We start from the raw sequence: 72,089 nt of genomic DNA, 5'->3' as shown, positions 1-72,089 counted from the left end.
TACAATTCATGGTTGGTTACATGATTGCATAATGCATGAAATGCGGGGATATTTCTACAAAGGAATTTCGTGTATCATACACGAACAATGACAACGAAGTTACTGGTATAAAAAAGTAACACTGTATTTACAGCTTTCCTAAAAGAATACAAGGACTTTAAACTTCCAATTTCAGAGGGAAGAGAGTTCCAAAGATCGGGTCCGGTGTGTCTGATAGAGCCATCACTGTTTTAGGATTACGTAAATGAAATGTATCAGATTGTCTGATGGGATAAGAATGTGTGTCCTTGTTTAATAGAAATAATGAGGAGAAAGAAGACCAAAATTGACCATTATGTGAGCGAAACATAAAGAGTGAGTTTTGCAAATATATATATATATATATATATATATATATATATATATATAAGGATCTGAATGATCTCGATAACCTGCCTTGGCGCATATACATGTAGCTTTCTTTTGTAAAGTAATTATCAATGTGAGTATTTGAAGTTGCCAATACAATGTTGCAATATGAAATGTACGACTCAACGAGTTGTATAACATAAATAAAATATTCTTATGGACATAATGCTGAAGCTTTTGGACTATACCAACGTTACGAGACATAGAATCCCAGATGTATTGCACACGAGTGTTCCATTTCATATTTTCATTTGTGTAAATTCCGGGAAATTTGATACTTTCTTTTTGTTCCAGTGGGATACCATCCACCATAATAATCAAATGTTGCATTTCATTTTTATGCTTCTTATTATCAAAATAAATGAAATTTGCGTTTTTAAGTTGAGTAAAAAATATTACTCTTTAAAATGTGTAGATAATTTCGATAATTCAGTATTAAGAGTTGTTTAGGAGGGAATGCAGAAATGGAACAAAATACGTTGTTGGTGTTATCGGCATACATTATGTACTAACATAGATGACTTAGAAATATCATTTACTGAGTATATACACTGGAAAGAGTAGCGTCTCAGTATGAATTCAGTTTCACTTCAGTTTCAGTTTATCTTATTTTCGCACGGAACCGGCTTCAGCCAATGGCTGTTCTTCAGCTGGTCCGTGCCCGATAAAATCACATATACATCATCATACATTATACAATAACAAACATATCAAACAAACAAAACAAAAATACAATACGTCGATGAAAATAACAAAAAGTGCACACAAATACAAAAAGTACCAAAAAAATTGCCAAACGTTTAATACCCTCTCCCATCCCCCCGTCCATTCATAACATAATACTGAATATTCACATAATATACATTGTATATCTTTATCCATCAAATATGTTTCATAATTAACTACATTTCACCCTTACACCTAAACAATAACCTTAAACAGTATCGACGTCACATATTGTATAGGAAATACTTCATAGGAGGGAATGCAGAATTGGAACAAAGTACGTTGTTGGTGTTATCGGCATACATAATATATTGCACTAACATAGATGACTTAGAAATATAATTTACTTAGTATATACACTGGAAAGAGTAGCGTCTCAGTATGAATTCAGTATGGACGTCGCATATTGTATAGGAAATACTTCAGAGTTAACAGATTCACAGTAGACATAATCATTGTTTTCTATTCGATAAGTAATCTTTGCACCATTCTAGTGGAATGCCACGAACTCCATAGCAACGCAATTTTCGTAAAAGGATAGTGTGGTCAAGAGTGTCGAATGCCTTGCTTAGGTCCATGAAAACACCAATGACATGTTTTTGTTCAGCTAAGGCACTCTATCGTACAATTGGGCTTATGCCATATCTGTAGAATGAAATTTCCTGAAACCATAAACCACTTCCCCGAGTCCGAAGAAGTCCGATCCACTGTAGTCAGTGGTCCGATCACAGTTCCGTTCACGATTCGGCTGAGAGGGATGAAAGCTTTAGCAAACTTCTTTTGTGAAGTCATAATAAGAAGAACATTATGCACGCACCCTGGCATTACTACAGACTGCGCGATGCGCAGAGAAGACAACGAAAGCAACGTTACTTAGCAACACCTACGCACTTTACTCTTGATGACAGCTCAACTACCGTACGGTAATCTTCGTATCGATGCAAAGCGGTGATTGGCAGTATCACTAACAGCGCCCTCTACATTACCTGGACTATGAAAGCTAAACGGGCCGGGGAAAGTGATCGTTAATACTAGTATCTTGGAACAGAGGAAAATCTCAACTTGACATCTTGGAAAAAGTTACATGCACGAGCACGATTTTCTGCCTTTGCGCCACTGATCTCTGTAGTTTTCTACTGAGATAACTGAACATGCTGACTTATCCAAATGTCTAGATTATGTCAAACGATCAAGTGGCTGAGTTTAATACGTTGGTTCACAATACATTGTCTCTGAACAGCTTGAACAGCTATAGTGGCGCTAGAACTTATCTAAGCTCTCGATCTAGAATGAGCTAGTATAGCCTAGAATAGATCATGGTGTCTCTCGCCTAGTGTAATTTGCTACTAAAAAGTGGATGTGTTTAAATGATACAAGTATAGAAGCAGAACGTGCCCCATTTCTCAGACTTGCAGTTGATACAGACGGCTATACACCGTTGTTAGGAACAGCTCAACTTGCATTAGCCCTTACCAGACTCCGTGTCGCGACACTAAGGTAGCTTGTGTACAACTACTCGCATAAAATCTTAAAGCAATAACTAGGCTTAAGCTATGTAGGTGTTATAGACTTAGACCTACATACTATACTGATTATACTGTACTACCAGCCCGGAATGCACAGAAAGATTTCACTTTGTGTCATGTTTAACTACAAAGCTTGCCTCTCCGTCTATCTGTGAGGTGTACAGCCCTACCACTCTTGCAGGGCTAAAACAACATCTTGAAATGTGTGTAGATGACTAAATATATCATCATTAATATTCATAGAGGTCTAACGATAGACTATTTTATTATGTCTGTCCTAAAAGTCCTCTCCCTCAAGTGACTATCATCATGGAGAAGGCTATTAGTAGGCCATTGTTGTATACATGGTTGTGTTATCAAAGTTATCATTGCATAGCAATCATAAGTTGTCCCTGTAGCATGTTTGTGACAAATTTTGACGATCATAATGAGCAGCGTCAGAACTTTTATCATTCCAGCGGCATTTTAATGGTTTAATTTGGTGTCTAGTATAGATGATTATATTCATATAGATATGCAGAATATCCCTGTGTATATAAGAAATTCATTTGAGAGAACGTAAAATTTGAAAAATAGTGAAAATAGACACTTGCAATTTTTAACTTTTTGTACGTGATTTACCTTCTAAACTCTGTATGTCTACGAGTTCAAGTACAGTCTTGTGAACACACATTGGAAGCAAGACTGCATGTAACTCAATACCTTGCAAATTAAAAGAAGTTATTTGCACTCAGTAAAGACTGCTGCAACAATGGAGCTACCCCCCCCCCCCCCCCGACTTGCTGCCTCTGTCAAGTACACCACCAGATTGAAGCTGATTTTTTTTTTCTCTCTCTCTCTAAAGAAAAAAGAGACCCGGGGGTCACGCGCTCACCTGAGTATCGCAAGTTCACCTTCCATGCATTCTTGCAGACTCTTACCTGAGAACATCGGAAACTTATGGTGGGGGTAGCTTTGAGAGTGGGGGCCTAATGTCCATTTACATATTCCATCACACTGGTAAAAAATACATACCAAGTACACTGTACTTTATAAGATGTTTGATTATGCAGCTTGGGGGAGAAAAAAGACTTAAAGCCCTATCACTTTTGATTACAACTACGTTGTAGAGAAAAAAAAAATATTATTGAATATTCATTACTCTTGGAGGTTTAGAACCCCTGGGGCACCCAGGAAAGCATGGTGTCCATTCAAACACTTTGAAATCTTATCCCCAGGGGAATGTTATTTGCCAAGTTTGATGAAAATTCATTATGTTGTTTTCAGCAAGATAAAAATTTAGGCCCGCATTTGGACCCCCCCCCCCCCCCCCATCCCATCAAGCATCATTGGGTCCCAAGGGGCTGTGGCACCCCTGATTTTCCCATGAATAAACTTGAAACAACAGTCATCAATATACTGACTCATTGTATCAACTTAGCTCAATCACCTCTGGTTCCAAAGAAAGTCTGTAAAGATTCCTTACAGGATGGGGGTGGGACCACTGGGGTCCCCAGGTGGGGCATGGTGCCCATTTGACCATTTGATGGAATTGAAGTTTGAAGTTTGAAGTTTGAAGTTTGAAGTTTTTATTAGCAACAACATTTGATCATGTACATTTTCAATCATTATACAATTGTATTTACATACATATATGAAAAAAAAAATACTTATCTATTACTCCTTTACAGTAACATGATTAAATGAAGACATTTGAGATTTAAATGTGATACATGTAGCGTAATTCTACAAAGTTGTTGTTAACAAGGAAACCAAAAGTTAGCACACGTGCTAGTCGAGATTGGTCACCTTGATCTTCATACTAAAAGCTAAACACAAACGAAAAATTATTACATGGTTGGTTGAAATGGCTGTTAATATTTAAATACAACGTACATCATATATTTTCTAACATAGAAAACTAATTATACTTGATACAATATCTATTAGAGAAGGAAATCTGCAAGGCATTTACGAAATGTAGATCTTTTGCTTTGTTCACGCATTTCTCCTGGCAATGTGTTCCAAAGTTTTGGTCCTAAGTAAGAAATTGAAAATTGTCCCTGTGTGGTTCTAAATTTTGGTAAGTACAACATTCTTTTTTCATTTGTTCTTGTCCTGTAAGTATGATGCACAATTTGGCAATAGTCATACAGAGGGTGCGGAATAGTTCCATTGCAGAGATCGTACATAAATGTTAAAACTGAGAACTTATGTAACCTAACAACATCTAGAAGTTTGAATCGTTGGAACAATGGTTCTGAATGTGTTCGTAAAGTCGAAAATGTTATAGCTCTCAGAGCCATTTTTTGAGAAATATGTATACAATTTAAGTGAGATTTATAAGTACTGCCCCATACTTCAATACCATATAATATGTGTGGTTGTATAAAAGATTTATACAAAAGCACAAGTATGCGCTGCGGAACATACTGTCTTAATTTATACAATACACCTACTTTCCTTCGAACACATTTATTTACCAATTGAATGTGAGGTTTCCAAGTGAGATGACAATCAATCTGAGTTCCGATAAAGGATGCAACACTCACTTCATCAATGTCTGTGTCAGATAGTTTTATTGCACCCCTCATCGAAACTAACTGACGTTTTCTTCTGATTACCATATAATTTGTTTTCTTTAGATTGATTGTAATCTTATTGGCATTACACCATGTTTGAACTTTGTGCAGGTTTTCATTTACTTCATTCACATCTATTTCTTTTTGGCGAGCAGCATAAGTATGAAAAATATTTGAATCGTCGGCAAACAATCTGAATTTAAAGAAAGAGCAAGAGCGTGGCAAATCATTTATAAATATCAAAAAGAGTGTTGGCCCCAAAACTGACCCTTGAGGGACACCACAAGTTATAGTCTTCGGTGTCGAGACCATTCCTCTATAAGATAGCAGCTGAGATCTGTTGGACAGATAATCAGCAAACCATTGAAGTGGAATTCCACGAACACCATAATGAGCCAGTTTACATAGAAGAATATCATGATTTATCGTATCAAAAGCCTTTTTAAAATCTATAAAGATACCAAGTGTTACTTTTCCTTCATCAAGTGATGTCATTAGTGTATTTACAAGATCAATTAAAGACAATTTCGTACTGTATCTTTTACGAAAGCCATATTGGTGTTTATAAAAAATATCATCGGACTCAAAAAAATCAACCAGTCTATCATTAACAATTTTCTCTAAAACCTTTCCAATTATTGGCAGAACGGAGATAGGTCGGTAATTTCCAGGGTCCGATTTTGGTCCTTTTTTATATATTGGTGTTACTTTGGCTATCTTTAAGGCTTGAGGATAAATTCCAGTTTCTAAGGACAAATTAAAAATGTAAAGCAATGGCTTACAAACAAAACTTGCTGCATCCTTTAATAATCTTACTGGTAAATTATCATATCCATGTGATTTCTTAGAGTCTAATGCGAATAAAATATCGAACACTTCTTTCTCTGTAACTGGCCTCCAAAATAGCGATTTATTATTCTTTTGCCCCAAGAATTCTTTTAGATTAATTTGTGTTTCAGGAATTTTAGAGGCCAACTTTGGTCCTACAGTAACAAAATAGTCATTAAGCTCTTCTGCTATTTCTTTTGCAGAAAAGACAGATTTAACTTCATCAACTTTATTAACCTCCAACTCTTCAATTTCTAAACTTGCAGTATGTTCTTTACCAGGATTTAACAACTCATTGACTATTTTCCATGTTTTACCCGAATCTTGCTTATTATCATTAAACATACTACTATAATAAACCCGTTTGGCATTTTTCAAAACAGTAGTTAGAATATTTCGATATACCTTGTACTCCCTTTCATATTTTAGATCAAAATTTGATGACCTATACTTTTTATACAATTTGTATTTCTTTTTAATTGATTTTAAAATCGCCTTTGTTACCCATGGATTTTTAGGGTAACATTTTGAATGACTAGTACTATTGTTCTTTCTTAATGGAGCATGTTTATCACATATTTCCCGAAATATACCATAAAATACAGAATATGCATCATTCACATCTTTACACTTGTACACAAAATCCCACCTAGCACTGGCTAAGTCTAAACAATATGAATCGACATCATAATGTTTATACGATCGTACAACTTTCCCAAAAGTTGGGACGATACTTTTGAAATAAAACATACTTTCAAAGACAGTAAAGATTGGAAGATGGTCTGAAACATCAGCCTCGATAACACCTGCATGTATATCAAACATGTCCATATTTGTATACAAATGATCAATCAAGGAAGCAGAATTTCGGGTTAATCTAGTTGGAAATGAGATCACTTGAGACAATCCAATACAATGCATGACAGTTAGAAAGTTTTCTGAATCTTTTCCAATATCAATAAGATCGATGTTAAAATCACCCATAATCAAACAATTATGTCTATCCAATTTTAAAGAATGCAATACATTCAAGAAAGATTCTTGGAATTCTGTAATGTTGGTATTGGGTTTACGATAAACAACACCAACAATGACCTTCTTTTTATCACATAAAAGCTCAAGCCACAGGGATTCTGCATGTGCTATTGCAGTGAAACCAAGTCGTTTATATTTTAATGATGAGTGAATGTAAGCCCCTACACCTCCACCCCTAACATTTCCGTGGCGGCATTCAGTCTCAAGATTATAGCCCTTTATTCCCAGTAGAGATGTGTTACTCACATTCCACACTTCCGATAAACCAATGATATCAAAATTTGAACTTAAACTACATTCATACAAGTTTTTTAGCTCATCGACATTTTTATTTAAAGAACGAATGTTAACATGTGTTACTGAAAAAGATTTTGCCATATGTCCCTGTAAAACATTATCGAAATTACTAGGAGTTAGACGGTATGATTTAACGTTGAGATTACTTTCATGGTCAATGGGAGGGTTATCGGCCATGTTAACATATTATGTGTACTCTTAAAATAATACAGTGTTAATGTGCTTTCTTAAGCAAGAACATGAAGTTTGAAATCACCGTAATCAACATCGTCGATTCCAATGTCAAACAAGTCATCAGGGTTGCGTAAGATCTTTTGTTCACCATTATGCAGTTTGCAGATGATGTTCCCTGATTTGGTTTTCGTTTTCATCACACTCTGTGAATCCTTGGCCCTGGCAAGCACAGCTAACCGCATCGGGGTGAGGTCCTCGTTGATGAACAGACCTTTGTACTGGTCTCTCCCCTTTAACTTGAACCGTGCATCATACAGCTCATCCCTTCTCCTCCTAGCCACAAACCTGACGATGGCCTGTCGAGGTTTGCCGTCGGTTCTCTGTTTTCCAACCCGATTGCACATGGAGATGTCATCGGGTTTGATGTCGACACCAACTTCTTTGGCTATGTTGCATACTTTTTGGATGAGAGCCTCACCTGAGATTCTGTCCCCCTAGGGATGCTACCTGCCAAGTTTGGTGAAAATTTGCGATAGGGTTTTCCAGAAAAAGATAAAAAATTACATTTTTGGTCCAAATCTAGGCCCCTGGGGCCCCCCAGGTGGGGCATGGTGCCAATTTGATAGGAATGAGATCCCCCCCCCCCCCACCAAGGGATGCTAACTGCCAACATTGGTGAAAATTCATAATGGTATTTTCAAGAAAAAGATGAAAATGTTCAATTTGAGCCCCATTAGGACCCCTCCCCTCCCCTCCCCTGGGTCCCAAGGGAGGCACCCCTGATTCCGCCATGAGCAAACTTGAAACTATACATTCATCAATGTACTAATTCATTGTAATAACTTAGCTCTATCACATCTAGTTCTAGAGAAGAAGATTTGAGATTCCTTAATCTCTTCTTGGAGGGGTTGGGCCCCTCTGGGGGCCCCCCAGGTGGAGTATGGTGCCCACTTGAACAAATTGAGATCCAATCCCCCTAGGGATGCTATACCTGCCAAGTTTGGTGAAAATCAGTCGAGGGCTTCTCAAGAAGAAGATGAAAATGTAAAAAGTTTAAGCACGACGGACGACGCACGACGGACGCCGGACGAAGAGCGATCGCAATAGCTCACTTGAGCCTTCGGCTCAGGTGAGCTAAAAAAAAAAGCAAGACAATACCTCTACAAGCTTATCAAATCTTGAAAGGATTGCTTAATCTATGCCAATGGTAAGGAGATGACTATCACATTCATAATCCTAAACTGAAACATGTCCATTCATTCAATTCAGCTTGTAAAACTGATCGAACATTGCATTAAATGATCATCTATAGTCATCCATCATCAGCTAAAATGGTTTTAAAAATTTACACACTCATCGCAGAGTTGGGAGAATTTTTTCAGAAACTCATTCTGCTCCCAGAAAATGTGTTGATCAGAATATTTGTTTCAAAACGTCCAAACGTCTAGATAGAAGAACACCAAGAAACCAACGAGTTCACTGAAGAAATCAAATTGAAAGAGACTAATAACATCAAGCCTCTGAAAGACACACAAAAAAAATGAAAAGAATCACTTTAAAGATTGAGAGCAAAGGGGCACGCCACCTGTGCAATCAAAGTCAGGCCTACAGTAGAGTTACTGCCCAGTCCTCATTCGTCGAAGCTTATGCTTAACTGATTGAATACTACGAACAGGAAATGAGTGTTCAAGACACAATCTAGCATAACGCTTGTAGACTTTTGTAACTGACCCATCAGTAACATCGACGACCGCAGTTTGTAGCAATTCAAGCTCAACGGTCGACCAGGGTCTTCTGAAATTCGCAGGTAAGTTCCGAGTTTCTACCTGTTCGACTTCTTGTAATGTCTCTGCAACGGATGAATTACCAAACTGCGCAAAGTCATCTTCTGCTGGCTCCTCAACAATAGGAACATGTCTATACTGTTTAGCGTTTCCACGCGCAGAAAGGATGGGCATCGAAATCTTAAATGGAATGTGCTCGTGCAGCCTCATTACCCTTAGCTTATGGACACCACTCAGAAAGTAATGTGACAGGATTCCAAGTCTGCGCAAATGGTTCTGAGTGAAAGGCATATTATTCTCTAGATTAGCCATTCGAGCGTAATCAATGTAGATGCCAAGCTGCAGAAAAGCAATACAGGTGACAAAGAGACAAACAGTCACCGTTTGATCTCGGTCTAAGTTACTCCCATCTAGCCTGGAGACCACAGGTGATATCCAAGGCATGGTAGTGTCCCTGACAGTTCTGAGGTTCCTGGAAAATGTGAAATTACCTGATTCTAATCTTACAAGCACATCAGCAGATAGACTTGCAGATCTTGCTGCAAGTGATTCTGTGCCACCGGGCAGGATGACTTGCCAGACGGATTTGTGGTCCCAAGTAGCCTTCTGATGCTTCGAGGAATCTAAAAACTTCAGCGCCGGAAAATGTGTCATCTTTAAATCAAGAAAACCTGCTTTAATGACAGCATCAAGCGAGCGTGAAGCTTTGACTAGCATTGTTAATGCCTTACCAAATGTCATTGGAAATCCAAATCGACCAACTTTTGCCAGCTCTTTTACGAGCTGGTCAAGAGAGATGCTGCCAGTACATCTCTTGCCAGAAGGAGGCCGCTCCTGTGTATACATGCTGAGAGGAGTTTGATTGCTGCCGTGCAGGTCTTGCAGCAAGATTTGTACTAAAATCCTTCCAGTTACTGCATTGTTTGCACACAGATAGTCTGAAAAGGTGAACAAACGTTTAATTCGAGTCTGCTGAATGTCGGAGCGTGTCCAGTTGCCAAGAGGAGGTGGAGTATCTGGCAGTGCCGCTCCATTGGCAGGACCAATACCGAGGATACCTCTCAGTGTTGTAAGGCTTCGACGGTCGCTGACAGTACCAGGTCCGAGGTTGACAGAAAGGACGTTATCTGACGGCAACGAAAGTTTCCCCCAAAACAATCTCTCCAAAGCCAACTCGAGCTGATATGCCCTCCACGAGTTTAAAAAACCACCTGCATGCTGGCAAGTGGAGCGGAGATTTGACAAGTCATCAATTAGATCTTTTGCAATTGCTTGTAAAATCTCAGTGAACTTCATTGATGGGTTGCTATGGACATCATAAAAGGGGATGAAGACTGGATGGCGTTCTAGTACTGTGGCCAAAGCACGCTCTTGAAAGAAATCCTTCGCATCAATGGCATCGGGGATTTGATCTTGTTGCAAAACAGTTACTATCTCCAATCGACATGCTATGTCCTTATTTAGTTTGGTTGTGTTCTCCGCCATTGTCTCAATGAAATGTGTTGCCTTTGAAGACATTGAGGCAGTTGTGCGGTGATGGAGGAGCTGGCAGGTTGCAATAATCCCTGAAACAGGATGATTATGTAGTGTACCCACGTGGCAGTGTGGGGTATCAGCGTACATCTGGAGAAATGTAATTTGTCGTGGGAATGCTGCTATCCTTCGAAGTTCTCCAGATATATCGAGTTGCCGGCTATCCAGGTTGGTCTGGTAATTAACGGCGTCATACATGGAGAGAGCATTGTACATGACACCTCTGGAATTGATGAGTTCCTGAACACCTTGCCTGGACCACAGCAGATGGGTGTTATACGCAGAAGCATCAATAGTAACAGCATGATGGATACTGATTGACCGAATCGTATTAACGGTATACATGGCAGATATAACAAAGGGTTCCCGTTGCTTCTGTCCAAACCTAGATGCCATAATCATAACGCGTGTCTGTGGGGGACTTGGTGAAACGGAAAGTGACTCTTGAAGTAACTCAAAAACAAATCGTTGGTCTTGAGGTAAAATATTGAAATTTGAAAGATCGTGAAAAGAGTTCTTTTGAATAGATGCGCGGTTATTGTCTTTACGAGGCAAGTTGCTCAATCGATGAATGAATGCATTCCTCACGCGATGAAAATAATCCAGTGTCTCTTCTGGAGTAATACTTTGATACCTATCTGCAGTCGGAACAGGGCACACGGTTAATCGCCATCCTTGTGTATATCCAATGTGCATTCCCAATGTACTGCGAAGGGACTTCAGACTGTTAGCATTGTACGTTCGCACATCTATATGCTTCTTCAGAATGTGGTATACCGGTTGAATACTGGTCCGGTTAACATTGAACAACAAATATGGTACTGGTGATATGATGCCGATGAGAGAGTCCATTTCTACTACAACCCCGTCAATGTCATATTTGTAATCAAGATACACCAATTGTTCCAATGTTGTTGCGTTGGTAGATTGCGTATTCAAGTAGACATTCTCACTCGTCAAGAAATCCCTGATATTTTCATACTGTTCGACTTCATGGACAAATTGCGTGATGTTTTCCTTCGCAACGTCGATGAGGTTCTTTCTTTCCGCCATCACTGTAATTTTAGTACAAGAAAGGATACGACAACATGTCAACATTACCACGCACACCAAAATACATGTCATAGAATAACAAACAACAATGGGTTTATCAAGCCAATTCTCCGAAATTAATAAAACAAGTTAACTTTGTGATAAAATATACAAAGAAAAAAAAGGAGAACGTAGGTGGAAATGATGACATGCTGTGGATTTGGTGGCTATATTACGGACTTTTCGATTGGCACGTTCACTGGTCGAATGCGACTAAAGCAGGGTTGACGAGGCACGCAGATCCATATTTCTACCTTTTCAATTTATTTCTCACAAAAGCGTACTGAGCTCAGTGATATCATCTTCATAGTTTTAATTGCAAGATCATAATCATTCTGAATCTATAGACTTTTGGAGGAAATAAACTTCCCATATATCAGCGGTGTTTGAGACAATGATAAATTCATGTTATTATATGACGCAATTCGGCCTACATCACGTGCAAGGTGTAAAAGAAATTCTCTTGCTGCAACAAATTGCCAATGCAGAAATAAACTGTGTTCATTTTATGGAGTATTCTGCACAAGATTTGTATTAAGGGAAATCACAGACAAGAGAATATAGTTTTAGAGAACTTATGAATCCACTGCTGTCCTATTGCATGTCTTGCAAAAATCAAGTCAATTGTATCCATTGTACGACTTGTAATTTGGTGTTTTGTATAGAGCTCACTTGATGAATAGAAAGGTGTGATCTCGATTAGTGACCATGCTTTAGAGCATTACGTCTTTTTGTATGTATATCAGGTTCGAAAAGAAACGTCTTAACACGTCTTTTTGACTCAAACAAACAAAGAGAATGGACGTCATTTTGACTCTTTTTAAGTCGCAACAGTTAAAAAAGTAGTATTTGATTACAAGATCCAGTGAAGCTGTAGGTATACAGGTACAGACATGACTTTGTATATCGAAGCTTCCCTACTCCTAAAGTACTAACGCTATACCTATGTCGACAACCTATTTATCGTTATAGACTGGTTGTATGACTTTTTTGCATACGGACAAAAAAGTGGTAATGCTCTAAAGAATGGTCACTAATCTAGGTCATAAAAAGCATAAAATGTGTTTACGACGTGATTGTGACGAGACATCTTGTCTTCAAAATAGTAAGTTACACGCCATTGAGAAATCTTAATATGACCACGTAGACATCAAAAAGACGTCACTTAGATTTAATACTATGGGTGTTAAATTTAACACCGATCAAGTGTTAATATAGGACCACATCCACAGGTGTAGAAAATATATTGTAATGGTGTTGAAAAGTGTTCACCTGGCACTTCTAGGTGTTAATTTGACACTGTATCTTGTGATATTTTGACAATGCACTGGTGTTAATTCAATAATGACACTGCATGGTATTGATTTTATATTGTTGGTGTTAATATCAATGGTACAACACCCGTCCAGCTTCAATAGGAGACCACACCAACTGGTGTTACTGTGGTGTAAATGTGTTTACACATTTTTTCAAAAATCAAGTATTTTATTGGAAAATTCTTGATTGTCTTGTTTAAGTTCAAAATCAACAAGATGTGCAGTTACTGAGAAACTCTTCAAAAAACAGTTTTATATTTTGAAATGACACCCGAAGGTGTTGATTTACCGCCATAAATGAGCACCGAAAATTTAACACCAGCTTGGTATTTCATATTTAGCACCGGATTTTTTTGCAGTGCAGTTTTCTACAACCCCTTTCATTGGCAAAGTAGTGTAATCAGGTTTTTCTTAGGGCCCCTTTTAATTTGTTGATAATCCTTTGCACACTCTTCACTTTCCAACTCTAATAACTTTTGAAACAGATATGCTACTGCTTTGAAAGTTCACATCTATTATCAAAAGAATGTGTTTATCAAGCATGCTCAATTTCAGCTTAATCTGATAATCCCTTCAGTTTTGTTGCTACAATAATTTACATCAAGGTTTTTGTCCCATTCATGGCACGGGTAGCACGGCTTAGTAAAGATTAACGAAAATACGTTTTGACGTCATTTTAAGACGTTGAAATGACGTTCATTTCTTTGTTTATTTACGTCACAAAGACGAAAATTATTTATGACGTGTTCTTGCAGTCGCAAATGTGACGACGTTTTTACGTCTTCCATTTGAGCAAAAACATGGCAAACTGTCGAAAATTTACGACGTCTTAAGTAAATATAATGTCATCATTAAGTCGCAAAAAAAGACTAAGATATCTAGTCATCAATTTGTACAAATTTTACTTCATCTTCTATCGGCCGTGATCTGGCAAAACAATACTTTCGTTTGAGGCGATTTCGAGATACGTTTAAAGTTTAAGCCTGCCGTTTACATAGGGTGATTTATATAGATTAAAATTGTCTTCTATAACAAAGTGGGGTTACTCATGTTTGTTCTAAATCAATATACCTGCTCATTTTCATATTGTGTTTAGAGAACTTTTAGAGTTTTCAAAAAATACTGCTAGATTAATGATCTAGTAAAACTGCATAACTACCAAGATATACGTAGTTCTGCCAGATAAATGCGTCATGAATTCGTCGCTTATATCACGTTATTGATATGTCGCAAAACCAATGGAAAAGTGACATGATTAATAAAGCGGTCCGATGACATAAGTAAAATGTAAAATTAATGTAAATCTAATGTCATAAATATATCAATAATTATATGATATGATATATACGTTGCAAAAAAAATGTGTCATTAATGCATCAACAAACTATCACTTCATTAGACATCACAAAGCTAATGTACAATATACGTCAAAAGTGGGCAGGGATAACATGGAGTGATTACATCATCTTAGCTAATTACATTGCAAAAAATAATTAAAATCATATCATTTTATTGTCTCATTATGACGTACGACATTTGACCAATAGTAACCGAAAAAAGACGTCTTTTTAACGTCAATCCACTATCAGAGTTGTCTCGAGAACTGACTTCTCAGACCACTCGAAATGTTCTTTTTAATAATAATGATAATAATAATAATAATAATAATATGAACACTTGTAATGCGCCTGTATCCATCATGAATAGATGCTCATGGCGCAGAAAGAGAGGCAGAGAAAAAAAACCAGTGAAAAGGAGGTATGAGAAAAGGAATAAAGGAAATGTTTACAAAAAAGCTTGTCTAAAAACCAGGTTTTAAGTGAGATCTTAAATTCACTTAGAGAGGACAGATTTCGAATGTTTTGTGGGAGTCTATACTATAGGAATGGACCAGCATACAGAAATGATCGATCACCCCAAGAATTATGAGTTTGTGGTACGGCAAGTAGAGATGAGTTTGAAGACCTAAGGCGCCTGGAAAGATTGTAAGGGGTAATCAAACTACCTAGTGAGGAGCAGTTCCATGTAATGAATGAAAAACAAATAGCAGTAACTTGAACATGATTCAATAATGAATGAGCAGCCAGTGTAAAGAGATAAGTAAGGTTGTTACATGTTTTCTTGTAGGTGACAATGAAACTAAGAGGGCAGCATGATTTTGAAGCTTTTGAAGGCGGTCTAATTGTAATTTTGATGTCTTATAGAGTAGAGCATTACAGAAATCCAAACGAGAAGTAATAAGTGCATGCACTATCTTTTCTGTACTAGACTGAGTGAGTTACTTTCTCATTTTTAAATCACCAATATATCCGCAACCAAATAACTCATCATTTTATAAGAAATAACCCCCTTGTAGAGCCCACTAATGTCAAAATCGCCCACTAATGTCAAAACAACCACTAATGTCATAACACGTCGACGACAAATGTCAAAACAACCACTAATGTCATAACGCGTCGACGACAAATGTCAAAACAACCACTAATGTCATAACGCGTCGACGACAAATGTCAAAACAACCACTAATGTCATAACACGTCGACGACAAATGTCAAAATCGGATCAACCACTAATGTCATAACACGTCGACGACAAATGTCAAAATTTCCATTTTCACTGCAAATGTCATAACACGTCGACGACAAATGTCAAAATCGGATTAACCACTAATGTCATAACACGTCGACGACAAATGTCAAAGTTTCCCAATTTTCTGCAAAATGTCATGACGCGTCACAAGGGCGGATCGAGGAATTCCATAAAGGGGAGGCGCCTTTACAAAATCAAAGGCTGGCGTGACCCTCGGCCCCCTCCCCCCCTCCCATTTTCTTATTTTTATTTCTGTTGTCTTGACAAAATAGAGAGAGGGGGCTCTAAAGGGGGATGCGTCCCCTCTAAATCCGCGATTGCGTCAACCACAAATATCAATATTGGATTAACCACAAATGTCATAACACGTCGACCACAAATGTCATAACGCGACACAGGGGCGGATCCATGAATTCCGTAAAGGGGGGGGGGGGGCCTTTACAAATGCAAAGGCTTGCGCGACCCCCTTTTCTTTTTGTTTCTGTTAGTGAGGGTGCACGAGAGGGGGAAGCGCCCCCTCTCGATCCATCATTGCGTCAACCACATAAAATTATGGACAAACTCATTGCTTGCATTACAGGGGCGAATCCAGGAATTTTGTAAAGGGGAGGCGTCTTTACAAAGTCAAAGGTTGGCGCGACCTTACCCCCTCCCCATTTTCTTGTGTTGACGAAATAAAGAGAGGGGCACTAAAGGGGGATGCACCCCTCTCAATCCGCGATTGCGTCAACCACAAGTCAAAATCGGGGATTAACCACAAATGCAATAACACGTCGACCACAAATGTCATAACGCGTCACGGGGGGGGGGGGGATCCAGGAATTCCGTAAAGGGGGGGGGGCGCCTTTACAAAATCAAAGGCTGACGCGACACGTCCCCCCCCCCCAATTTTTTTCTGTTGTTTTAACCTAATAATTACAGTGAGGGTGCACCAGAGGGGGATGCGCCCCCTCTCGTCGACCCATCATTGCGTCAACCAGAAATATCAAAACTCATTGCTTGTATTACGGGGGCGGATCCAGGAATTCCGTAAAGGGGAGGCGGCTTTACAAAATAAAAGGCTGGCGCGACCTTCGCCCCCACCCCCATTTTCTTATTTTTATTTCTGTTGTGTTGAAAAAAAAAATAAAGAGAGGGGGCACTAAAGGGGGATGCGCCCCTCTAAATCCGAGATTGCGTCAAGCACAAATATCAGTATTGGATTAACCACAAATGTCATAACGCAACACAGGGGCGGATCCAGGAATTCCGTAGGGGGGGGGGGGGAGGGGGCGCCTGTACAAAATCAAACGCTGGCGCGACTCCCCTTTTCTTATTTTTGTTTCTGTTGGTTTAACCTAATATAGTAAGGGTGCACGAGAGGGGGAAGCGCCCCATCGCGATCCATCATTGCTTCAACCACATAATACAATGGAAAAGCTCATTGCTTGCATTCCAGGGGCGGATCCGGAAATTTTGTAAAGGGGAGGCGTCTTTACAAAGTCAAAGACTGGCGCGACCTTCCCCCTCCCCATTTTCTTCTTTTTAGTTCTGTTGTATTGACCAAATAAAGAGATGGGCAATAAAGGGGGATGCGCCCCCTCTAATTCCACGATTGCATCAACAACAAGTCAAAATCGGGCATTAATCACAAATGGAAACACGTCGACCACAAAATGTCATAACGCGTTACAGGGGTGGATCCAGGAATTCCGTACGGGGGGGGGGGGGCGCCTTTACAAGATCAAAGGCTGGCGTGACACTCCCCCCCCCCCCCCCATTTCTTATTTTTATTTCTGTTGTTTTTAACCTAATAATTATAGTCAGGGTGCACCAAAGGGGATGCGCCCCCTCTCGATCCATCATTGCGTCAACCACAAATGACTAAACTCATTGCTCTCATTACAGGGGCGGATCCAGGAATTTCGTAAAGGGGAGGCGTCTTTACAAAGTCAAAGTCTGGTGCGACCCTCCTCCCTCACCCATTTCGTTCTTTTTATTTCTGTTGTCTTGATGAAATAAAGAGAGGAGGCACTGAAGGGAGATGCGCCCCCTCTCAATCCGCGATTGCGTCAACCGAAAATGTCAAAATCGGAGATTAACCATAAATGTCATAACACGTCGACCACATACAAATGTCAAAATTTTCAAACTAATTGCAAATGTCATAATGCGTCAGAGGGGTGGATCCAGGAATTCCGTAAAGGGGATGGCCGCCTTTAAAAAATCAAAGGCTTTTAACAAAATATAGTGAGGGGGCACCAGAGGGGGACGCGACCCCTCTCGTTCCATGCTTGATTGCGTCAACCACAAAAATCAAAACTCATTGCTTGCATTACAGGGGCGGATCCAGGAATTCCGTAAAGGGGAGTCACCTTTACAAAATCAAAGGCTGGCGAGACCCCACCCCATTTTCTTATATTTATTTCTGTTGCGTTAACAAAACATAGCGAGGGGGCACCAGAGGGGGATGCGCCCCCTCTCGATCAGCGTTTACGCCAACCGCAAATGTCAAAATTGGATTAACCACAAAATGTCATAAGACGTCGACCACAAAAATGTCGAAATTTCCAGATGTACTGCAAATGTCATAACGCGTCACAGGGGCGGATCCAGGAGTTTCGTAAAGGGGAGCCACCTTTACAAAATTAGAACAGCCGCACCCCCTCTTTTTTTTCTTTTTATTTCTGTTGTTTAAAAAATGAAAGAAGGCAGCAGAGACGAATGGGCCCCCTTTCGATCCGCGATTGCACTATAGGGGCGGGTCCAGGAATTCCGTAAAGGGGAGACGCCATTAAAAAAATCAAATGCCTGCGCAAGCCACCTCTCCTTTTTCTTAATTCAATTTCTTTCGTGTTTACAAAAGTAGAGACGGGGAGGGGGTATACCGCCCCCCTCTCGACCCGCGACTGCGTCAACCACAAGTTTTTGGCAAATCTCGTTGTTTGCATTGCATGGGGCGGAACCAGGAATTCCGTAAAGGGGAGGCCCCTTTACAAAATTAAAGATTGCCGCACCCCCATTCTTTTTTTTTCTTTTTTTAACGTTTAAACAAAAGAAATAAAAAGAAAAATAAGGGGGAGGGGGATTTCGCAAGCATTTCATTTTGAAAAGACGTCTCCCCTTTGCGCTTTAAGGAATTCTTGGACCTGCCCCCGTAATGCAAGCAATGAGTTTTGACATTTGTGGTTGACGTACGCGATTGCGGATCGAGGGGGGAGGGGAGCATCCCCCTCTGGTACCCCCTCTCTATTTTTTGTTTTTGTTTTGTTTTTGTTGGGAAAACAACAGAAATGAAATAAAAAAAAAGGGGGATGCGGCATAACGCGTTACAGGGGCGGATCAAGGAGTTTCGTAAAGGGGGGGGGGCGTCTTTACAAAACTAGAACTGCCGCACCCCAACCCTCCATTTTTTTCCATTTTTCTATTGTTTTAACTAAAGAAAAAGAAAGAGAGGAGAGCGCCAGAGGGGGATGCTCTCCCTTCTCGATCCGCGATTCGGTCAACCACAAAATGTCAAAACTCATTTTTGCTTGCATGATAGGGGCGGATACAGGAATTCCGTAAAGGGGAGGCGCCCTTACAAAATCAAAGCTGCTGCATCGTTTGCATTACAGGGGTGGATCCAGGAATTCCGTAAAAGGTAGACACCTGTACAAAATTAAAGGCTTCCACCCCCCCCCATTTTATTTATTTTTGTTGTTTTAACAAAAAAAAAGGGGGGGGCACCAGAGATGTACCAGTCCCCTCCCAATCCATGATTGCGTCAACCACTTAATGTCAAAACTCATTGCTTGCATTAAGGGCGGATCCAGGAATTCAGTAAACGGGAGGCGCCTTTACAAGTTATAATGGCTGCCGCACCCCCATATTTCATTATTGTTTTAAAAAAAGAGAGGTGGCATCAGAGGGGGATGCGCCTCCTTCTCGATCCGCGATTGCGTTAACCATAATATCAAAACTAATTTCTTACCGTACAGGGACGGATCCAGGAATTCCGTAAAGGGGAAGCGCCTTTACAAAATTTAAATCTGCCGCACCCCCCTATTTTTTCTTTTAATTTTTCTATTGTTAAAAAAAAAATGAAGGAGTCACTATAGAGGTATGAGCCCCCTCTCGATCCGCGATTGGGTTAACACAAAATGTCAACATTCATTGCTTGCATTAGAGGGGCGGTCCAAATTCCGTAAAGGAGAGACGCGTTTATAAAATCAAAAAGTTGCGCAAACTGCCTCGCCTTTTTTTTTTTTTAATTTCTTTTATGTTAACAAAAATAGAGACGGGGAGGGGGTACCGTGTCCCCCTCTAGATCCGCGACTGCGTCAACCACAAGTTAATGGCAAAATCCATTGTTTGCATTACAGGGGGCGGAACCAGGAATTCCGTAAAGTGATGGAGGCTCCTTTACACAATTAAAGACTGCCGCTTTAACTGTCGTTTAAACAAAAGAAATAAAACGATATTGATAAGGGGGAGGGGGATTGCGTCAACCTTTCATTTTGAGAAGACGTCTCCCCTTTACGCTTTACGGAATTCCTGGACCCGCTCCTGTAATACAAGCAATGAGCAAGCATTTCTGTTGTTGTTAAAACAACAGAAATGAAAAAATAGGGGTGCGGCAGGTTTTAAATTTGTCAAGGCTCCTTCCCTTTACAGAATTCCTGGATCCGCCCCTGTAATGCAAGCAATGAGTTTTGACATTTTGTGGTTGACGCAATCGCGGATCGAGACGGGCGCATCCCCCTCTGATGCCCCCTCTATTTTTTTTTCTTCAAAACAACATAAATGATAAAAAGATGGGGTGATGCGTCAGGCTTTAATTATGCAAAGGTGCACCCCCTCCCCTTTACGGAATTCCTGGACCCGCCCCTGTAATGGAAGCAATGAGTTTGGTCATTGTGGTTGACGCAATCATGGATCGAGAGGGGGCGCATCCCCCATGGTGCCCCCTCTATATATTTTGTTAAAACAAGAGAAAATGAAAAGAAGAAAATGGGGCGGTGTCGCGTGAGCCTTTGATTTTGTAAAGGCGCCTCCCCTTCACGGAATTCCCGGATACGCCCCTGTAATGCAAGCAATGAGTTTTGACATTTTGTGGTTGACGCAATCGCGGATCGAGACGGGCGCATCCCCCTCTGATGCCCCCTCTATTTTTTTTTTCTTCAAAACAACATGAATGATAAAAAGATGGGGTGATGCGTCAGGCTTTAATTATGCAAAGGTGCACCCCCTCCCCTTTACGGAATTCCTGGACCCGCCCCTGTAATGGAAGCAATGAGTTTGGTCATTGTGGTTGACGCAATCACGGATTGAGAGGGGGGGGGGGCATCCCCCATGGTGCCCCCTCTATATATTTTGTTAAAACAAGAGAAAATGAAAAGAAGAAAATGGGGCGGTGTCGCGTGAGCCTTTGATTTTGTAAAGGCGCCTCCCCTTCACGGAATTCCCGGATACGCCCCTGTCATGCAAGCAAAGAGTTTGGTCATTTATTTGTGGTTGACGCAATCATGGATAGAGATGGGGCGCATCCCCCATGGTGCCCCTCTATATATTTTGTTAAAACAAGAGAAAATGAAAAGAAGAAAATGGGGTGGTGTCGCGTGAGCCTTTGATTTTGTAAAGGCGCCTCCCCTTCACGGAATTCCTGGATACGCCCCTGTAATGTAAGCAATGGGTTTAGTCATTTGTGGTTGACGCAATCCTGGATCGAGAGGGGGCGCATCCCCCATGGTGCCCGAAAAGAAGAAAATGGGGTGGTGTCTCGCGAGCCTTTGATTTTGTAAAGGCACCTCCCCTTCACGGAATTCCTGGATACGTTCCTGTAATGCAAGCAATGAGTTTTTCCATTTGTGGTTGACGCAATGGTGGATCGAGAGGGGGCGCTTCCCCCTCTGGTGCACCCTCACTATATCAGGTTAAAACAACAGAAAAAAAAAATAAGAAAAGGGGGTCGCGCCAGCCCCCTCCCCCCTTTATGGAATTACTTGATCCGCCCATGTGACGCGTTATGACATTATTTTGTGTTCGAAGTGTTATGACATTTGTGGTTAATCCAATATTGACATTTGCGGTTGAGGCAATCGCGGATTTAGAGGAGGCGCACCCCCCTTAGTGCCCCTGTCTTTATTTTGTCAACAGAACACAAATAAAAAGAAGAAAAGTAAGGAGGGTCGCGCCAGCCTTTCATTTTGTAAAGGCGCCCCTCCCCTTTGTGGAATTCCTGGATCCGCCCCTGTAATGCAAGCAATGAGTTTTTCCATTTGTGGTTGACGCAATGATGGATCGAGAGGGGCCGCATCCCCCTCTGGTGCACCCTCACTATAATTATTCGGTTAAAACAACAGAAAAAAAATAAGGAATTGGGGGGGGGGGTGGGGACAGAGTGTCGCGCCAGCCTTTGAAATTGTAAAGGCGCCCCCCCCCCCTTTCCGGAATTCTTGCATCAGCCCCTGTGACGCGATATGACATTTGTGGTCGACGTGTTATGACATTTGTGGTTAATTCCCGATTTTGACTTTTGGTTGACGCAATCGCGGATTATGAGGGGGCGCATCCCCCTTCAGTGCCCCTCTCTTTATTTTGTCAACACAACAGAAATAAGAAGAAAATGGGAGAGGGGGGAAGGTCACGCCAGCCCTTGACTTTCTTGTGAAGACGTACGCCTCCCCTTTACAAAATTCCTGGATCCCCCCCCCCCATAATTTCAAGCAATGAGTTTTCGAGAGGGGGGGGGGGGGGCTTCTCTCTCTGGTGCACCCTCACTATAGTATGTTAAACCAACGGAAACAAAAATAAGAAAAGGGGGGTCGTGCCAGCCTTTGATTTTGTAAAGCCTTCCCCCTTTTTTTATGGAATTCCTGAATCCGCCCCTGTGACGCAATCGCGGATTTAGAGGAGGTGCACCCCCCCCCCTCCTAAGTGCCCCCTCTCTTTATTTCGTCAACACAACAGAAATAAAAAGAAGAAAAGGGGGAGGGTCGGGCCAGCCTTTCATTTTGTAAAGGCGCCCCTCCCCTTTACGGAATTCCTGGATCCGCCCCCGTAATGCAAGCAATGAGTTTTGATATTTGTGGTTGACGCAATCATGATTCGAGAGGGGGCTCTTCCACCTCTGGCTCACTCTCACTATAGTATGTTAAAACAACAGAAATAAAGATGAAAATTGGGGGGGGGGGGTGTCACGCCAGCCTTTGATTTTTTAAGGCGCCCCTCCGCTTTACGGAATTCCTGGATCCACCCCCTGTGACGCGTTATGGCATTTGCAGTTAGTTTGAAAATTTTGACACCTGTGGTCGACGCGTTATGACATTTGTAGTTAATCCCCGATTTTGACATTTGCGGTTGACGCAATCGCGGATTGAGAGGGGGCGCATCCCCCATTAGTGCCCAATCTCTTTATTTCGTCAACACGACAGAAATAAAAAGAAGAAAATAGGGGAGGGGAGGGTCGCGCAAGACTTTTACTTTGCAAAGACGCCTCCCCTTAACGAAATTCCTGGATCAGCCCCTGTAATGCAAGCAATGAGTTTGGTCATTTGTGCTTGACGCAATGATGGATCAGGAGGGGGCGCATCCCCCTCTGGTGCCCCCTTTCTTTTCTTTTCTTTCTTTTTTTTTTTTGGTTAAAACAACATAGATAAAAAGAAAAATATGGGAGGGGTGCGGTAGCCTTTAATTTTGTAAAGCCGCCTCCCCTTTACGAAATTTCTGGATCCGCCCCGTAATGCAAGCAATGAGTTTTGATATTTGCGGGTGGCGCAATGATGGGTCGAGAGGGGGCTCATCCCCTTGGTGCACCCGCCACTGTTGCGCCAGCCTTTGATTTTGTATAGGCGCCCCCCCCCCTTTACGGAATTCCTGGATCCCCCCCCCCCGTGACGCGTTATGACATTTGTGGTCGACGTGTTATTGCATATGTGGTTAATGGGGAGGGGGGAAGGTCGCGCAAGCCTTTGACTTTGTAAAGACGCCTCCCCTTTACAAAATTCCTGTATCCGCCCCTGTAATGCAAGCACTGAGTTTTTCCATGTGGTTGACGCAATGATAGATCGAAAGGGGGCGCTTCCCCCTCTCGTGCACCGTCACTAACAGAAACAAAAATAAGAAAAGGGGGTCGCGCCAGCCTTTGACTTTGTAAAGCCCTCCCCCCCCCCTTTACGGAATTCATGGATCCGCCCCTGTGTCGCGTTATGACATTTGTGGTCTACGTGTTATGACATTTGTGGTAAATCCAATATTGATATTTGTGGTTGACGCAATCGCGGATTTAGAGGGGGCGCATCCCCCTTTAGTGCCCCCCCTCTCTTTATTTTGTGAACACAGCAGAAATAAGAATAAGAAAATGGGGGGGGGGGGCGAGAGTCGTGCCAACCTTTGATTTTGTAAAGGCGCCTCCCCTTTATGGCATTCCTCGATCCGCCCTTGTGACGCGTCAGGACATTTTGCAGAAAATTGGGAAATTTTGACATTTGTCGTCGACGTGTTATGACATTAGTGGTTGATCCGATTTTGACATTTGTCGTCGACGTGTTATGACATTTGCAGTAAAAATGGAAATTTTGACATTTGTCGTCGACGTGTTATGACATTAGTGGTTGATCCGATTTTGACATTTGTCGTCGACGTGTTATGACATTAGTGGTTGTTTTGACATTTGTCGTCGAAGTGTTATGACATTAGTGGTTGTTTTGACATTTGTCGTCGACGTGTTATGACATTAGTGGTTGTTTTGACATTTGTCGTCGACGTGTTATGACATTAGTGGTTGTTTTGACATTAGTGGGCGATTTTGACATTAGTGGGCTCTACACCCCTCCTCTGACTTTTGAATCCCTTTGTAAATGCAGTTCACAAATGATGAGGTTCGTTTCAAGGTACTTGATCAAGTGATGTAACATCAGTTAAACTACTATCTATAACAATGTTTTCCAGCAAATATCTTTCTCAAAAGCAAAAAGGTCAATCTATCAACAACAACAAACAAAGAAAAATATAATGAAATAAATTTATCAAAAAAGATGGCGACGTATTTAGCCCCTACTTCCAAGAGGACTTCAAAACTTAGCAAAATTTACAACTTTAAACAAACACACAAAAAAATAACCAAGGATGCATAAAAGAACAAACACTTACCTATAACGTGATCAAAAACACATTTCCAAGTAATATCGAAGCAGGTAAAGGCGGTTGAAAGCCCAAAAGATGTCAAGTCTGTAAAAATATTGTAAGAGATACTTCCAAACAAATGAGGAACAGAAGTTCGATAAAAGCACACAGAGCATCAAGATCAAGCCAACCACTATGAAGGACAATCGCACTAAGAATGATAAGGGACCACCACTGAGCACACAACAACTGCAAATATAAAATACAAAAAAGAGAAGCCCTCTACGACAGGAAATGGCCAATGGACCTATGGTCCACTGTAGCAATGTTCCCCTATACCTAACCCTAACCCTAACCCTAACCCTAACCCTAACCCTAACCCTAACCCTAACCCTAACCCTAACCCTAACCCTAACCCTAACCCTAACCCTAACCCCTAACCCTAACCCCTAACCCTAACCCTAACCCTAACCCTAACCCTAACCCTAACCCTAACCCTAACCTAACCCTAACCCTAACCCCTAACCCCTAACCCTAACCCAACCCTAACCCTACCTATACACAAAATTTGGGATCTTAACTATCACTTTTCATACTTGGCAAATGCCCTAACTCTAACCCTAACCCTAACCCTAACCCTAACCCTAACCCTAACCCTAGCAAATGCCCTAACTCTAACCCTAACCCTAACCCTAACCCTAGCATTGTGTACAAAACCTATGGAAATTTTTTTTTTCCCAAAATGTGTTTTTTACACGTTTCAGACAATTCTAAGCGTTTTTTTTTTTAAAATTTTGTTTGAAAAAATACTTCGAAAATTTTTCCAAAAAAAAATTCAAAATGGCGCCAAAAAAAAAGTTATAGGAGTTAAGGTCCAAAATTTTGGGAATTTACTAACTAGCAGAAGTACTACCTATACACAAAATTTGGGATCTTAACTAGCACTTTTCATACTTGGCAAATGCCCTAACTCTAACCCTAACCCTAACCCTAACCCTAACCCTATAACCCTAACCCTAGCCCTAACCCTAACCCACTAACCCTAACCCTAACCCTAAACCCTAAACCCTAAACCCTAACCCTAACCCTAACCCTAACCCTAACCCAAGCCACATATCCAAAGATCTTATTGCTCTCTTGTCAAGAGCTTTAGAATAAAAATTCATACTTTTGGAAATAGCTGGACATAACAAACATTTCAGAGCAATTTATGACAATATAATAGTTAATTATACAGAAAATTTAAAGGGCCAGTCAAGCGACACCATGGTGTCCCTATTCAACCCAGTCTAACTGATTTTTTGCCCAAGAGAAGAAAAAATGTGCTGTCACAAATTCCTGTTGAAATAATTATTTCAATTTAAAGGTGTGTTGTAGTACCTAATAGGCTAGATTCATGAACCTTTTCAGCGAATTTCATTAATCAATGGCCACAGGAGCAGAAAAGTTTTGACCGCCCTGATTTTTTTGTGATTTTTTGAAAACTTTTTATTTGGACCTCCAGTACCCTTTTACAAATTTTTCACATCAGGAGGACCACTTTCTAGACACTGTTGGATGGTCCTTCCATCCTGTGATAAAAATAAGAAAAAAGTTCAAGCAAATTTGAAACATGCACATTCTAAAAACTTTTCTCGGTTTTGTCCCTTTTCACCCCGTTTTACGGTATGTCATGTTCATAAATCATATGAGTTTGAATAATTATGTATCATATTTAGTCACTATGGAAGGTAGTTACCCTGGTGTCTCCATAGGTTAAGAGTTCTTATGTGTATGATTATCCCAAATGTTTCTCTTGTCTCTTTTTTTTCTTTCTCTCTTTCTTTTTTCAAATTGTTGCCAATTGTGTGTAAATAATGTGATTTTTGTTTTGGATTTCTACAAAACAAAAGCAAATACTGGGTTGCTGTTTTTGTATACATAATAAAAAAAAATGAAATTGAAAAATAACTATCATAAAAACAATTACTTTCTACTGTAAGTTGAACTTATCAATCGAGAACATATTACCATTTCAATTTCAATATTCTGTTTCTTTTTAGGTAAAATGAGCACTTTATGAGAAGTCCAGAATATTAATACATGATTGTATAACATACACTTTTTGTAATACTATTCTCATTAATTTATTAAATTAGGCCTATGAATGATGAAAATTACTAGAAACAAATCCCCTTTGAATTCAACTTCCTTCTCATCTTCTTTTCTCTCTCTTTCTCTCTCCCTAATAGCCCAACCTTTTTCTTCAACTTTTCCTTCAACCACATTCTATTCCCTTAAATACTATTAAAATTAAATAATTCAATCTAAATTATTATCAACTTTTTTTCATGATAAAATCAATACTTGCCACAATTTTTAAAGAAATGATTGATGTCTTAATCCTGGTATGAATAATCGTATCAATAATTTGAATAGTGGTAATCATGATAGTGGCAATGAAAACAAAGAACTATCACAATAGCTCACTTGAGCCTTCGACCAGGGAGGTGGTCCCACGCCTCCCTGCTTCGACTCGGGTGAGCTAACAAGAAGAAAAATAAAATACGAAAAAGAAAGTAGGGCCTTGGGGCTACACGTATTGCACGAGTCGAGTTCGATATTGTTAGTAAGCGGCTAATTAGAGACTACCAGAATCGATTATAATCGTTGACATCGTTCTCTGCGAAATCGGTGCACTAGTTACGTCGGAGATTATGTTCGCGACCGACGTACTTTTCAACACCGATTTCTCATTTTTCTTACCTTTACGGCTTTCTAATTCCATGAAAACTCTCTGATATGGTTCAATTTAGCATCTCCAATAGCTGCACAAAATTTGATTGACAAATAGCGAAGCGAACGGTAGGTGTGCATTTCTTCACGATTACCTGAACTTCTTCATAAGCAGTTGGAATTTTATAAACCTCAAAGATTTGTCATTTAAAATTTCCTCTAGAATAATCTGTCTCGCATAAAGAAGACGCTTGCAATTCTGGAAGAACACGATGCTTTGTTGAATTTGTCGACTGTTTTGTTGAATTTCATTAGTTTGATTTGTGAATGAAAGGGGCCATTTCACAAGATATAGAATAAAAAAATCACGGAATAAAGTATGGAAAATCTGACAACAAAATAGCAATGAGCATGCACTGCTATGTACTGTAAGAACATACTCTTAATAGTGGTGAGAACTGATGCTGAAACGTGGCACTTGTTATAATGAAAGAGGTCACCAAGAAGCAAGAATTTACCTCCTAAACTGTTCCTAGTGGCAGTTTCAAATCCTTACAAATTCTTTCGAAAGGCACATTTCTTGTGCCCACTGAAGCGCAACACAGCAGAATGTTTATCAAAATGAAATTAGACTAACTCTTCATGAATAATTTTTAAGTTCACACAACAAAGGAACTGAATTTAGTCCATATCTATAGGACAAAGGGGTTTACCAGCCCCACCTGTTTATTGAAGCATGACACCTGGCAGGAAATGCCACAGGATCACTCTAATGCAAAGTGGTCTTAAGAACATTGAAAAAAAAGTCATTCAGTTGATTCAAGTGCACAAAATCAAAGCACTACATACTACATAATTTCAATGTTTGTTTTTTTTTTTTTTTTTGTTTTCTAAAGTGCTCATTCAACCGTGAATTGATCAACGTTGTGTGTAAAAGTCGTTGTCAGCTTTAAAAAACACAAATTCCATCTTTTGGAACAAATGTACCATGGAAAACATGTCCAAACTGCCATATTGGCAATTGTTACCCCATGATCACTCAACCGTGAAATTTTACCAAGTCATATGGTACGAAAAGAAGCACATAAATTGTGCATTCCATGCATTCTTTTGCTGGAGAATTGAAATTTGTTCCAATATCATTGAGTCAGTTACAAAATACGGCTTCTGAACTTCAAAAGGTGACCATTTTGCCTTCAAGGCGTGCTCACTGAAGCATAACCCAATGATATACACTGAATTCCACATGATAGGTAGCTTAGAAGTACAGCTACTTGCCCCTGTGTTTAGATTTTCTCAAAGGTTCCTAATTCAGAAATTACAGAGATTTGTTTTATGGGAACTTACTTTTTGTTTTGTGTTTATGTACAATATCAGTTATAAATTTAAAGCCAAATGCTTAAAAACAGGGAGTAAGCACAATTCACAATGTTCTATTTTTATATGCCTCGTGTTGGAAAATTGCTGTTACATGGCAACACATTGCTCAGCATTGCTGAGAGATGTGTTTTGCACATTTGAAATTTATATTGGTCAAAATGTGCCAAATCTCAAGTCAGATGCTCAAAAACTGAGGTAATTTGCTGAATAAACTGTTTATTTGCATTTCTTATTCATGAAATGAAGTTGCCATGGTAACATATTCGACGACAAAATATGAAGTGTCAAACCTTCATACTACAGCAATAGCACATGCCAAATTTCAAGTCAAATGCCAAAAAAAAAAAAGAAACCTGGGGGAATTAGCAAAATCTACAATACGGGTATATATCTACATTTTTATTGAAAAATGCTGTAACCATTGCAACACACTGTTCACCAATGAAACAAGATGAAGTTTGCACATTTATATACTATAGCAGGCACATGTGCCAAATTTCAAGTCATGTTCAAAAAATGAGAACGAGCCAAATATAGTTTCGCATGATTTTCATTAAGAAATATTCTTACCACGGCAACAAATTGTACGACAACCCATAAAGTCTACACTTATACATACTGTAGCCGTCACATGTGCCAAATTTCACAATGAATGCTCAAAAACTAGGGAGTTAGGTCAATCCAAATATTTTTGAATCTTCTGTATAAAAAAATGTTGTTGCCAGGGCAGCTTATTTCTTAACACCCATGGGAAAAAAAGGTGTGTAACATAACTACACCTTACATTGATCGCATGTTGCATTGACCACACAAGGAAGATTTACCATTAATTTTTCAGACCTGCAATTCAGAGATCTAATGCACATATTTGGTGAATTACATGTATTGGATTTTAGTTTGAAAAGAAAAAAATAAGAGTAGGTACATTCATATTCAGGTAAATTTGGAGAAAAGGGTGGTGGGAGGGGAGATAGGTCCCCTTCCACATGAGATAGATTTTGCATTTTCAGACCTGAATATATTCAAAGAGAGTCTGCACACTTTTTGGTGAAATATTCAATGATTGTTTCCATCAAAAGAATAAGAAAAATATAAACTAGTATTCAGCAAAATGTGCTAGGGGAGGGTGTCACACAAGGGAAGTTTTGCATTTTCAAACCGGAAATCAGAGATCACTTCTGGTGAAATGTTTGATGCAATTCCTATTAAAAAAAAAAAAATAGAAAAATAGATATTCAGGAAGATGTGTTGGAGAGGGATTGGGATATCCCTCCCACAAGAGGGAGATTTCTGCATTTTCAGACTGTAAATTTAGAGACCTGATGCACCCATCTAGTGACATATTAGATTGTTTCTATCAAAAAAGTAAAAAAAGAAATAAATATTAGGGAAACATGCCAGGGAGAGTGCTGAAGGGGGAACAACCCCTCCCGCACAAGGGAAGTTTTTGCATATATATTCAGACTTAAAATTAGAGATCTGATGTGCCCCTTAGGTGAAATATTGATTTCTGTGTCTATCAAAAAAAAAAAAAGCAAATAAATATTCAAGTTCAGGGAAATGTGCAGGCAGTGGTAAAATGTGGAAAGGGTGTCGGAAAGTGGACAGCTTCTTCTACACATGAGTGAGATTTTGCATTTTCAAACTGGGAATTCAGATATTTGGTGCACCAATTCAGCAAAGTATTTGATTTTTTTTTCTACAAAAAAAAAGAGAAACATTCACATTCAGGGAAAGATGCATGGAGATCAGGGAATGGCAGGGGGATAGCCTCCCACAGACCTGAAATTTAGAGACCGACACTTTTTTTGAAATGTCTGTTTTTCTATTAAAAAAAAAAAATAGATATTCAGGAAGATGTGCTAGGGAGGGTGTGGGATACCCATACCACACAAAGGAGTTTTTTTTTTTTTTCTGACTGGAAATTAAGAGATCTGCTCAACCATTTAGTGAAATATTTAATTTTTGTTTTTATCAAAAAAGTACAAAAAATATATATCATTAATATATCGGGCCTCTGCTGATTTTCTCAGTATTTCTTTCTAATTCAAATGACAGTTCCTTATGAAACAGCAATTAGTGTACTAAGGGCAAAGCCTTCTAATCAAATGCCCTTGAAGGAATAATTTCACATTCACCTAATTTGGCATTCACAAAGCTGGCAGTGTGGCCTAAATCTTGAGAGTGCTGGCTAGAGGCTACTAAAAACACAGTAAAAAAAAAAAGTTGCCAATGAGTGCAAGATATCACTTTTTCTAAAGCATGTAAATGAATTTAATGGCAAGAGATCAAAAGCAAAATATTAATATTACTTCTATACATGATGAAAAATATAATGCATGAATTAACAGCATCCAAATTAAAATTCAAAGTTCTTCCATCTGAAGATGTAATACAACCTTACAGTGTTTAAGAAAGGTGATTGCACTTATTCACTTCATGCTAACACATTACTTGATGACGTGCAAGATTAAGAAGTGTCGTTTTCACAAAAAATTCTTCACCCTAACACTAAAACAATCGCAAAGATTTTTGTTGTGGTTTTGTCTTGCTTTGTTTTGTTTTGATTGGGTTTTTTTTTTTCATTTCAAAGTCACAGCACCCATTAGAAAAATATAACAATTTAATTCTGGAACAAATCATACTAAGTCATAGGTACATAGGTTTTGCTCACTTAACATGATTGATACATCATATCCCATTTTGCAGAGACTGATCGTCATATTTTAAATGACACAAATCTATTGCAAACAAGTTTGGGCTTAACATACATGTACTTGACAAGGTAGACATATCTTTCTTGATCACAGTGTACACTAACCCCAGTGTCAGTGGACCCCCATACTACAACAACAAAGTATTTTGTCTATTCACTATTTCACCTTGTACACTTGTAAAACTATTCTGCTGAGCTGATTTTGAGCCTTGTAGTGATACAGCAGCTAGTCCCATTGAAGTATTATATAATCCATTATTAAAAGAACTGAAGTGCTGCCCCCCCCCCCCCCCCCGTGATAAGAAACAGCATCACCAGTCAAACGTAGATTTTTTTTCTTTGCCTTTCATCCTTGTGTGTTGAAATCCTGATATCGTTGCATGACAAAGGAAATTCTACAGAAAGCATGGTAAGCTTTGAATGAAACTAATGACATATGCATTGTCCAATTGTGTGTAACAAACTTGGAAAATCCATTCATTTGTCTGACTTTTCTCAAAATTTACTACTGTGTTGATTTGATTCTTTCCACAGATAACAGCTTCCCTCTGGAAGTATTACCAAATTTCAACTAAAACCAGAGTTCCAGATGCGATTTTCTGAAGTTTTGGTGCTCACACATCAAAACTGTCATCACAATTACATTTGAACATGATATGTATTACACTCAAGTGCTATCATGCCAAGACATACTTTCTACAATGCTCCTTATCAAAATATCATGCAATGAGATGGTAACTGCTCTCTTTGTTACTGTTACATTTTGAACTGCTACTTTGTTTCATGTACAATGAAAAATAGGTTCACACACAAAATATGACAAATTAACTCTTTATGTGTCACGTTCGCACACCCGACTCAGTCAACGGCGTATGCCAACTTCGTATATTCTGCTGAAACGCACTAACCCACCAAAACCAGTCGATAAATAGCCAAATGCCACAGAACAATGAAAACGTTTCTCGTGATTCTGTTCCTCTTATATTTAGCTTGTATTTTATGTGGTAATTGGCTATCAATCGGTGTTCCCTGCTGGATTTGTGTGTAAATTCTAAGTTTCTGCCACTGTTTTGTGTGCAAAAGTCAGGCCTTTTGTGTAATGCTGCCCCATGTACCTACTGGTAATTTGAAAGAAAATAGATAATAGATTTGATAGGCAATTTACATCAAAGTAAAGCTTGGCATTTTCTCTACAACTCTGCGCACTACATGACCAGCTCAACATAAATTTTTAAAGGTTACATTGATTTGAAAAGATTTTTTTTTCAAAGTATGACTATACATACCTTGGTGTCTCAGAATAATGTGGCACTCAGGGGGATTCTACCATGGCACATATAGAGTTAACTTGGTTAAGAGTCTAGGGTAACTTGCACTAACTACCATTGGTATAATAAATTTAAAAAAGAAAGACTGGCAATAATAGGCTAGGGTTGGCATCTGTAAGGTCTAAACAGCAATTTCCTTCATTGCACTTTCTCACATAAAAACAAAACAAAACAAAATCTTCCACATCATCAAAGATAAATGTAGAACCCCTAGAAGATCCCACAAGATTTATCCATATAGCACACATAGTGCATATGAATTTTAAGGTTTAGAATTCCATGATAAAGTAGTTCAGTATTTCTCTTTATTATCATCAAATAGTATCTCTAGAAATAACACCAAGGAATTCAGTGTACTGAATAGCAAAGCATCTTAGACTAAAACCAACTGAGCTCACGACATACTAGTATTTGGTGTGCAGGATTAACATCCATGCCATGTCAGGCTCAAACCTTGCAGATATTTTACAGTCCACTGAGAACCACAAGTGGCACCTTCTGCCTTTGTTTTATGTAGGAACAATTTTGTTTAATCAGGATCAGTTTTGCTGCAGGTGCACAAAATGACTCATGAAAACTCTTAACAAATTTACATTTCAGCGATTACTGTATATATCACAGTGTCTTATCCTGGAAATGAGTTGATTAGTTTTCATTTCACTTCTAAAATATGAAATTATGCAACCCACTGCATCCTCCTCCACTTGGTACATGTATGTATTTGCATTTTCTGCATTTACTACTTTAACTGTTCCTGCTCAAACTTTAAAAATCTATCCATGATTTACATGCTATTTCTTCATTCAAATGGAACATGTGCTCCTTTGGGTTACACATCAAGGAGAAATTCGCTGGGACATGAACATAAGGTGAGGTAAGAAACTGGTGATCAGTGCACAAACTGAAGGGTAAGTGAATAGGTGGTTCACTATATTTCAATGGTCATATTGTTCCCATTATCCATTCTGGAAGCTTTGATTCCAAGCAAACACAATAAGAATGTTCCTCAAACATCCTCCATAGATGCTGCCATGACTTGCTTTAGAATCTCATCCTCCTCTTGGTGGTAATCCTACACAGACACAAACAGTGAGAGAGAAAGACAGATATACGATTTTAAATAGCTGAGGTAGACATGGTAAGATAAAAAAACACAGAGAGTGGTTCAAAATACTTGTATGCGTTAAACATGTTTCACAGAATAATGGAAGACATGAGTATGGCTTTTAACAGCTACAAAAAGAAAGAAAAGTTAAAAGAGTGGTATAATTCTAATCATTAAAAATGTAATATTTGACAGGGGATTAAATTAACATATGAGCCACAAGTTGGAACAAATCTTCTGCTACACCAGAAACACATTGGCTGCAGAAGAGGACCTTTAAAAAATAATAACAGCAGTGCTGATAGATGCAAAGCCAGATTGTGAGTGTCACAGCCCCCCCCCCCCCCTCCACCCTCAATCATATTCTGTGGCCCCTGGAATGTACTACATGTATTATAAAAGGAATATAAAGATGTAGACATTCTGTCGATGATATTCAACAAGTCTGGGCAAACAAGGTACAATGCAAAAATAGGACTACAGTATTATCTATGACTGTAACATATTTAAGGTAAAACAAAAACTGAGTTTTACAAAACATGATGACAACTGTAGATATTAAAGTTATACATCTGTATATAAGGTAAAAGTTACGTTACGGTAATAAAGTTTTACATATAGTTTGTTGGCATTTTTTGGGGGGAGGGGCAGATTATATCAGTTGATGTGGTTGTTGTGGTCCTTCAGTTGTTACTGTTTTTTTTTTTATGGTCTCGGATAAACCCAAATCAGGGCTGCACCGATTTTTTTTTTTTTTCTAATGGTCCAACAGGCAGGTCAGACCAGTAGGGGTAAATTATCGCTTGGGCTATTACCACTTGGTCTAATCACCAGGTGGGCTAACACCATTCGGGCTAAACCCAATTGGGCTACAACCACTTCGTCTATTTACCATTGCGTCTAATTTCCACTTGGTCTAGTATCCAGTTCGTCTAATGACCAGTTCGGCTAATACCACTTAGTCTAATTCTCAGTTAGTCTAACACCACTTGGTCTAATTTCCACTTCGGCTAATTGCCACTACGTCTAAGTTCCACTTCATCTAATTTCCACACGGTCTAATATTCACTTCGTCTACATGCCACTTGGTCAAATATTCATTTGGGCTACACCCATTTCGGCTATTACCACTTGGTCTACGTATCACTTAGTCCAATTTCCATTTCGTATAATTTTCATTTGGTCTAACTACCACTTAGTCTAATTACCACTTGGGCTAATCGTCACTTGGTCTAATTTCCATTTTGTCTAATTCTCACTTAATGCCACTTGGTTTAAATAAGAAACACAACCATGGATTTAAAAACAGGAAGTATTAACAACCCTTCTATATGATACACATACATGCGTGTGTTTTTAATCTTACAGCCATCTTACAGCAACCTAATACACAATTCATCATTGCAGAGTTGAACGGGGGGAGGGTGCGGGAGGGGGGTATCCCCTTTCCACACCAGGGACTTTTTCAAAAATCTGCCTATAAAACTTGTATTTCAGAGCATCCAAAATGGCATATAATTGCGCTTTATAAATTGTTTTCGACGGAACCACATGCGTAAATATACAGTGCGTCCCAATAAAAAGGAAACCGGAATTGTCAGTCATTTTCCCAGTAAAATAGAACAATTCATGCCATACAATATATCATCATAATAAAGTTTATATCTTCCTCGACTTTTAAATATATGACACTTAAAGTGTATGCATTGACGAGACAAGGAGAGTTTAAAATTTGAATGTCAAAATCAAGTTGCACAATATAAATGGTCATCAAGATTTGAAAGGATGCTGCAACGTTTGTTAACGAAGGGAGAGCTCATTAGCATTTTATTCTTTCACCAAATTTCTCAATGAGAATGAATACGGTTTTATGTACAAGCTTTCACTTGCGTGCCTGACCATGCAGCTAACAACACAGCAAAGAGTTTTCCTTGTAGGAGCCATGAGGGGTAGAGCACAGATGTGCGTGGACAGGCATGGTGGACATGTTGAGCGATGTTGGGGATAGAGTTACACAGTCCAAGATTTATGAGTTGCTCTTGTAAAGGATGAAATAAAACGAAATAAAACTTAGTTTCATAATTTTTTGTTTGTGTGTCGTTATTCGTTGTCACAATTAAGCGTCACAATTCTGTAAGTTGTAAACAAGAGAAGACAGCAAGAGAGCCAGTTGAGATATGCAAGAGATTGACAAGATTGAGGTCAGAATATCACTGAAATGAAATAAGAAGGTTGAAAGGAATTTAAGATAACGTAGTTAAGGAATGTTAAGGATTGCCTGGAAATCGGGAATGAAAAATGGGGATGCACGGAGACTGTGAAAATGTACAAAGGAAAAGATGCAAATAGCCCGAAATGATTCATAAAGTGAAACAAAATGTATCACATTAATTACCATATTGATCGACACCTAGACTCAGTAGCCTAGAGTCTGTGGTAGCCCAACTGGTCATTAGACCCACTCGTCATTAGCCAAAGTGGGAATTAGACCAAATGATGATTAGACGAGCTGGCAATTAGACCAAGTGGCTATTAGACTAAATGAAAATAGACCAAGTGTAAATTAGACCAAGTGAGAATTAGCCCAAGTGGTTATTAGACCAACTGGTTATTAGACCAAGTGGGAAAAGACCAACTGGCAATAGACCAACTGGTGTTAGACCAACTGAACATTAGACGAACTGTTATTAGACCAAGTACAATTAGACCTAGTGGCAAAAAAATACATTAGACCAACTGGCAATTGGACTAAATGGGAATTCGACAAAGTGACGATTAGCTCTAGCGGTCATTAGACCAACTGGTTATTAGATAATGTGGCAAGTAGACCAAGTGAGAAGTGGACCAAATGGGTTTAGCCCGATGGTGTTAGCCCAACTGTTGATTAGACCAAGTGGGAATAGACCAAGTGGCAATAAACCCCAGTAGGTACCATCTTTAACTTGTCCACTTCTGAAAACGTTACTGGTTTGATAGTGATTTTAACTGGGCAGGGACCGTCAGACCAGTGCCAATGTGCAGCGTTGCCAAAATTATTAATTTCTTCTAATATCCCAGAAAATTACATTCCAATGAACACTACAATAGGCAAAATCTTGTGTGCTAATACTCACGCTTTAGTTGTGTTAGTTTAATGTACTGTAAAAGTGGAAATTTTCGCGGTGTTGAAATTTTCGCGCATTTCGTGCAACCAGAAACTAGCGCGAAAATAAAAACACACGAATAGTTTTGCTTGCCATACGTTCCTGTGCGTGATGTCTTGATTACGCGGAATTAAAAACACACGAAACTCTTCTGACCCTGCCAAGCGTGAAAAATTAGTCGCGCGAAAATATCCACTTTTACAGTATAACGTTTTAATGGTATACATTGTACAATGCATGTTAAAATGTCAGTCAGTACGTGTCAGTTCCAGTTTAAGTAATGCCTTTGGGAGTACCTGGATGTATTATTTGTTGAAATATCCCATGTACCAAGAACTCCAACTGTGGACAATACAGTTAATCAATCAATCAACATATGGACCTGTGTTTCTCCTTTACATTTATCATATATCCTCTTGACACATCTGTGCATTTCCTTCACATGAAATTAGGTTTTGAACCCGTTTCTTTCGTACTCGTGATCTTGGATGCATTGAAAGTCAGGTCTGATTGGTGACTGGTAACTTTACATTTTTTTTACACATTGCTCTCTGTGCTGTGAAATCATCAAATTGATTTTATGTTCAACAAACTTCAGTGATGCGTATCAGTACTTCTGTTATGATGGCTGGGCATTTTCCCTTTGCTGCTGCTCAAAAATGTTCTTAGTACATGCCTTCAATGTTTTTCAACTTTCAAACTATGGATTTTATGAATGCAAACTGACTTTCAGGTTCTGTTTTCCAAACCTGAACTTTTCATATCTATTCTTCAACAAACAAGGTAGGTGCCATAATGTGTCTCAAGAAATTGTACGCGAATGGGATATAACAGATTTTTAAAAAAAAGAGAGATTTAACAGATAAAAGGAGATATAAAACCTTTGGGTAAAAATTTATGGCAAAAAAGAAATGTGCCATAAAAACCTAACATTGGGCCCTTAAAGTTTGTTGACCCATGCCTGTGACCTTTGACCTTGTGGTGACCATCCACTCCCCAAGGGACATCTACCATCCAAGTTTGGTCACAAACGGACCTATGGATCAAAAGTTATGACCCATAATAGAAACGCGCCATAAAAACTTAACATTGGGCTCTATAAGTTTGTTGACCCCTGCTTGTGGCCATTGACCTTGTGGTGACCATCCACTCCCCAAGGGACATCTACCATCCAAGTTTAGTCACAAATGGAGTTATGGATCAAAAGTTATGACCTATAATGGAAACGCGCCATAAAAACTTAACATTGGGCTCTAAAAGTTTGTTGACCCCTGCTTTTGACCTTTGACCTTTGACCTTGTGGTGATCATCCACTCCCCAAGGGACATCTACCATCCAAGTTTAGTCACAAACGGACCTATGGATCAAAAATTATGACCCATAATAGAAACGCGCCATTAAAACTTAACATTGGGCTCTTAAAGTTTGTTGACCCCTGCTTGTGACCTTTGACCTTGCGGTGATCATCCACTCCCCAAAGGACATCTACCATCCAAGTTTGGTCAAAAATGGAGTTATGGATCAAAAGTTATGACCCATAATAGAAACGCGCCATAAAAACTTAACATTGGGCCCTAAAGTTCATTGACCCCTGCCTGTGAGCTTTGACCTTGAGGTGACCGTCATATATGGTAAAATGTGAAACTTTGTAAGACCCCTCTTCCCTCGAAGTTTGATTGCAATTGAAGCCCAGAGTAAAGAGTTATTGAAGTTTTTGTAGCGTTACGGACGGACGGATGGACAGACGGACGACAGACGCCACAGGCGATCCCGTAGTCTCCCCTCACCTCCAGTGGGCTCGACAAAAATTGGTTACTCTAAGGCAATTCCGTATGGAAAGGGTAAAAACAGCAAAATTCAAAGTAAAGTAAATGCTCAGAAATGTAAGTTTCCCATACAGACAGATTGTTGTATTTACAGGAACAAAAAACCCTTTTCCAATAACTTTCCTCGTTTTTGTCATATTAAAAGGTGCACTTCACGACATGTGGAATTGGCTTCCAAATAATGTCATTCATTAATACTTAATCCATTACATATCACAAATGTATGCGTGTAAGTGTATAGTAAATGCACTTATATGAAACATATACCGGTACTTTTAAAAGTAAATGTTTAATATACAATGTGTATTTTGTCATTCTGCAACATCTGGTCCAGACAAGGAAATGCCATCTTATACAGCACAGAGGACATGTTACTCATGAACCATGTAATACTTTTACTATTGTAAGAAATGTACATCCAAAAAAAATTTTAAAAAATACCAACTTGTGTATGAGAGCTACTAAACAAGAGTAACAAAAGAAACATTTTCCAATATCATTTTCATCAATAGCTGTATGTTAAGTTACAAATGGACTTACACAGCATATAATTCATGGCCTGAAAATGACAGATTAGCTACATGCTGCTGACATTTGACCTTGACCATTGACCCCATGACATTTCACAAAAAGTCAAACGATATCACCATTCTGAGCTGAAGATATGGCTCAATATTAAAATTTAAACAAAAGAATAATCTTTGACCATGATATTTAACTGTACCCTATCACCACTGTAAAGTGCATGGTGGTAATGATTAATTCCTTGCTAAAGTAATGACAGGAAATAACTTCTCCTGTTTTCTGAAGTAACATGCCCTTTGACCTTGTTGATCTTTTACCACTCTCACATCATAGAAACAATATTAAGTAGACTTTTTTTTACTCAATATTCCTAATAAATGGGGTTACAACTGGACATTTCTAGATCATGTTACATCTCACGTAAAAAGAAAACATTTTGCTACAGTTCAGTGGAATTTGACCTTGCAAAATTTCACCCAAAATCTATTCAGCCCATCTATACATCATGTGGCACGTGTGCAAGTACCAAGAAAATCCATCCAAGTTTGAAATCCATACAATTTACCTTTTTTTTTCTTAATCACGATAAAGTAATGCGGTGATGGTTGGACGGATGGACAGACAGACATCCAAAAAACAATGTGCAGCTAAACCCTACAATTACTTTGGGCTTTTGTTTTGCTTGTTATTTTTTCATTGCATATTACGGTTTGTTCTGATATCATGGCAAAGTTGAGAATGATGGTGACACAAAACTGATGACTGGCAATGGCAAAGTTATCTGCAGAAAGGCACAGAGATATACAATGCATAAATTGTAAAAATTGTAATGAGCATATACTCACCAACTCACTCACTTAGCAAGTCTCACACATTATGCATAAAACTCAGCACCTCAAGAGTTCTTTTTCACACTCACACGTCTGACAAGCTTTTTCTCACACCTCACTACAAAAAGGATTTCCAACAACCTAAAAATCACATTTTGGGTTAATTCTTTTATCCTAATAAGTCAAAATACAAGAAGTGTAGTAAATATGCACCAGATCACATGATTTACAGCTCCAAATGCAAAAGCTCCTTAACTACGGTGGTGTGGAACATCCCAATACCCCTCCCCCACCCCACCCCCCCCCCCAATCATCTTGGCTTCTCTGCTGACCACAATTGTTGAAATTTGAGCATGAAAGTCATTATAAAAAAAATATATCAAATTGAAGTGCACAGATACTGTGTGAAGATGCATCCTGTGCATGTATGCATAATGCAATCCAATGTCTGTGTTAGTGGTAGTTTTCGAATCTACCCCTACGGGCAGCAACTCAAAGTCAATTCAATCAGGCAAAACTTCTCCCCCTGCCACCAGGGGCCTGTTTCATAAAACTTGTCATCGCTGATAACTGCCACATTACTATGACAAATTTGCTCTCAGCCAATCAGATGCAAGGATTTCAGTAGCTTGTCACATCTATGACAACTTGCCACTGATGACAAGTTTTATGAAACAGGGCCCTGGTCTTAAGATCCACAACACTGGCAAAAGCCCATTCGAGAAACCAACGTACCACAAATGTGTCATATTCAAAACGATGCCGGAGATTCAAGTGATGTAGAAAGTTGCTACTTTTGTAGTTAGGGTCTCCCCAGGGCATAGAGGCACAGACTGGACATACAACAGGAGCAGTGAACGTCTTGTGTTCTGAGTTGCAGTGTCTTCGCAGGCCATCACAGTCTAAGTTCCTGGCCCCACAGATAGGACACTGGAATGTGGATCGGTTTGGTATATTGCTGACAACAAAAACATTAATAAGAAAAAATATTAAACAGGAGGACATCAGTATCATACTGACGACACATAACATGGAACTGAGTTTCACTACTCCCAAGTCACACAAAGAAAGGGAAGAATGAACTCATCTTTTTAGAGAGAGATGGATTTAATATGCATTCTGTTTTCATATCACACACAAATTCACATCATCATTGATCACGTGTCATACATTGTAGAATGAACTTCCGTCAGCCATGAATCATCTATGCTTATGAATGGATCGTATATGAACTACCCAGCAGTCTTTTGAACGGTATTGCAGTATTATGTGGGCTGAAAGGGCATATATAGGGCGGTGAGTTGGCTCAGTCGGTAGCGCGTCCGCCTCACAATCCTAAGGGCCCGGGTTCGAACCTGAGTCTGGACTGAGAATGTTGTGTGTTATCATACCGCCCCCTCTAGCAAGAGACAAAACACTCTGTCCCTCGGATAGGACATAAAATGGAGGTCCCGTGTATGAGAGAGTCACAACTCATGCACGTAAAAGATCCCGCTTCATTCATTCATCGCAAAGAGCAGGGTGTTTAACCCGGTGAAGTGGTCCCACCTCACATCCAACTGGACCCCATGGTGTCCAGCTTAGTGTAGCTGAATATTGGCTATCCAGCCATCTTCACAGATGGAAAATGAACAATAACAATAACAATAAATTTAGTGGAAATTTTTTCTTGCAATAAACGTGTAGTAATGAATATTATGTGGGGGACGAAAAAAGGGATTTCCAACAAAACTGGCAGTATTTCTGGCAAAAAAACCAAACAAACAAACAAACATAAAATACTGCAAAAAAACACACAAAACTAGAAATGTTGCTACCGCAACTGGTATGCCTCCGCCATAATGCATGGTTCTCCTAATAGGTCTATAGTACAATGTCTTGACAATGTGTAATGACAGTTTCACATAATTGGCAAAATATTAAAATAACAGGTTTGTCACAAATGTGCGGAATGTTCACTTTCCTTGAACTAGGTGTAACTGGGTGAATGACAATGACAAATTGTCAAAGTGCAGGTATTTGGGGATGTTAGGATTTTCACTTGACTTTTGACACTTTTATAAGTTTAAGCATTGAGTAATTTTCAAGGTATGGAGAAAAAGTGTAATTTCAGTTGTTAAATGGTAAAATATTAGTATTTAAAGTTGGATTTGACCCTTGACCTTTGACCTTAAAGTTCCAAAGAAAATCACTGTTAGTTAAAACATGCATAAATATGTCATAAGTTTCATGATGATACCTTGAGTGCCTTTCGAGATGTCACTTGATCTTTAGACCTTTGAACTTTTGGCAAGAAACTTCCCACAAAATATCTATTGGGTAAAATGCATGTACATTACAAGTTTCAAGAAAAATCCTGCAGGCATTGCATAAATATGAGGAAAGTAGTGATATTTTGAGGAGTTGACCTTGACCTTTGACCCTCCTGACCTTTGGCCCATGACCCCCAATTCCCTTTATAATCACTGCCAGTCAATACATACAAACTAAGTTCCACAAAGATACCTTTAGCCATTTGCGAGATGTGGAGAAAAACGTAATTTCAACATTCTGACTTGCTGCATTTGACCCTTGACCTTTGACCTCATGACCCGAAACCCTATCTGGAGAATCTTTATTTGCTAGTACATGTACATACAGTATATACGCTAAGTTTTAAAAAAAATACCTTCAGGCATTGCATGGATATAGGGGAAATAGAGAAATTTTGAGCATTTGACCTTGACCTTTTGACCTTTGAGCAGGTGCACCTAAAAGTTGAAAGGCACAACTTCACCCACTCATACATATACATGCCAAGTTTCATTAGGATATCTCAAACTTTTTTTAATTACGCTGTCCACAAAATTGACTACGGACGAAAGGACAGACCAGGACAGAAGGACGGACGGACAGAAGGATGGACAGACGGAAGGGCGGATGGACGAACGGACAACCCAAAAACATAATGCCTCCGGCACCACTGCGTGGCAGAGGCATAAAAAATAATGATAAAAATGAAACAAGAAAACTAACAGCTGCCATCTCTAATTACAAATGGTACATTTAGGTGTAGTGTGGATGATCCCCTTTTTTTGCTGTGCTTCATGGAAGAATATCTCTTCAAAGTTTCATGCAAGCAATAAAATCTAATGCTTAGAATGTATCTAATATCAGTTTGCTGTGACATGAACATGATCATGGGATAGAGTACTTCCTGTAAATACCAAATGATATCTTAACACAGCTCTGCATGCAACATTAACATCCGAGTATCATAAAATTTGTGATGTACGCAATGTGATTTCATACAGACGTAGTGCATGATAACATTAGTGGATGCATATTTTGGTATGACCACTGGTACACACAATTGTGAGTAGCAAAGACAGTGAAGCTGCAACATGCAGAGCTATGGGCTACTGTAAAATCAGATATGTTCGCATGCATCTTTATTTTGGGAATTTCGCAAGAGCCAAGATTGGCGAAATTAAAATGTATGTGAAAGATCTATGCTAGCTATAGTATCCATTGAATGCCAGTGGCAATTCATGGAAATTTCTGGCCGCGAACAAGGCAGTCAGTTCCAATTCGCGATACTTTTATGCTGGGAAAAAAAAATCATGCCACAAAAAAAAAGGAGAACAAAATCCAGTTACTCTCAAGTACACTGTACATTACGTATCAAACTATGTACCATGACTTAATAAAAAGGTTGATATAAGCTTGAGTGTTTGAAATGCTGTCTTGGGGACATTCTAAAGTGTAAGTCCAATACAAAGTCTAGGGAGTTAAAACTTCCTCCATGGCAATTTACATCCTTCAAATAAAACATACATTTCCTCTCATGCCTGTCATCATCTGTATAATGACTAATGTAATCTAGATAATATAAAATGATTACCCAAAGTAACAACAATAACAACAACAAAAATAGCAAAGACAGCATGGCCCTAGGAGATGTACTGCTTGGTTTATCACTTCAGCATTGAAGGACAAGTCCACCTTCATATACATGTGGATTGTGTGAATGCAGCAATACTACTGTAAAAGTAATATACTGGCACTTAATTTAAGCAAAACTAATTTCATTCATTTTAAATGTAAAAAAGCTGATCTACCAGAATATGAATTGTATATTGATGGTATATCTCTTGAAAGGAAAATATTTAATAAATTTCTTGGTGTGTATATAAATGAAAACCTAAAATGGGATGATCATGTAAAACACATCATTTTGCCTATATCCCGAAACGTTGGCCTGTTAACTATTAAAGCTTCAGCATTTTTTACCAACTCGTGTATTGTTTACCCTGTATAATGCCTTAATCTTACCATATATATCGTATTGCAACATTATCTGGGCAACCCACAAATGTAACACAGACCGTATACTTCTCCTACAGAAAAAAGCAATACGAGTGTGCAGTCGAGCACGCTCTCGAGATCACACCGACCCATTGTTTTTCCAGCTTAAATCCCTTAAGATAAATGATATAAATTTTCTCCAAAAAGCTGTATTTATGTTTTGTCTCAAGTCAAACCTCTTGCCTCCAATATTTAACATAATATTTCGGTCAAATTCAGAGATTCACTCTTATCCAACCAGACAATCCACAAATTTACATTTATTTAACCCCAAAACCGCACTCGCGCATCATTCTATCAGACACTCCGGCCCTGACACTTGGAATTCCCTTCCCATTGAAATCAAAAACATGACCACTATGTATTCATTTAAGAAGGCTGTAAAACTTCACCTCCTTAAGCAGTATTCCCCAGGATAACATTCTGATTTCTTTATTGTATTATAATCAAATGTAATATGTACGTGATACATAATACATGGATGTGTGCATACATATATCGATTTATTTGTCTATCCATATTATGAATATGAGTATGTATATGTATGTATAGGATACATCATGTATATATATTGTGAGCATGCATGTGTACGATGTGCCTTACCATTACTGCGTACATAAAACAAGCACGATATATGTTATTCAATGTCAGATAACAATACGTATAAGATATTTTGTATTCACATATTATAATTACTTTCATAGTGCATATTCGGTCATTACTCCGGCAAAGGCAACTGAACGTGTTAACTTTAATATCATTATCATATTGTATTTATCATCATTACTATTATTGTAAAGTAGTTGGAGTGGTACCCATACACTCTGTAACTTTCCCTATTCCCCCTACCCTTCCCTATTTCTCTCTTTCTCTATTCCCTATTCTATTCAGAGTAGGTAAGCATATAGTCTCCATACCGTCAAGCCTCGGCTTATTTTGGAGACCCTTCTGTTTAAGTTCCATAAGCTTGTATGTTTGTATTTGTCTTGTATAATTGTACTAAAAACTATGTGTCGATATACTGTTTGTCATAAATGACATGTACATGATCCTATCTGATGTAACGGAATTAAGCAGAAATAAATCAAATCAAATCAAATCAAATAAGCTGTTATTTTCGCGAGGGTTTAATTTGTGCAAATTTCGCGAATCACAGTTGGATCGCGAATTTAACAACCCACGAAAATGCCTCTATGCGCTTTGTTGATAGAGCATTAACAGAAGCATCGGCGTCAATTCGCGAAAACAACATCTCGCAAAAATGTATGTGCATTGTGAGCTCGTCATTTGCGAAAATATCTGTACGCGAAAATAACAGCATATACACTAGTAGAATATATCAGTGAAAGTTTGGGGAAAATCGCACAAGCTGTTCAAAAGTTATGATTTTTTAAAGTATCTGCACAGTTACTGCTGGATGAGAAGAGTACTACAATGTATGATGTCACATGCATACAACGATATTAGGAAAATATACAGAGAATTTCATAAAATTTTACTTTATGAAAAAAGTGAGCATTTCCTTGACTCGTCGCTGACATATGTTACGGGAAATATTATTCCCCTTGCCTTCTGAAAGAGGGAAGTAAAGTGTTCTTTTATCATTTGTGAAAAGTAAAAATATCTTGAATTTTCTTTATATTTTCTTTATATCGTTGTACACTATGTGACATCACAGGCTGTAGTAGTCTTCTACATGTAGTCTTCTACATGTAGTCTTCTAATCCAGCAGTGACTAAGTAGAAACTTCAAAAATTCATAACATTTATACTGATTGTCCGATTTTCCTCAAACTCTCGTTGATGTGTTCTATCAATATTGCTGCATTCACTGAATCCACATGTCTATGAAGGTGAACTTGTCCTTTAACTATTTGTTTGCAACTACATCAGAAGGAAAATACTGCTGGGAGTCCCCCAAAACTGATATGAAAACACTCCTTCCCAGAGGATGTGAATTTGGGAAAGAATGTGTCAAATTGCTATCAACCCATGCAACTGGCTTGTATGAATGGTATGCCTTTAGTACTTGTTGCAACAGGTAGTTATCTAGTACATCACAAATGGTAGCCTAAGAGACTGTTGACTCACCTGGGTGGTTTCTGAGAGGTAGGACCAACAGGTTTGAACTCTGACTTGGGCTGGCTAGAATCCACTTGACTGCAACTTTGCGTGTGTTGTCTCAATTTGGACAATGTCATCTGCCCAGGTTTATGCCAAGGAAATATAGATAACATATATGCTCACTCCATATCATAACGCTTTCTTTACCTTGAAACCATTTTTGAAGTCAAATCTGGTATGCAATCATGACTTTCTCACTTTAAACAATTGTAACTTCTAAAACAATGAACCAACTGACTTAGAAATTCACATGTATGCAGCATGCTAAGACATCAGTAATCACATGTGGTAATACAATAGCTAATTTCTTCTCATTTACTGTTAATTATTAAAGATTAATTACCAAAAAGTCCCCCAAAACCCATGTAATGCATCAAAAAAGCGTTTTACAACTTACGTAAAATCAAGATTTGAGGTCCAAATTTTAAGTCTACCCCTATGTGTTTTGGTATCAAATTAATGGATTTTTTCCTGGCATTGCTTGCATGCAATAAAAAACAGTGGTCCTTTCAGCTGGAGAAAGTTATGAGGTCTGAAGTCCCGTCCTGGTAGGAGTGTAATGCTGGCTTATTTTTGTGACATTGTGACCTTTTAACCCATGCTGTACAGTTATACACGGAGAAACAGCTTATTTTTCTGCTTTTCCTTAAAGTACTGAAGATACACTACAATATGGTGTGCTGTTTGCCAATAAATGTTCAGCCAGTTTTGAGTTTTGAGCCATTTTCAAATGCTGAGGAAAATAAGTGCAGTCATTTTTTTTTTTGTATTTTCAGTGGGGTATATCCTAATTTGACTACTTAAAAGAATCTTTTCCCCTTATTGAATATCCTTGGTTTTTAGCCACAAATTGTACGTAGTAATCTATTGTGTGAAAATTTTAGCAAATTTGAGCAATAAGAACTTATTTTTTTATATCTTTACAAATTGCTGAGGAAAAATAAGACTGATCCACGCCCATGCTCTCCTGCATGAAGGTCATATGATAAGTGTTCAGTGTTCGTATTTCAATGCTTTTTCAATTTTTAAAGATATCATTAAGCAAAAACATAGTATTTTGGCTTAATATGTCATTGTTTGAGTGTCACAGCTTGGATATCAACTCAAGTCATCATAAATCTCATATTCATTCTTCTATCTGTGTTTATAAATTTGAGAATGGATCCAAACACTATGCGTACATTCAAGGTCAAACTGTACAGATAATTTTTTGATGAAAAATATCATATCTTCCAAAGTACCAGCCCTAATTTCATAAAACTTTGTAATAATAGCCAATGTACATGTATGTCTGTTACCTATTCCTGAAAGTTTCACCTCTTCACTCTTTGGCAAAAGTGAAATTTTATAAAATATATAAAAGTGGTATTATTTGAATTCAAAGTAATGCCTACAAAATTGGTCATCAATTTTGAGTAGTGAAAATATGACATTGATTCATATTTTGTGATATGTCATCGGCTATATGCTGGTGGTGAATGAAAGGGATATTTATCAGAAATATCTGAAAGCAATTTCAGATGAAAAAAACGTTCTCCTTTTTTAAATGAATTTTCCAATATATTAGTCATTTCAATGTAATTCGACACCCCTAATTAAAATGCTAATTTATGCGCAGTTTAATGCAAAATTTTGACTCTTTCTTCACATGAAATGAAAATTTGAACACTCAGCTACAACAAACAGCAAAAAAAGCATTTTCACCAAGTTCTTTTCATTTTTCCCTTGTTACGCAATTGCATACCCTGATTGTGCTATTAACCATCTACACATGATTTCACATTCATTAAAAGGGAAATAGATTAAAAGCTTTAAAAAAGTGCAACACTCAACCTTGGCATATACACTCAATATTTATGGAATTATTGTGAGTAGTTAGACAAACTCCAGTTCCTCCACACTGAGGCCATTTTTGCAAAATCTCCAGCTCTCATATTCAAGTTTGAGTTTCTCCCACTCTGTTTGTCTCCTGCTTAAGATGTATTTCCTCCACCCCCACCCCTGGAAAAACAACATAGCTTTTTCCCACCTCAAGTTAGTTTTGTCAGTAAAAAATGTTCAACAAGAAGGCTAACAAAGCACCAGAGAACATCTAAGATAATCAAGAGCTTCCACAGCCCTAAAGTCTGCTACGAAGAAGAGTAGTTGATACTCTTTCTGATTGTTAGTCTTTCGCATGAATAGTGACTTTCTTGACACTGCCTACTCCTACAATGTATCTACCATACTCCATGACGATTGTTAACCTCTTGCCATCCACTGCCTTGCTCTTGTAAGACCAGGCTATCAGTCATGTATTGTGGAGATATCTAGTCACCTACTGTATTTGCAAATCATAGAAAGTACCTACCTTTTTCTTGCAGCCTACACAGCAGTCCTTCTTGGATGACATCTGCTTCTCCACATCCTTTGCCCTGCATCTCTTCTTTGGATTGAAAGTTATTCTGCACAATGGGCAGCTGGGTGATGCGACAGTTATGTACGGATTCAGGCACTCTTCACAGAAACTGTAAAATAATTCCGCAGACAAACGAGACACACAGCACGTCTCCATCAGTTGAGGACAAATACATTATGTAGGCCTGTACAACACAGCACGACCCTGAGAAGCTACATTTACAGAATGGTAATTCAAACATAGAACTGCATTAATATATTTTATCAAGAAGAAGAAAAAGACCCCAACATTTAGAAAGCTAAAGTCATGATAAAGTTTGTAAACCTTCAAGATTCCACCCCCCCCCCCCTCCAGCTAATCCGCTATTGTTGAAATAGGTGACATTATGGGTTCAGCAATAAATGAAACTCTTCACAGCACACATTGTTTCAAGTTTCAAGTTTCAAGTTTATTTATTCATTTGTCTTTCTTCCAACAGTAGGCAATATAACAATAACATAACAATAACATTGACACTTTCTTTCAAAAATATGTAGGAACAACAACAACTAATACTAAAATTTTTGCAAATACATGATTACATACCAGAAATGATAAAGAAAGGGTAACAAATATTTTGAGAAAGGCAAACGAGGAGACCTTAGTGAAGCATAGCTTGTGAGACAAGGTCCCTCAGGAATAAAAGATGGAAAAAAATACATTGTGTATATATGTATACGTAGAGGGAAAGAAAATAACAAAAGGTACACAATTCCAAACGGAAACAGGGAATAGACAAGGGAGGCTATGTGTAATGGGGTGAAGGGAGATTATTTACATAAAACAAGGGTAGGAATGAAGGGAGGGGGTGGAAAGGAAGGATAAAAAAGGGTTATGTGAGACGATAAAATACATACAAAAACACACACACTTATAACAAAAACAAAAACAAAACAAAAACAAAAACACAAACACAAAAACACAAAACAAACAAAACAAAACATGACAAGAAGACAACTGGGTTTCAATAATATCATACATTGATACTTTCTTTTTTTTTCTTTAAAGGGAAGTCTGACATAAAAGTATATGCATCTGTAATATAACATACAGGACTTACTTTCAGTTATTGACATTAACATTGTTAACATTGTTTTAACGACATCACAAATCAACACAATAAGTATTTAAAAGATGAGACTTAAGCCTACGGTTGAAGGCTGATTTACTTGAAGTATGTTTAATGCTTGCATCAAGCGAATTCCAAAACCTGGGTCCAGTATGTACTAGCGTTTTAAGAGTAAATTGTGTCCTTGCACGGGTTAAGTGCAAACCTGAAGCCTGCCTTGTGTTATATCTATGAACATCACTATTTTTCTTAAAACGCTGTGCTAGTGCCAGTGGGAGTTCACCTGCATTAAGATCATACATTAGAGACCCGAACTGCATTAAATAGATATCTTCCACTTTCAGAATTTTATGTTGATGAAAGAGAGCATTAGTGCGACTACGAAAATGTACATTACAAATTATTCTTATAACTCTCTTCTGGATCAAAAATAGCTTTTCATTTTGCGATTTTGAAGAATTACCCCACGCTACTATGTACCATAAATAAGATATGGAAGAATTAAAGAAGAATATAGGATAAACAATATTTCTTTGGGAATAACTCTTTTTAGTTTGCATATAACACCAGCGCCAGTGTTGCTAATGATTATCAATGTTACAAGTCAAGCTTGTTACATAGCGCCACCTCATGGTGACTGTAGGGTTAGTCTCTGCTACACACTGCTGGTTATCTGGTCTGAAGCTGGGTTCTATTAAATGCCTTTAAGGTGACTGTTTACTCGGAAACTCGATTTGTGTCTGCTTCTCATTTACGTGGTGGCAGCTCTGGAAACGTTACCTACTCCTGAGGATTTGTTTTCACCTGCACAAGCAGACGTTAAGCTTGCTGAGCTCCAAATCGGCCAACGATCCAGAGTTGGTGTAAGTTCCTTGTTTTTCTCTTACATTACGGTTCCACCTATAGGCTTTAGTGATGGCCTCAGCTCCAAGAGCACCCAAGCAATGGTGTCTCACCAAACGTGAAACAGTCAATTCATTCGAAAATTGGCGACAAAACTTAGTGTACACTCTCACCCTAGACTCAAACTTTGCGCCGTTCCTAGATGACGATTGCTCATGGGCTCAAAAATCTAAACCTTGCCCACTCCGTGGCTTTGTTGATGACCCAGAAAGTGTCCCGACCGAGTCTCGAAAATCAGCACACCAGAAAGCCAGTATGCTTGAGCTTATGCTCGGACAGATTGCTAATTATTGTCCCATTATCTCACGCAATTCCATAGTCAAGACTTCCACCTCCCTCAACGATATTTGGGGGAAGATCAGGCTTCATTATGGGTTTCAAAGTACCGGCGCTCACTTTCTTGATTTCAGTGACATCAAACTAGAGCCGGATGAGCGTCCTGAGGACCTCTACCAAAGGGTGGTGGCCTTTATCGAAGACAACCTGCTCACATCCGCAGGTGGCATAACTCACCATGGTAAGCGTGTTAGCGAAGATGAGGAGCTTACTCCCACCTTGGAAAACCTTATCGTCCTCACTTGGCTCCAACTCATTCATTCAGATCTTCCTCGCCCCTGGTCAAGCAGCACTACGGGACAGAATTGCGCTCTCGTACCTTAGCTTCACTGAAACCCGAAATCTCTCAGGCATTAGATAGTCTTTTGGATGAAATCCACACCACAGAGAGTTCTCGTGCTATGCGCACCCTGACCTCCCCTTCCCCGCGCCCTGTAGGCCTACGCCCCCAGCATGCTCCAATGCCCCGCAGTCGCCGCAATCTGCAGACTCGCACCCCCCAGCGCAACAGTAAATACTGTCCTCTCTGTCGTGAAGCGCGCCGGCAAGACACTCATTGTTTAAGTGAGTGTACGTACTTACCCGAAGCAGACAGGCGATTCATTGCTAAGGCCCGCCAGGTTGCACATATTTTAGAGTCTGATGATGAGATTGATGATTTGTGCCAAGTTGAACAGGTCCACCTGTCTGAGCCTGTCCCTCTGAAGGATGATACGGCTACCAGCGACTCTTCATCGGCCCTCAGAGTCCAGGTCCGTCAGTCTCCATATTTTGATGCATTTTGCGGGCACCAGGTCGTTCGCATCACTGTCGACAGTGGTGCTACTTGTAACATGATCAGAGCTTCTACTGTCCAGTCCCTCCAGGGTGTCATAAAACCCAGCTCACAGTCTGCTCATCAAGCCAATGGGTCTTCCCCCCTTGATGTTGTTGGGGAGACCACTCTGTCCTTCACTCGTGACGGCAAGTCATTCGTGTTTGAGGGTTTGGTCATTGATAATCTCGATGTAGAAGTACTCGCAGGTACCCCATTCATGGAGCACAATGATGTGTCGGTTCGTCCTGCTAAACGCCAGGTGTGTGTGGGTGATGACATGATCATTTCATATGGTTCTCGCAGGCCTTCGGACAATGTGACACATGCAGTTCGCCGTGCTCATGTCCTCCGTGCCCCATCTCAGTCTACTGTGCTTTTGCCTGGTAAATTCATCGAGCTGTCAGTTCCTGATGAGCTACTGTCTCATGACACACTTGCCCTTGAGCCCAGGATTGTCCCTCAGAAGGGTGTTCCCCCAACTGATCCATCTTGGCCTGAACTGTGCATGGTCTCCAGTGTAGCAGGCAAAGTGCGTATCCCTAATCTTACGCCTCAACCCCGCCTGATCCGTAAACATGAACATTTCTGCCAGGTTCGTCCGGTCTACGTTCCTTCAGAGCCTCAGTCTGATGACCACCCCTCTGTACCCAATAGGCCCGTGCCCAGTGATGTCTCACGTGATACTGAGCATCGTTTTTCTGACCCAATATTGCTCGATCCTGATTGCATTATCCCCATTGGTACGAAACATGACTTTCAGTCTCTCCATGCAGAGTTCGATGATGTTTTTGACCCTGCCTTCACTGGGTATAATGGTGCTGTTGGCCCGTTTGAGGCCGTTGTCAACATGGGCCCGGTTCAGCCTCCCAAACGCAAGGGTCACTTGCCACTTTACTCCCGTAACTCTTTGGTTGATCTCCAAGAGAAATTCGATGAACTAGAACAACAGGGTGTCTTTGCTCACCCAGATGTGGGCATCTCTGTTGAGTACCTGAATCCATCCTTCCTTGTGAAGAAGGCCAACGGCGGCTTCCGCCTTGTTACAGCTTTTGCCGATGTAGGCCGTTATGCCAAGCCTCAGCCCTCCCTTATGCCTGATGTGGATTCCACCCTCAGAAAAATTGGTCAATGGAAACATCTCATTGCCACAGATCTCACCAATGCTTTTTATCAAATTCTCCTGTCCAAGGCCTCGATGAAGTATTGTGGTGTTGCAACCCCCTATCGCTTGCCACTTTACTCCCGTAACTCTTTGGTTGATCTCCAAGAGAAATTCAATGAACTAGAACAACAGGGTGTCTTTGCTCGCCCAGAAGATGTGGGCATCTCTGTTGAGTACCTGAATCCATCCTTCCTTGTGAAGAAGGCCAATGGCAGCTTCCGCCTTGTTACAGCTTTTGCCGATGTAGGCCGTTATGCCAAGCCTCAGCCCTCCCTTATGCCTGATGTGGATTCCACCCTCAGAAAAATTGGTCAATGGAAACATCTCATTGCCACAGATCTCACCAATGCTTTTTATCAAATTCTCCTGTCCAAGGCCTCGATGAAGTATTGTGGTGTTGCAACCCCCTATCGTGGAGTCCGTGTGTATACACGCTGTGCCATGGGCATGCCAGGCTCAGAAACTGCTCTTGAAGAGCTGATGTGTCGCGTGCTTGGGGATCTACTTGTGGAAGGTATTGCTGTGAAACTTGCAGACGACTTGTTCATTGGTGGTGATACCCCCGAGGAGCTCCTCCAGAATTGGTCACGTGTCCTGCATGCCCTCCGAAAGTCAGGCCTTCATCTTTCAGCCCGTAAGACTGTGATTTGCCCAAAGTCTACCATGGTCCTGGGCTGGATCTGGTCCCAAGGGACCCTACAAGCGAGCCCTCATCGCATTGCGGCGCTTGCCTCATGCCCCCCTCCTACTACTGTGAAAGGAATGCGTTCCTTCATTGGGGCATATAAGATGCTGGCCCGTGTTCTCCCACATTGCGCTATCTTCCTCACACCACTGGACGCCGCAATTGCTGGTGGTCAGTCGAGTGATCGCATTGATTGGTCTGATGACCTGCGTTCACTTTTCAAGACCGCTCAGGAAGCCTTAGCCTCCCCCGTGCCATTACCCTTCCCCGACCATCCGACCAGCTCTGGATTGTTACTGATGGTGCTGTCAAAGATCATGGTATTGGTGCCACATTGTACATAACACGACAAGGAAAGCCACAGGTAGCTGGTTTCTTTAGCTCCAAACTTCGTGATCGGCAGGTTACTTGGCTCCCATGTGAGATAGAGGCCCTTTCTATTGCAGCATCCTGCAAGTATTTCAGCCCGTACATTGTGCAGTCCAAGCACCGGCCATGCATTCTCACAGATAGCAAGCCCTGTGTACAGGCTTTTGAAAAACTCTGTCGTGGTGAGTTCTCTGCCAGCCCACGTGTGTCAACCTTCCTGTCCACAGTTAGCCGGTTCCAATGTGCCGTGCTCCATCTGGCCGGATCCGCCAATGTTCCGTCAGATTTTGCTAGCAGGAATGCCCCAGAGTGCACTGATTCCTCTTGTCAGGTATGCCTCTTCATTCGTCAGACAGAGGATCCTGTTGTTCACAGAGTGTCCCCTACGGACGTGCTCACAGGGAAACGGAAGTTACCCTTCACTTCCCGCCCAGCGTGGGTCAGCATACAATCTGAGTGCCCAGACTTGCGACGCACTCACGCTCACCTTCTCCAGGGCACCCGACCTTCTAAGAAACTGACCAATATCAAAGACGTCAAACGCTATCTCCATGTTGCTACCATAGCTAGAGATGGGCTGTTGGTTGTCCGCCGTGAACAGGCTCTCCTGTCACCTCGTGAGTGCATCATCATCCCCCGTAGCGTTCTTGATGGCCTGCTTACTTCACTCCATCTCCAACTTGATCATCCCACCCACCACCAACTCAAGACCGTTGTCAACCGGCATTTTTTTGCCTTGGACATGGACTCTGCCATCACACGTGTCACCGACACTTGCCATCAGTGTGCATCCCTGCGGAATGCTCCCCACACGGTTGTCCCTCAGACCACTGGCGATCCCCCCGCGGCCGTGGGTACGTCGTTCGCCGCTGATGTCATCAAGCTCTCGAAACAACTGATTTTACTTCTCCGCGAATGTGTCACTTCCTACACCGCCACTTGTTTCCTTCCAGATGAGAGCAGAGATACTCTTCGCGATGCCTTGATCCGTCTCTGTGTGGAACTTCGCCCGCTCGATGGGCCCCCTGCTGTCATCCGCACCGACCCCGCCCCTGGTTTCGCCTCCTTGCAAGATGATGCCCTGCTCGCCCAGTTTCACCTTTCCATTGAAGTAGGTCACGCCAAAAATCCCAATAAGAACCCGGTTGCTGAGAAGGCCATTCGTGAACTCGAAGATGAAATCCTGCGGCATGAGCCCTCCGGAGGACCACTGACATCCTTGTCCCTGTCCCTCGCCACTGCCCGTCTCAATAGCCGTCTTCGCTCGCGTGGCCTTTCAGCACGTGAAATGTGGACTCAGCGCGACCAATTCACGCACAGCCAAATTCCACTGTCGGATGCGGACCTCATCTCTTCACAACATGAACAGCGCCTTTCGAACCATCCCCACAGCGAGCGTTCCAAGGCTCCCTCCCGCATCCTCCCCAATGATGACCCTCTCGCAGTTGGGGACCTTGTTTATCTCCGGTCAGATTGCATCAAGTCCTCCGCACGCCCTCGATACCTTGTAACATCGATAGATGGCAGGTGGTGTAACATTCGCAAATTCATTGGCTCTCAGCTCAGAAAATCGTCATATCGTGTAAAGACATCGCAATGCATGAGGGTCCCTGTTCCCCTTGTGGCTCCTCCCCAGCACCAGATGTCCGACGAAGATGAGACAGACTTGCTTTCCCCAGACGACGAGCGAGATTTGCTCCCCCCCAAACACCTGCAGAGACATTCCACAGGAACTCTCATTGCCTCCTGAGCCAGATGTCCCGTGTGTCCCCCTGCAGGAGCCCCCTCCTGAAGCCCCCCTTCCCCCTCTGCCCAGGAACCTGCCCCCACTGCTCTATTAACGATCCAGGTTGTCCCCCCACCCATGTGACCCCCACTGGGCGCCCTCAGCACTCCCAACGCCTCCCACCTAGGTTTGATGATTATTTGATGTATTGATCAATGATATACAATGTACATGTATTTTGTTTTCTATGTGAACTGCTGGTTACCTCAGACTAATGCCCCCCCCCCCCCCTCACTCACCGTGTATTCTTACAATGTACCTCTCTTATAGCCATGTTATCCTGGTGCCACATATGTTATTTAATTTCCCCCATTTGGTTTATTACATTATGTCCCTTACCATAACCCTTTTTCTGAGGTGTCCCAAACTGGCGTTTTTTGGGTTTTTTTTAAATCTGTACTTGTATCATGTTTATTCTTCATTTCTACCAATCCGTCTCTGTATGACATCCTTGTTTATCTTATTGTCTCTCATCTAGCTGTCTTGGTATGTTCTCCGTATAATTTAGTCGTGGATATGTTCTATAGGTGTATTATTTTTCAGTCACCCCGCTTATGTCTCAGTGATTTGCCCCTTTGTGCTGTGTATAACATATGATGCTTATATCCCTAGTGGGTGCATACGCCTTCTTGTTTCTGAGTGTAATACCAGGTTTATTTTTACCATATACCCTCATCTTCTTAATATTTTCCAGTTACCTTTATATATTTACATCTTTGGTGTCTGTTTGGTGCCTGTCCCTAATTGCACCTTTACTCGTACATATCAATGTTTTCTGCTACGTGCATATGTAATTCTATTTTCATATAGATATATATATATGCGTATTTCCTGTGTCCCCACATGAACATTTTGTACATCATTTTATATTTTTGTTTATACTGTGTAAGTCTATGCCTTTGTAGGAGCTACTTATTTCATGCCATCCTAGCTTGCCCCATCAGGTCGTACATGATTGTCAAACCTGTTGTTTTTGCTGAACGGTATGCTTCATGTCAATCAGAACTGTATGACTCAGTGTCAGCATGTCTGAGAGAGGTATTGGTATGATCGATGGTTATATGCTTGTAACAATTCGTGATTGTTTTTGTTTTCTTTAACATTGACGAGAAGAATGGATGGTAGAATGCGTATCTGGTGTTATTGTTAAACATACGGTACCCAATAAGTTTTTATGATTACACTCTTGGTGTCTAAGTCAGGTGTTAGTGTAATTGTTATTTTCAGGTGTTAGTTTAGTGTTTTTATAAGCCAGCCTATTATAGTACATGGCATGCAGTAGATTGAAAGTATCATAGGTCATGAACAGTGCAACTACTTGTATGTAATAATTGTTTACACCCTTATTCATTTTAAAGGTAATGGTTTAAGCTCAAGTAGAGCTTTTATATTTTCTTTATCATTCAGGTGAAAAATGAAAGAGTAAAGAAGAAAGACAATCACGCCAGTGTTGTTAATGATTATCAATGTTACAAGTCAAGCTTGTTACATAGCGCCACCTCATGGTGACTGTAGGGTTAGTCTCTGCTACACACTGCTGGTTATCTGGTCTGAAGCTGGGTTCTATTAAATGCCTTCAAGGTGACTGTTTACTCGGAAACTCGATTTGTGTCTGCTTCTCATTTACGCAGCATTTCATGATAAGAGCTTACAAATGTTATTCACATGTATTTTCCCATTCAGTTTGTCATCAATATACAGACCAAGAAATTTTGTTGACTTTACTCTAACGCAACTCCACCAAACAAAACATTTCCTGGTAGTATTTTAACAGAATTACTAAAAAGCATATAATTGGTCTTCTGAAAATTCAATGACAGTTTGTTTGCATGAATCCAAGTTATAATATTACTTAGCTCAATATTAACTGTTTGTAAAAGGACCTGAGGATTCTTGTGTGATAAAAATATGTGCACGAATGACTTTATACCTAAATGTATTCATTAAAATCTACATTTGTAAACATAAAAATCACATCAATGCTGCTCCTACAAATACGTATGCAGCGTTCATAGCACTTTCTAATGTACCGGTACAGTGTTGTAAGTCTTTCAGTGGCCAAACTACACTGTATGTCACTATGACGACTGGTATGCCTCAGCCAGGGCTGCCAACATTGGAAACTACTTGAGAGTGAGACTCCCATAGGCCAATGCTATAATTTCGGAGTCAAACTGAGTGAGATCAATAGAAATACATGCGAATGAAATAAAGTTTTAGAGTGAGAAAGGACCAAAATGAGTGAGTCTCACTCTCAACGAGTGAGAGTTGGCAGCCCTGATAACGCATACAAGTGTACATGGTTCTCCCAATAGTTCTCAAGTACACTAGTGTATGTCTTGACAATGTGAGGAAACACTCATGTCACAGACACAGTTTCACATATCAACTGAGCTGAACATTTAATTTCATTAATTCAAGACAATACTTTGTGCTATTTTCAAAATGTGGGGAAACATTTGAATATTTTCCTCTATGTTTGACCATTGACCTTATGGCCACGATATTTGTAAGTTGCAGATCTCACTATAGGCCTATGCAGAGTGGTATGGCAAAACAATACATAACTGTAGTGGGGGCATCTGGGCAAAGGAACCCAGAAGTACAGAACCCCTATTTTCTATGGAACCTGCGTCTGGCCCTGGCTGCATTTGGCTGAATTCGTGAAGTAGAGACGTAGAGTTAGAACAAGTTATTTTTTTTTTTCATTTATAGCCAGGAAAAGGAACAGTAGAAGGTCTAACGGTTAGCTTTCTAGATCAATCTCAGACACTGATAGAGCGCGTCTAAATGGAGTAAAATCAAAAATAAAATTTGGTTACAGCAGGGCCATGGCAGGGAGGTGGAAAAGAGCTCTTCTAGCGTCTCCACCTCCCTGGTTTTAGGAAGACAAACAAATTTTTTCACTCACACATGATTGCAAGGTATCCTTGTGGGTTTCTGAAAGAGTTCGAGGCAAATGGAGCATTTGTAGACTTCGTCTGAATCAGAAGACGACGCCATAATATCCGGGCTCGGAGCTTACACACACTTACGCTACGCTATTTTTACGGCTCTCGCTCTGCAGCTGCACTGAGTGATAGATAGTAGATCGGATTTTTTTGTGTCAAGTAATTGACAGTAAAATGCGTAGATGGCACAAATAACTTCGACTTTCCGTAGCACTCCCGATTCTCCAAAAGTGACACAGACAGCGAGAACGTGGTAAGCTGTGCAACAAGCTCAATATTCTTGTCAAGGATTGTTACAACTACTAGTAGATCGTTCTGTAGTACATTTTTACACTATTAAGTTCTGTGAAAGTTACACGAAGCTCAGCTGTTTCACTGTTATTGTCGGTGTTTACACCAAAAAAAGCGCACGCACGCAGTGGGTGCACTAGTGCACTACAATAGCAACACAGTACATGTCTATGCAATAGGGGAGAATGTGTGTTTTGTGTTCACTATGCATGCACGCAGCGTGTGCAGCGCAGCTGTTATGGCTATTATTATATGTAGGCTATAATATGCACAGTATGACTGTCACGGCGGTACTGTACTCTGTTGAGTGGTGAGAAAAATCTTCGATTTGTAGAAGTATTAGAAAAGTTGGACTTGCCATATTTTGCTTTGTTGGCATAGACCTATAGCACAATAATGCAATCACTGGTTTTAAAGTGATCTACCTTGGCCTCGCCCGGCTCTACTAAATGCTTTGTTCCAACACCGCCGCCGCGTCGCGCACCCTTTAATCCCACAATTGTTTAGTCCCGTGCACTTAACTTTGAGTTTCCTCGCCTCGTCCTTATGAGTTCTATTGGCTTACGGTTGTTATTAATCAGTAGGCACCTAATACAAAATGTACTACAAATTATTAACTGCGACCAGCCCCAACACGAAGCTCCTAACTGTGTACTTGGGGTTCGGTGTAATAATGTCAAAGGTAAAAATGTCAGAAGTAAAAATGTCTCAGCAGAGGTAAAGTTGTCAGTGACAGTGGTCGAATGTCAGTGGTCAAAATGCCAGAGATTAAAATGTAATTGTTAAATTGGTAAAAATCAAAGAGATTTTCCCCAGTATAGCCCTAGATAAAAGGCATATGGGGTGTAACCAACCTTTCATACCTACTTAAGACACTGGGTGCTTCTATTAAATTTCTTGGTAAACTATTCCATGGTTTCCTGATATGCATGTAAAATGAATTTCTTCTTGTAGTGGTATGTGATCGAAAAATATATAAAATTTTAACTTTTACTAGACCTATGTCCTCTTGTGCATTTTTTTATTAAACCCAAGTCAGGCACTACTTCCTGATCATATGTATGAAATAATTTAAAGGCTTCAATCAATCATGTCACCTGTCAAGTTTGCTAAATGCAGAAGGCTTGTTTACTATAGAAACAGCATCTTAACAACAAGTACAAATTCTCAACTGAATGGTTGAATGAGACACAACTGAATGGTTACAGCTCGTTATTCCAAAGGTTTGTTATTCCGAAGCCTCTTTAGTCCGAAGATTCGTTATTCCGAAGGTTCATTGTTCCGTATTTCATTTTTGGATTAACGAATCTTCGGAATAACAAACCTTCGGAATAACGCCACAAATGTTCGGATTAACGAACCCTTTTTCATTTTCGGATTAACAAACCTCTAGGTATAGGGAATTTGTGTGTTTCGTATTAACAACCCTTCGGAATAAAAAATCTTCGGAATAGCGAACCTTCGGAATTAAACGAACAGCACCCAACTGAACGAGGTGTAGATCCAGAAGTGGGGAGGGGTTCGGCAGGGCAAATGGGGGCTGAAATGTCTTTACCACTGACCTAAAAATAATGGAAATAGTGACAATTTTTTAGGTTAAGTCTCCTAAAACGAATATGCAATAAGATTACGAAGAGATGAAAACGACTTTAATTCATTAATGTTTACATCAATTTGTTAAGATGAGACATTTCATTTTCTCTACGCTCTGCACGCGCGAACGTATCGTTTTAACCATAGCTATATTGGCCCTGTAAATTACTCTCATTCAAGTATTTAAAGGTCCTGTAATCTCCAGTCATCATTCACATCATGTCAAGAACCTTTTGTATTGTATTCATTTACCATGAAAATTGTCCTCATAATTCACATAAAAGCAAAAAGCATATTTTCGAACCAACGAAGAAATTCATTACAACTTGTCTATCAAAATATAGAAATTTTGTCGAACCATTTGGTATGATTATGCAAGAACACTTGTAACATAAATTGATAATTGTTGATAATACATGCATTTGCTGTTTAAAACGCAAACTATTTCAATATTAATCGATCATGCATTGCATTGTAATTAGAGAAATTTGGATTATCTGCCAAATCTATTTTAAAGCTCGCTCACTCGGCACGCTCACATGGCTTAATTTTTCTTGACGTTGGTGATTTGCCAGAAGTTTTTCTTTTCTTGTTTGTTTGCTTGTTTCACAACGTCACGCCATAAGTTCTAGAAGGGAAACTACACCAAATGTTAAGACGTAACAAAGTAACCTGTAAGAATATAATTTAGAAGAAAACATTTATGTCTAGTTTTAGGGGGAAAGTACAATGTATTTGTCTTAAAAATCTATTCTGGTGCGTTCGCTCGCGCGCAGGTACCTTGGCCAGGACACGCACCCCTAGGGTAATTATGATTAAGACAATGATATATTTCTCCCTCTGACATTAACCATATTCGTAGCTCTGAATTTCGTTCTGAGAGGATGACATTTCGGCCAAAAATAGCACCACTAGGTCTAGTTATTTTTAACAAGGTCTTGAAAATTATTCACTCAGATTTTTGGCAAATAGACTTTGTACTACATTACTAGGTAGGTCTAGAGCTTCTAGACTTTATACCCCTCTCCATAAAGTTGGCTTTTTAATGCAGTGAAAAATCGCATTATAATTCGGGACACGATTTTTGTAGAGTCTAATAGTACTATTAAGTACCTGGGTAATGCCAAATAATGGAAGCATTGATCATTGAACCAGAATCACAATTCACACCCATTACAGTTAAATGAGACTCAAACATCAAATTTTGTATTTTAGGGTAAATTGTCTGCATTTGGCTAACATTGAACATCAAACAGTTCATGTGATAAAGTCTTGTGATACACTTAGTAACATGGACATTTGCTTCTAAATCTGAGGTGAACTGTGAATTTCTTTAAAGTTTTAGACCTGGGTTTTCCCATTTTTATGTCGCTCTTTTGGGATTTCGGTCGTACAAGGCTATGTGACGTAAGGCTAATCTACAGAGTCCTGCGTGTATACAATGTCATTAGTAGCATGGTACACAGAAATGTGTGTGTCCGTAATTACCATGCTGTTATACCATCTAAACCATGGTTGTCTTGCTGTCCCTATCATTTACATGGTACCGTTAGTAACCTGTAGTCGCAAGAGTAACATGTGTCCCCTGTCCCGGTCATGAGCCTGATGACTTGACTTGTATTATCGGGCCCATTGTGTTCATACTCGTTAGCATCCATCACAGTGGGGGTGCTGTGTAAGAGGCTACCCTGGGTAAATAAGGCCTAATATTATTAGTTTATTATCTGTCTCATGAGACAATGGTATCACCCACCCTTCTGCAATGTAATTTAAGGGAAGTACTTTTGGTAGAATGTATTTTCATTTTCATTATTGTAATTATTTTGCATTGGTCTCAAAATCACCATAAATCACCAAATTTTTATTTTGTTACCAGGCTAAAATTTTGTCGCCAAACAATTTCAAAAATCAACAAATTTCACCCTTTTTTGTTACCAAAATCACCATCTGGCAACACTGACTGCAATTGCATGTACATACAAAGATAACATGCATCTTCTGTCACTCAGCACACACACACACACACACATACACATCGAGTATTATCCATGAACACTGTACACGTGTGTGCATGACCACGACGTGCAGTGCGATCAAATTGCACCGAGACTCGCACAAATGCAATCATGTAGAGTGTTTGATAATGATTTATCGACATGATCGCTCATGAACCAGTTTGTGTTTGTCTTGAAAATGAAGCCAAAACTACTCTTTTCCAAATTTGGTGATTTTTTATGAGTTTGATGATTTTTCACATGCCTTTTGGTGATTTTGTTCTGCTGGGACCTGGCAACACTGCCAGTCACTAGTTTATTCTATAAGCCAATTCTTGAATGGCAGTCTCTGCTACACTTGCTGCAAATGAAAGATGTCAGCTGTGAAGATGTTGTGGACAGAGGGCTTCCATTGTCTTCTCATTTCTCTGTGTTTTGTTTCCCCATGCATGATGCCATCCCATCACGTACAACAAGTCTCCACCTTGTATCTTTGCAGTAGACTCCCATTAGAACAAAGTCCTCGGGACCAGCACTCTTCTTTCGTTATATTTAAATATTGTTATAACCGAACAAATAAACAAAGATACATAGAATGGATAATGTTTTGGCCTATTTGTACTTCATTGAAACCTCAATTTTGTTATAACCGTGTTCGTTATACACTGTAATGGGAGTGCACTGCAGCGATGGTTTCCCCAAGTCGCCATTTCAAACCAGTTGATTTCCTGTGGGTACATTCCATTGTAGTATCAGTATTGAAAGAAAACCCAGGATAGTACTGAAGGGGTTTCTTGTGTATAGAATTTCTCGTAGGGCTCAAAATAGGATTCTTGAAAGTCACAGCCATTTCTAAAAAGGTACTTTATCTTGAGGCAAAGTGGCCTTGGATCCCACAAATTTTTAAGGGGCATCATAGCATCAAGGCCATTCAAAAGGGTGGTAAAGGGGATGGCTAGTAACTGATCAGTGGGAATGCTGGGGGATGGTTGTTTCAATCCTTGTGGGATTCATTTAAGAGTACATTATATATCTATCGTTGTGTGAAAATTATTTGCTTCAGAATGGTCTCATATTCAAGTAATGTGCAGTTTCATGTTTTCCGGTTAGCATGCCTGTACAGTGACGGAGCGATCGTTAACGGCCCATTAACGATTGCCCCGACACTGTGCAGGCATGCTAACCTGGAAACATTGAATTGCACATTACTTGAATATGAGACCATTCTGAAGCAAATAATTTTCGGCTTGTGCCGAAAGGGTGGGTTGGGTGGTGGCGCGTCGCGTTAATGGGAACACCACCCTTCGTCCAAAGCCCCCCCGGTTTTGCCGAAAGGGTGCGTTGGGAGCGTTGGGTCGCGTCGCGTTGACTGGAACCCCACCCTTCGTCCAAAGCCCCCCCCCCCCCCCGGTTTTGCCGAAAGGGTGCGTTGGTACTTTTTCTCATGTAATATTAAAAGACGAGTTTTGAATTTATATTTAACCTTCAAACAACCATTTCAAAGAGGCTATCGTCCGGATCGGTTTACACTCTATTACAACTTGGTCTACAGCCAGTTGGTCTAATAGACTGTTTAATATCAGTTGGTCTAATATATACCAGTTGGTCTAGTCATCATTTCGTCCAATTACTGTTTGGTCTAATTGCTATTTGTTGTTTAATATCAGTTGGTTAAATATGAATTCAAAACTCGTCTTTTAACCCTATAAAGCCCACGGGAGGGGGGGGGGGGCACATTGTGCCCCCTACCAGATTTTCATTCGCCACTCCTTCGCCCTTAATCCAGTTTTAACCAAATTTGGTGACTTTTCCAAAAATCTTATTCCGAACATTTTGATATATAATTTAGCTATATTTGATATTACTGGTTGCCATGGCAACAACAAAACTGACAACCATGTCAGTCAGATTTTGCATATTTTTCTGTTCCAATTCCAATTAACCATATTATAATGTATAAAATGGGCCTTTCTTGGCTGAAATTTGCTGAAGGAGCAAAATGTGAAGTAATTATGGCCCTGAAATGTTTTTCCTATTATTTCCTTTGTTTTTCTGTGACAATGCCATAAAACAGTAGCTATAATAGAGATACTTGAAAATAACAGTATTTTCCAAAGATTGCCATTCTATTTTGTGTCATTTTGATTCCTCCACCCATGTTATACCTCTAATATCATTTGTTTATCACATTATCAATCTGCAAACTTAAAATTCCGATATTATTGGAATATGAAATATGATAACTATGCATGTACCTATCCCTAACAATACATCACAGGTCTCATAATGTATTTCTTTATTTTGTTATGAATAGCGCCCCCATGTAGTGACCTTGAGAAATTTCAACCATAAAGAATAATGAGCTTTGACTTGCAGAGCATTTGTGGCAAATATGAAAAATATTGTTCTATGATAAGACATACTGGGGATAAAGAAATTATCCAGAAAAATCATGTTTTTAGCATATTTCTTATGTATTTCTTTATATTTTTGTAAATAGCGCCCTCTATGTGTCACCATGATAAAAATCAAGTATGCGGTCATGTAGACTATGAGTTGCTCTACCCATGTGCCAAATGTGACGATGAAACATCAAACAATAACATCAAAATAGCTTGGGCTTTATAGGGTTACATGAGAAAAAGAGAAAAAGTACCAACGCACCCTTTCGGCAAAACCGGGGGGGCTTTGGACGAAGGGTGGGGTTCCAGTCAACGCGACGCGACCCAACGCTCCCAACGCACCCTTTCGGCAAAACCGGGGGGGCTTTGGACGAAGGGTGGTGTTCCCATTAACACGACGCGCCACCACCCAACCCACCCTTTCGGCACAAGCCATAATTTTCACACAATCTGAATAGATATAATAGTTTACTCTTATTGAATCCCACAAGGATTGGAACAATCATCCCCCAGCATTCCCACTGATAAGTTACTAGCCATCCCCTTTAAGGTCCCTTTTAAAGGGCAGCTAATTCTGATTAAATTTTGTTGCAAACTACTGTTTCTTATGATGTGAACCGTGTGCTGTATCTATCATTTGACTTTTTGATATCATATACATGTATGGATACAAGTACTTCTTTGAATATTATTGATAACTTGCCTTGTGTTGTACTGGCTGGCATAAATTTTGTTATAATCAGTAAAATATATTTTTGTTCACCAATTGCAGCAAGTCTGACAGATTTTATAATCATATGCATCAAAAATGTTCTACTTCAAGTCTGGAATTAAATACCAATAACTGAAATCCATGTTATGTACAGCTGTAACTGTGAGGAACTGAGTCAAGATGTTATTGAGAGGATTTTCCCAAGGCACTTGTAACAAGTTGTATGTCAAGCATATTTCCTCAAATTTAGAACATTGGACTACTGGCTTCTAAAATGGAGTTGATTCCATGCCTGAACCTACAGTGTAGTACACAAAGTGGCAATATATGGATGAAATACCTGTAATAAAATTATCTCAGTACCAGTAGTACAATACAACTAGCATTTTAGTATTCCAAAGCATACTATTTCATGAAAATAATGGAACTTGAGCTTAATCTTGTTGTGTCTTTGTGGAACTTTGTATCTCATCTCTTGTAGAAAAGGTTTTAGTGTACATTATATGATAACAATTGATCAAGTCATTGTTGCAGTCAGTACATTACACTATTGCAGCTGCAATGTGTATAACATGTTTTCATTGATTTTTACCATTTCCCATACAACAGCTCATTGCAACTTGAACATCTGGGTCCATCAACCAAGAGATCATAGTGAAGACAGCCTTGTCAAGTTCTCCTCACTGCCAATTTGTCATGGCTCGTGTATGTCATTCAGTGATTCATTGCAGTTAGAAGTGATGAATTTCAAAGACAGCCAACCCTGACAATATGTCATGCTCCAGAAAAAATCGGAAGAACTGGAACTATGGAGATTTACTTGGGGTAAAGAAAAAAAGGAAATTTCTAAAGAGAGATCAACACTGCAAAGCTGGACCTGTGATGCTGCAGAAATCTGCAACTGGAGGGAGTCCCATATGTTCATTTTCAAGTCTACCAGCTGAATGCAAAGTTCACATTTTTTCGTTCTTGAATGACACAGAAAAATGCAGAGCTGCGATGGTGTGTTCAAGTTGGGCAAACATTATGAGGACTCCGCAGTTATGGCAAGTAGCTGATTTCACCTATGGGCTATCCAGGGGAGTGTTACCAAAGGATGACTGTAAAGCCATCTCATGCATCAAAGAGAGAGCTAAGAATTATGTTTATCACTTGGTGTCCAGAGGTGCTTTCTTGCGTTCCTTGATATTTGAGCTAGACATCATTGATGGGGATGAGACATGGCTTAAGTTCCTTATATACTGCCTCAAAATGACTAATTCTCATGAACTACAAAGGGTTCATGCAAAATGGACCAAGTCTCCAGACTTCATGCCTATCAGTGGAGAGGAGAATCATTGGAAATCAGCCCGGGTCAAATCCTTCCTGAGCCTTCTGATAACTCTCAGTGAGACAAGCCCTCTTATTGAAGAGCTCTACACACCTTGTGACTGGTCAGAACCTACTGTTGGTCTCCTTTGCAAGTTCAAACATCTACACACACTGGAGCTGGACAAATACTGGGTATTTGCTCTCTTTCGCCAAGAGAACCTTGATGAGCTGCTGGGCAGTCTTCCTCGCCTTAAGCGATTCAAGCTCACAGTGTTTGTGCCTCTTCTGGGTACGTTGTCTTTCCCTGAATACAAGGTCAGCTCAAAGTCACTGGAAGTATTGGACATTTCAAACTGTACATGTTTCTTCCTCAGGAGTGTTGATTTACCCTCCCTGACAGCATTCACAACTGCAAGGTATGATTGCGCTTACAACAATGTGCAGGACAATCCATTCAGTCTTTTGTGTATTTTGTTAATGTTGCATGTAAAAAACTAAGAGAAACTGTAACACAAGGTTAACGACTGCCTACCATGCACTCCCACTACAATGAACACGGTTCATTGCACAAAATTCACTCATGATTAATACGGTTATAGCAAATTTTTTCTACAACAAAGTCTTTCAGGGTGCCACGGACAAAAAACAAAACAAAAACTAAAGCAATGTGCTCCATTACAGCAAAATGGGGATCACTTACGAAAATACATCTAGCATAGCAGAACTCGCATAATTTACGGAGCATCCCTGTGTCATGCATAGTTTATGAGAGGAATTTGCATTATTAAAATATGTTCATCAAAAATGAAGTAAGATTTGTTATTACGAAACACACAAATACTTTGTATACCTACAATACATTAGATGTTCGTTAATTCAAAAATGAAATAGGGTTTGTTATTATGAGCATTGTATTGTTATTCTGAAGGTTTGTTAATCCTAGAATGAAATCAGGTTGTTATCACAGTGCATTCCCATTATAACGAACAGATATAGTGAATCTTCAGAACAACAGATGTTGTCTCGCTTGTAGATTTATGAGCTTTCAAAATAGCAAATCTTCAGAAGAATGAAGCTTCAAAGTAACAAATGTTATTTTTCATTTACCTGTGGATTAACAAACCTTTGGAATTAGCAAATCCTGCGAATGGCGAACCTTTGGAATAACAAATTTTGCCAATAATGGGCCTTTGGAATATCAAACTGTAAATTGAATCGTAAACCACTTAGTATGTATTTTCTAACTAGGCATGAAAATACAAACAGTTAAAAAAATAATGAAATTGATGAAATAGCATCCCATTTGACACAGCTTTCCAGCATATGGTCACTACTCAATAAACAATGGTACGGGAGTGCTCCGTATTTGTTGTATCATGAAAATTTTTTGTCTTGAATTCTTGAACCTCTAATTTAGTTTTCACTGCCATTTACTTTCCCTTCACCTTTCCTATACAAGGAACAAATGGAATGGTCCGATGTTGTCACGGGATGCCCTGCAGGTGTCCTGTCTCCATAATATTCTCAAGGTTGGCGCTCCAAATCTACGACACTACAATGACTGTGTGTTGGCACAGGAGTGGAGGTCAACAATCACAGCAAATTTGGAAGAAGCCTTGAAGTCCAGTTGCTACTGCTCTAGACATAAACGATGTTCTCTGCTTTACTGATTGTAAAGCTATCACAAATAGACCTCTACTTTGCAATTGAAATTACAGTGAAATAAGGTACATGTACTTGCCCTACGAGAGTTACAGTTAACCTTGCTTAAGGCGACCTCGCTTAAGTTGAATAATCGCCCGAGTCGAATGCCTTGTCAAGTCCTCTTCCTCTAATACTCTATAATTTTTCATAAGTCAAATTTTCTGTAAGTTGAAGCTACAGTGTATTTCTTTAGTCCAAATAGATTCCACTTAGGTATGATTGACTGTACTTTGTGTTACTAGTCATCATAGAAGATACCTTTTATGTAAAGTGTTTTATAAGGACGTCATAGCACTGAGTCTACCCTAATTAAAGTCCATAGTGATATCCATCAAGCACAGACCAAAGGTAGACTTTTCTTGGTGCTACTTGATCTGTTAGCAGTTTTCAACTCCATTGACAACAGTGTCCTTGTCACAAGGTTCTGTTCAATAGGTGTGAAAGGATCTGCTCTTGCAATCAGATCTTCTTATCTGTGCAGCCATTCACAGGCAGTCAGACACAATTACAAATACATGTCAACCTCTGCTGAACTTGTGTATGGTGTCCCCCAGGGGGTCTGTTTGGAGTCCATCATTTTTCAGTATTTATGTCAGTGCTCTTTGCCGAGATTATATGGACCCATGGCATCCATTTACATCTCTACGCTGATGACGATACCCAACTATACACATAGTTTGATCCATCTGATCCAGTAAGTGAGGACTTTACCATATATAAACTTGAAGCATGTATCAATGATATGAGATCATGGATTATATGAAACAAACTTCAGATGAATGATAACAATATTGCCTCAAAACATCTGGTAGCTAAAGCCTGCAGTCAGTCGTTGCCCATAGGACGTGTTAATGTACAATCTGCATAAAGTTCTAGGAATCTTGGAGTTTATTTTGACCCTGAAAGAGTGTAGTATTGGTGGAGGTGAGAATTATGTGTTTGACTTTTTTCATGGATACTTAAAAACCACTTTATAAAATGTTGAAAAGCATACAATTCTAACAAGAATGTAATGTATATTTGATGAAAATCTATTTTGGAATGGCTGAGACATCCAAAAACAAAATAAAATAAAAGCGACCCAAAGGTGGGTCCCACCTTTTATTAGGATCGCTTTGTTTTGGATATCTCGGCCATATCAAAACCAATTTCCATAAAATAAACTTTTAATTCCTCTTAGAATTATATGTTCTTTCATGTGATTTCATAAGAGGTTTCTCCTCATGTCAACAACAAAAAAAAAAAATCATAATCAAAAGACATTGGAAACGTCAAGCCCCATCTCAACCAAAACTGTACCATCCTTTTAAATGGTGACACATAAAACAGCAACATGTGAGTCTCTATATTTGCAATTACACAGTACATGTATCAGGAAATCATTATCACACAAAGTTGCAGCCTCTGTTAACTCATTCATACGCTATTTCTCGTACACATGTATTGATTATGAAAATGCATTATATTAAATTGTTCAAGCCTTTATCTTATCAAGTTGCCCAAGTATGACGTGCTCAAATTCTTCAGTAGAACTCCTAAGTATTTGTGATGCCTTGTCTTAGAATATGGTCCAAGCAGAAATCTCAGCTCTTGTACTCTAGTAAACAGTTAACAGTCAAAAGAACAATTTCGGCTCTTAGAGAAAAGGCTTCTATTTCTGCAGCCACATCTCTCTAGAATACTCTTCCACTGAGGATCCAATCAGCAAAATCCACAGAAACATTTAAAAAGAATTGGAAGTTGCATATGTTCAAATCTTGATTTGGTTGCATATTTGTTGGATTTCTTTATATTGTAGGCTGGGATCCAGAAGGGCATGGTTAACACAATTCTTTTTTTTTTTTTTGTGGGGGGGGGGGGGGGGGAGGGGTGGCCTGGGGGTGGTAATGAGTATCTCCTCTACATTATGGTGTCAATTTTTTCCATTTTCAGTAAAATGTTTAAAATTGAAACCACAAGGGCATTTTCTTACCCATTATTTTGAATACAATGTACTGGTAATGCATATGAGTCTACCCACTTTTGATAAACTTTCTATTTCATGGAAATTGACTGTTTCCTCTTTATTTACACTCAAATGCTAGAACACGTTCGCACCCTTCTGGTTCTCCGTCGATGACATATTACGGTTCACCCTTGTCCTTTTCACTTTAATGTACAAAGTCTTGATTCACTCTGTATAATGTCCCTCTGCACCTCATAAGGTTACTAGAGTGATGGCATATAACAAGCGGCACTGTGTTTAATTACTATTACAACATGTACTTTGGTAAAATTAGACTGTCAAGCATATAGAAAATGTTATTGTGAATGACCTTTCCCTGAAAAGCAGTCTATTTACAATAACTGCTTACAAGCAATAAAGTATGATTATCAAATTCACACCACAGGTGCACTGTGCATATGAGTCTCAGCCCAAGGAGACAGCTTCAAGTGTCTGTAAACATCTCTTTTAAAACACCAGATACATTAACTTTTCACAACCTTAAGATGGGGTTACCAAAAATCTTGTCACGCCTTCTCCTAAAGGCATAGGGCAAGAATGAATATTAGTCATGTGCAGCTTTGCAGTAAAG

At 39.5% G+C, this 72,089-nt stretch overlaps 2 protein-coding genes across 2 annotated transcripts; one reads left to right on the top strand and one right to left on the bottom strand.

Annotated features, from left to right (window-relative positions):
* Positions 1–32,913: 32,913 nt before the first annotated feature.
* On the bottom strand, positions 32,914–59,821 carry LOC140233054 (E3 ubiquitin-protein ligase RNF166-like). Its single transcript, XM_072313165.1, has 5 exons — positions 59,467–59,821; positions 49,342–49,498; positions 46,959–47,068; positions 41,257–41,479; positions 32,914–34,164 (listed from the first exon to the last, which is right to left on the bottom strand). The coding sequence occupies exons 1-5, from the start codon at positions 59,556–59,558 to the stop codon at positions 34,099–34,101; spliced, it is 648 nt and encodes a 215-aa protein (XP_072169266.1). The 5' UTR covers positions 59,559–59,821; the 3' UTR covers positions 32,914–34,098.
* A 254-nt stretch (positions 59,822–60,075) lies between these two features.
* Positions 60,076–71,354, top strand: LOC140232687 (uncharacterized). The gene is made up of 3 exons (XM_072312800.1): positions 60,076–60,107; positions 67,108–68,225; positions 69,269–71,354. The coding sequence occupies exons 2-3, from the start codon at positions 67,270–67,272 to the stop codon at positions 69,477–69,479; spliced, it is 1,167 nt and encodes a 388-aa protein (XP_072168901.1). The 5' UTR covers positions 60,076–60,107; positions 67,108–67,269; the 3' UTR covers positions 69,480–71,354.
* The last annotated feature ends 735 nt before the right edge of the window (positions 71,355–72,089 follow it).

This window comes from Diadema setosum, chromosome 9, assembly GCF_964275005.1.
Source record: "Diadema setosum chromosome 9, eeDiaSeto1, whole genome shotgun sequence".
NCBI classification, from domain to species: domain Eukaryota; kingdom Metazoa; phylum Echinodermata; class Echinoidea; order Diadematoida; family Diadematidae; genus Diadema; species Diadema setosum.
This window is presented reverse-complemented; position numbering and strand designations above follow the sequence as displayed.

Excerpts from the sequence above, each read along its gene's own strand:
- LOC140233054 (XM_072313165.1), bottom strand. The coding sequence starts at position 59,558 with ATGGCGTCGTCTTCTGATTCAGACGAAGTCTACAAATGCTCCATTTGC. Across the intron at positions 49,499-59,466 it reads AGGATACCTTGCAATCATGT|TTTCTGTGAAGAGTGCCTGA; the intron begins GTGAGTGAAAAA and ends ATTATTTTACAG. Across the intron at positions 47,069-49,341 it reads GTGTAGGCTGCAAGAAAAAG|ATGACATTGTCCAAATTGAG; the intron begins GTAGGTACTTTC and ends AAACCTGGGCAG.
- LOC140232687 (XM_072312800.1), top strand. The coding sequence starts at position 67,270 with ATGTCATGCTCCAGAAAAAATCGGAAGAACTGGAACTATGGAGATTTA. Across the intron at positions 68,226-69,268 it reads ACAGCATTCACAACTGCAAG|GAACAAATGGAATGGTCCGA; the intron begins GTATGATTGCGC and ends TTCCTATACAAG.